The 72,089-nt window shown below is 37.8% G+C and overlaps 1 long non-coding RNA gene across 1 annotated transcript; it reads right to left on the bottom strand.

The window, feature by feature from the left end:
* Positions 1 to 47,555: 47,555 nt before the first annotated feature.
* Positions 47,556 to 48,257, bottom strand: LOC123330061. The gene is made up of 2 exons (XR_006545768.2): positions 47,799 to 48,257; positions 47,556 to 47,709 (listed from the first exon to the last, which is right to left on the bottom strand). It is a non-coding gene; the product is annotated as an uncharacterized LOC123330061 (long non-coding RNA).
* Positions 48,258 to 72,089: the final 23,832 nt, after the last annotated feature.

Genomic DNA, 72,089 nt, shown 5'->3' with positions numbered 1-72,089 from the left:
CACTATTTACAATAGCTAGAACATGGAAGCAACCTAGATGTCCATCAACATCTAGATGAATGGGTAAAGAAGCTGTGGTACATACACACAATGGAATATTACTCAGCCATCAAAAGTAATGCATTTGAGTCAGTTCTAATGAGGTGGGTGAACCTAGAACCTATTATACAGAGTGTAAGCAAGTCAGAAAGAGAAAGATAAATAACATATTCTAATGCATATATATGGAATCTAGAAAAATGGTACTGAAGAATATATTTACAGGGCAGCAATGGAGAAACAGACAGAGAATAGACTTATGACATGGGGAGATGGAAGGAGAGGGTGAGATGTATGGAAAGGGTAATATTGAAACTTACATTATCATATGTAAAATAGATAACCAATGGGAATTTGTTGTATGGCTCAGGAAACTCAAACGGGCTCTGTATCAACCTAGAGAGGTGGGGTGGGGCAAGAGATGGGAGGGATGTTCAAAAGGGAGGGGATATACGTATACCTATGGCTGATTCATGTTGAGGTTTGACAGAAAACAACAAAATTCTGTAAAGTAATTATCCTTCAATAAAAAAATTAATTAATTGTAAAAAAGACCTATCTCATCTTTCCCACCCCACCCTCACCACTCCAAGCTCTTCGCTAACAAAGCAAGAGGAACTACAAACTACAAACTATTTTCTGCTTAATACTTATACTGCTTGCTTAAATTTGTAGCTAAGCTGGTTATTACTTCGATCTTGTTTTCCATATCATATTGGACTCCTCAGTTACCACTGCCTATGCAGTTGTGATTCTAGTGCAACTTAAATGAAAGCAAGGATCAAGCTGGATGGTAATAACCTTGGAGATTTTATTGTCCTCTCCAGCCTATCATCCATCTGCAAAACAGACAATGCTACACCTCAGTCTATCTCAAAATTCAACATTTTTTATGAAGATCTATGTGTTCCAAGAAACCCTTTTCTCCTCAACAGCCTTTCAGAGTATTATCCAATTTCAGCCCTTTCCCAAAACAACACATTAATCTGTATGATAGGCCAGGAAGGTGAAGGAAATGTTACCAGGAGAGGAGGCATTTATCTTCTTCTTGTTTGCTCTTGGCATCCAATGGCATCATTTTAACCATTAATAAATGGCCTTAACTGGACATTTAGAAAAGTAAAAGCCTCTCCCACATCCAAATAAATTTTAATTGCAATTCAAGCAATTACTACAAGTTGATAAAGCAGAGCCTTATAGATATGTATTATCCCAAGTGTGCCCCAAAACCAAAACAGTAAAAAGGCATTTGAGCCAGTCATCAAGAGAAAGTTCACAACTGCAGACAGCCCAAGGTTATAGAACTTAATAATAACAGGTTATATAATAGCCCTATCAAAACCAATAGCAGTGGATAAAGTGGCATTCAAAAGGCAGCAGGGACCTACCAAAAATCAACTCCATTTCTTCTGAATTTAGCTTCAGGACGTTTTAGAAACCCAGGCCTAAGTGTCAGTTAGGCACCTCATCAAGCCAAAAATTGCTTCTCTTCCGTCTCTCCTCCAGGTCCCTTAAGATGAAAAGGTAAACCTGCATGTCATCAAGCCAACAATGTTAGTCGAAATTATGGCTCAGCGTGATTGTCTCTAATGGAGGCACAAGCACACGGGACAGCATGGGTTGGATTTTTACCCTGTGTGACTCCAAAGAGTAGTTCAACCACTCTAGAGAACACTCCACCTATAAAATAAAGTTGGGTATGTGAAGCATGAAATAAAATTGACACTATTTTAACAGTGCATTGGCGTGAAATGCATCCAGTGAGGTCTTATTAGAACAGATGAATGCAGAAGAAAAGTCAGATATTTTCCTAAAATGTAATCTTTCTACCATTATATTCAGTCTGAGGAAAACTTGGGATACAGTTGAAAAATTTTCAAAGAGTTTTTATTTTGGGATTAAGACCCTGGTAATTCTAACATTAGGGTATAAAATGAGATCTTTATGCAGATATTTGGAGTTGAGAAAGAGTCCTGATGACATCATTAAAGACAAGAATTTCTTCACCTTTGAGAAAGCAGGACTTGCACAGCTAATCTGAATAAATTCCAAACTCAATATGTTTGAAAAGAACAATGAATGCATATACTCACTTAAGGAAAATGGAAAAATTACACTTTGTGAATAGGCATAACTGCATAAGCTCTGTGTGTGTGTATGTGTGTGCATATGATAATAAGTGAAATAGAAGTTTTAGTGGTATTAAGACAATTTCTCAGCAATCCCAATTGCACATGTACCTTTCTTTTTTCTTTCTCATATTCTTTCCAATAGACATTGCTTGTTTACCATTTTCCATTTTTCCTTCTCAAGAGAAATCTACTTTCCTGCATTTGACCATGTTTTTCATGGAAGAAAAGTACCAGCCCAAGCCTGGAATGAATTGTGGTTGATGTAATTCAACTATAGTTGCCCCATCTACCTTCCTTGGAATTGATTAAAGTGGAATTGATTTCAAGTGGAAAATAGGGGACAGAAATCAGGTATTGGCAGTTTTTCCATTTTCATTTGTGTGTGAATTTTTAATATAAATGCGGGGACATAAAGCATTAATGAAAGTCAAAATGTTTCAGTGAACAAGTTTCAGCAGTTCAACTTTATAACAATTATAAATAAACCTGTTAAATTTTTCTGGACAATGCCAGCATTTGGATTTTTTTAAAACAAGTAAATTTCTTATTGACTGCAACTAAGTGGTGTTTGTAGCATTTTTATCATACAGTAGATTCCACCCACTCACTATACTTTTCTAACTGAGTTGCCCTACGTGCAAGTACATGTTTTTCATGTTGTCTGTCTTCTGTGCTGTTCCTGTAAGTTTGCTATTAAAATACATTAAACTATAAAAAAAAAAAATCTTTAATCTCATCACAGTGAAGCAAAGGTTTGAGGTCATTTTAGATACAGTTTTAGTGAATTTTAAGGTTTTACCTTAGATTTTACACACCCTAACATGAATGCCCAGTGTTCTACAGATTCTAGTTTGTCTTTGATTTCAAAAAGTCAAGATTAGTTTTATTTTATCTGAATGATCATTTAAATGTACTCACTAAGCCCTGAAAATTTTCCCAAAAAATAAATATAAAGGGATTGTTTGAAGCTTCACAAATCTGCAGTCATTAAAACATACTTTTGCTTTTAACTTTTAAAATACAACATATTATTCACAAAATTACTTCATCATATTTTTTACTCTAAAGCTACTGATTTTGCACAAAAAAATGTCTGCACTTGGGCTAATACTATCATTTAACAATATTTTTATGACTTTGTTATATAGCATACTTTCAAATGCTTTTAAATTATAATAGTTTTGCTTTAAAAACAGCAAATAGCAAAAACGATCACAGACATCTTGACATACATAAACACAGTTTGAAAATATTTCTGCCATGTGGCAAAAGCATAAACACAGCTTATAGTTTACTCAGAATGCCAACTTTGAAATTTTGAATTTTTAAATTTTTTCAATAAAAATTTGAAGAATTTCATTTTTTACTTAAAATCAAAATATATTCATATTTTATATTATACTTTGCTATTTCAAATTTGCCCTATTTAATTTTTATAATTCATGACTACATCAAAATCAATAAGATGCTTTGCACTACTAAAGAATTTTTCTCGAAATTGAACATGATGAAAAGAACTGTGATATTACAGAATGATTGGAAGTATGCTTCCCTGGTGGCTCAGATGGTAAAGAATCTGCCTGCAATGTGGAGACCTGGGTCAATTCCTGGGTCTGGAAGATCCCCTGCAGGAGGACATGGCAACCCACTCCAGTATTCTTACCTGCAGAATTCCATGGACAGAGTCTGGCACGCTACAGTCCATGGAGTCTCAAAGAGTTGCACAGGATTGAGTGACTAATACTTTTCATAGCATTTACAGTTGAAAGAAGATAAACTTTCCACAAAGATTATTGTGGAAAAAATATTTTTAATAATAAAAATAATTTAAAAGATTATTTTTGAAGCTGGTTAACACTTTGTTCCATTTTCTTTTTTCTGAAGGTTCATAAATATATCATGATTGAGTTCATAAAACAGTTACCAATTTCTTGGTTTCATATGTCACAAGACACCAGAAAACATTCAACAGGGGAGCACATCTCACTGAAATAATTGCATCTATTCAAGTAATGAGAAGTTTTCAAATAGCTTAAAATTACAAATACTCCCTTTTATTCTGTAAAATTCTCATGGTAATTTCTTCATCATTCTCTCCCGTGGACAACTCCACTATTCTTTTAGAAGCCTGGTAACAGCTTGAACCATCTAATTAATCAATAAAAAATATGTTTTTCAACTATGAGTTTTGTTTTGGGCTTTTTAAAACACAATTTACATATACATATGTATATATTTTCCACTTTCAGTAAGTTCTCATAGTACATGTAACTAATCTATCATTTTAGTACTTATATTAGTAAAAAACCTCTAGTTCCTGTGAGGAAAGCCATAAATAAATGTAAGAAGTAGATTAAATATTGTAAAACTTAAAACATTCAAAAAAATAAAACATTTAAGAATTTTGCAGTAGAATATGTTGCACAGAGCCTTATCAATATACTGTCAGAGAGCATTTCTCAAGAAATCATCTCATCTAAATACTTTCAAAATAATGATTTCAAAAATCAGGTCAAAATTTTCAATTCACCTTTTATATTCTATTATTCATTTTCCTTAGGTAATCCTCCTGTAATTTTCCATTATGGCCCTTTCTTCCTAATCTGAAGATTAGTGGTAGGTTTCTAGTCTGTATTAAAATTGAAGGCATTATTTCCATGAATTACACTGTAGCATGTTGTATGCAGGTCAGGAAGCAACAGTTAGAACTGGACATGGAACAACAAACTGGTTCCAAATAGGAAAGGGAGATCGTCAGGGCTGTATATTGTCACCCTGTTTATTTAACTTATATGCAGAGTACATCATGAGAAATGCTGGACTGGAAGAAACACAAACTGGAATCAAGATTGCCGGGAGAAAATCAATAACCTCAGATATGCAGATGACACCACCGTTATGGCCGAAAGTGAAGAGGAACTCAAAAGCCTCTTGATGAAAGTGAAAGTGGAGAGTGAAAAAGTTGGCTTAAAGCTCAACATTCAGAAAACGAAGATCATGACATCCAGTCCCACCACTGCATGGGAAATAGATGGGGAAACAGTGTCAGACTTTATTTTTCTGGGCTCCAAAATCACTGCAGATGGTGACTGCAGCCATGAAATTAAAAGACGCTTACTCCTTGGAAGGAAAGTTATGACCAACCTAGATAGCATATTCAAAAGCAGAGACATTACTTTGCCAACAAAGGTTCGTCTAGTCAAGGCTATGGTTTTTCCTGTGGTCATGTATGGATGTGAAAGTTGGACTGTGAAGAAGGCTGAGCGCCGAAGAATTGATGGTTTTGAACTGTGGTATTGGAGAAGACTTTTGAGAGTCCCTTGGACTGCAAGGAGATCCAACCAGTCCATTCTGAAGGAGATCAGCCCTAGGATTTCTTTGGAAGGAATGATGCTGAAGCTGAAACTCCAGTACTTTGGCCACCTCATGCGAGGAGTTGACTCATTGGAAAAGACTCTGATGCTGGGAGGATTGGGGGCAGGAGGAGAAGGGGACGACAGAGGATGAGATGGCTGGATGGCATCACTGACTCGATGGACGTGAGTCTCAGTGAACTCCAGGAGTTGGTGATGGACAGGGAGGCCTGGCGTGCTGCGATTCATGGGGTCTCAAAGAGTCGGACACGACTGAGCAACTGATCTGATCTGATCTGATGCAAAACTTTCTTAAGAATCTGGTTTATGTGTGATCTGCCAAAAACAGATTTGTTGTAAGAACAGATAAAACCACAGCATGGATACCTGGCTCCACCTTTCCTTATCTCTGCCTCTCTGCACCAAGTTACAAACAAAGGTATCAGATGGTGAAAATAAAATATATTCTATTTACTGTAGTACAGCTGCCTTTTTACTATCATTTTGCCATATGTTTTGTGTTAGAAAACAATTAATTGTAATGATTAAGAGAATGGGTTCTTCTGTAATTCTATTGCTTATCAGCTGTACATCATTACTAAATCTCTTCAAGCTCCAGTTTCTCATCTATAAAAAGGAGATAATATCACTACCCCATAAAGTTACTGTGAAGAATAAACAAGGCAATATTAATACAGAGCTTAGAAGAATAACAGATACATTATAAACATCCAGTAAATTATTTGGAAAAGTCACGTAAAGAATTTGAAATGTAGCCAGTCTTTTCTTTTTGGAAAGGTCAAGATGCTCTTCAAAAAAGCAGCAGCTTCTGAGGCTCCTCGTGTTCTTTGGAGTGCAGCTAGACAGATAGAAGGAGGCCTCTCAGGGAACAATATCTATGCTTTTCACACTTTTATCATTCTTAGAATTCCTGAATTATCAAAAAATGTAAGAACAGAATAGCATGTCACAGGTTAACACATCATCTGTAATTCTGGCATTTGGAATGATATGTACAGGAGAACTTTGTCTCATTCTTTACTATTTGATTCCACTTTAAATTTCCCTTTCTGACCAAAAATGTAGCTCTTTGAATAAAAATGCTGAACTATAGGAAATAAAAATGAAAAGATAATTTGAAAGGCAAACTGGAGCTACCACTCAAACTTCTAAATAGGGTATTTATTTCAGGCTACTTGTTGATTACAGCAGGGGGGAAAATCTCAATTCTAGCACATTTTTTGTCTGATATGAAGAGCCTGCCCTACTTTGACATCTCATTGAAAGTTATGTGTGTGTGGTGGGGAAGGGGGAGGGAGGGTGGTGGTGGTGAGGGGACAGACATGATTCCTTAATTTAAATTGCACTTTTAGCCAGTGGAAAGAAATTAGCAATATTTCCTTTCATTTTGATTTTTGATGTCCCATTATTCCCCTGGTTTGCATTTAAAATCAGTCTTCTCATAGCCTAGAAAATGTCTTTGCTTCCCTGACAGGTTTGACAGCACTCAATTCTTAAACAAGTCTTATAGGAAAGGTGGAAAAAAATGTATTCTGAAACAAAAAGTCCCCATATTTTCCACACTGAAACCTTTACTCATTCTCCTTTCGAAACAAAAAGCTCTAACATGGATGGCATCTCCAACTTTTAAACATAACTAAACCAGAGACCTTTCCTCATAGAAGTTCATGTAGGAACTGAGCAGCCTAGGGAACTTCAGTGCCACAGAGAATGCTTTCACAGACTGTAAGTGCCTATAGTAATTTAATAGCAATCAGTTTGGAAAAATAGAAAAGCAATAACTAGAATTCTTCCTGGGAAAGTTCAATTAATTCAATTGGGCCTTCAGTTCCAAAATTTTTATGAGAGCTAGAGTCTCTAACCTTATTTCAATGAAAATAAGTAGAATACCATTAATTCCTTTTTGGCAGTACATTTGAATGTGTGAAGAGGCTTTCATGCTTCAGCTTGTAACCTATTTCCCTTGATATATGAACATTATTTTCCTCTTATTTTAATGCAGAAGCTTAAGGCTAAGGTGTCAAAATTGTCTTATATTTCCTATTTTTTTTCTTATACTTCACCAAGTGAATACCATAATCAAAACCTGGAAATAGCTATTTTTCCCGACAGTACTTACAATTTCTATATTTAACCAGATTATCTCCTGCCCCTACTTTTTCTCACAAAACCCAAGTAAGGGTGGTCTGGGGTACTGACCATGAATGGTGCACTAAATAATATTAAGATTTTCTCAGTCATTAATTGAACTTCCTTAGGGAAAGAATTCAATAACGGAATACCCTGAGGGCTTAGAAACAGGGTTGTAGAAGAAATAATAACATAAAAAGATTTTTCATGTATTAAGTGGGAGGGTAGGTTACAAAACACCACCTACTCTCTAATCATGTGTGTTTTACCTCTTCATCTACATCGTTCTACCATTATTTCCTTATTCCCCATGCTTCAGAGTCCTCTGCAACCCTTAAACACTGGGGCAGCACCCAAATGGTGTAGTCAACCCATACTTCCAGCCCAGCTCCCAAACATCACCCGTGGGAAGAAGCCTGAGTCACATATGCTGCTCTAAGCCAGGAGTCACATTTCCCCCACCATCTATCTTTCATTTTATGCCCACCCCAAACATTCCCCTTTTCTTTGACCTTTTACAAGGCATAACTAGAGCTGTAGCAGATACTTTGCTACCATAAAGAAAAAGTCTCAAGAACAACTGTGTGTTAATAAACGTTTAACAATTTTTTTTTTTTTTTGGTATGTGCAGGAGGTGGGGACTGGGAGGAGTTCTCATACATTGTATTTGCTGATTTTCTTGGTGTAAATACCTCCACCATGTTCTATGTAAAGGCCACAGTGTGACATCACTTAACATCAACTGAAGAAAACACATGCAATAAGCGTATCATTATATAGTATTTCCACCACACAGTAATAACAGATACAAGTAACTTTTCATAAATAACAGCAAAATTAAGTAAAATCATTAGGAAGTCATGAGTTTACAAGTATGTTTTTCAAGCCTTTTAAAAACAATGTAATTGTTCATAAAATTTCATTTTTAATGATGCCTGTTTCATGACCAGCTCACCAATTTCTGAAAATTTGACCATTGGCTCTTGTAGTCTGCTCTAGCATACCACTGCTCAGGAGAATCCCAGAGATTTGGTCCTGATAGCAAGAAGCCACTAAATCCTTGCTAATATCTGTCCACTCCAAACTTTGTGTTATTTCCACAAGGAAACCTAGGTTTGACTAGGATACTTAGTCAAGTCTTCTGTTACTTGTATCTTAGGCATACCTAACACAGTAAACTCTTCTCTGCCTCAATCTTTTTGCTAATTTCATACTTCTTCACTGATAGGACCCCTGGTGTTCAGGGGGTTGGCATCTTCTTAAAAAGAGGGTTCTAGGCCAGTATTCCCCTAGATATGGCCTTCCTAATCAGCTATTTATCTAGTTTCTTATCACTTTCCTTTGTTTTATTTCACCACACTTGTAACTATCTGCAACAGACACACACACACACACACACACATATATATATATATATTTTTTTTTTTTTTTTGCTTGTTTGTTACCTGTTTCTCTAACCAGAAGGAAAATTGTTTGAAAGAAGACTATTGCTTTTTCATGGTAGACAAGGTTATAGGGAGGACACAGCCAGTGTGATACAGAGCTAGGTTGTACTGAATAAATAAATAATATATTAATAATAAAGAGGGCGCAGTCCTAAGATGGTGGAGGAATAGGACAGGGAGATCACTTTCTCCCCCACAAATTCATCGAAAGATCATTCGTACGCTGAGAAAATTTCACAGTACAACTTCTGAACGATGGCAGAGAACACCAGACACCCAGAAAGGCAGCCTATTCTCTTTGAAAGGAGGTAGGACAAAATATAAAAGATAAAAGAGAGACAAAAGAGTTAGGGACAGAGACCTGTTGTGGGAAGGGAGTCATGAAGGAGTTTCCAAACACCAGGAAACCTTCTCACTGGTGGATCTGTGAGGAGTTTTGGAATCTCAGAGGGCAACATAATCAGGAGGAAAAACAAAACAAAACAAAAAATCCACAGACTGCACACCTAACCACAACTCCCAGCAGAGAAGTAGCCCAGAAGCTCATGTCCACCAGCAGCAGCAGCTAAACAGGGAGGCATGGGCTGCATGCTTAGGGTAAGGACTGTGCCTGAATGCCCTGAAGACAATCTGAGGGAGCTAACGTGAGATAGCAACCCAAACTGTGGGATAGCCACAGAAGAAAAGAAAAAAGAAGAGAGAGACAGAACTTTCCCACAAAAAGCTATAAGGCACAACCTGGCCCACTGACAGAACGAAGGATTGAGCAAACACCAGAGGAGAGCTAGCCAGCTGTGGACTGGCCCCTCCCCCTGCAGGAGGCTGAGAGGCAGGCGGGAGAGAGCAGAGCTGGAAAGCAAGGGGCAATCTCGGCCCCAGAGATGGCATCCTCCACCAAACTGGGAGCAGGCTCCCAGTTCCTAACCAAGTCTTCCTGGGATCCTGGATGGTTGACATCCACCAGGAGGTTCACAGTCAGAGATCAGCTCCCCAGAGGAGACACACGACACACCTGAGACAGTGCTCCCACTGTGCACCCAGGAAACCTAGGGGCTGGGGCCAGGGAGGTGAGGACACACTGCCCACCTGGGGAGAGTGCTCTCGCCAAGCACCTGGACGCCTGAGCTGCTCAGACCTGGGAAGGGCACAAGACGCAGGCCCTACTGAGTCTGTGCCTTTGTGGAGTACCCAAGAACCTGAACGTGAGTGGCTGAGACCTGGGAAATGCACAAAACCCAGGGCCCACTTTGGACAGTTCCCCTGCAGAACAACCTGGAGCCTGAGCAATGTAGACGGAGAAAGCACACACGCCATGAGCGGGGGCAAACCCAGTGTGGCCCAGACACTGTGAACACTCCCCACACACACCAGTGATATTTGTTTGCAGTGTTCCTCCCTCCCCACAGCACAACTGAACAAGTGAGCCTAAATAAGTGATGACCTTCGCCCCCTTGTGTCAGGGCAGAAATTAGACACTGAAGAGACTTGGAAACAGAGGAAGACAAAATAAACAAAGAAGAGGGAACCGCTTTGGAAGTGACAGGTGCAAAAGATTAAAACCCTGTAGTTAGCACTGACTACATTGGAAGGGGCCTATCGACCTTCAGAAGACGTATTAGCTGAAACAAAGAGCTATCTGAAACTGAACTGACCCCACACTGCCCTCAACAGCTCCAGAGAAGTTCCTAGATATATTTTACTATTATCATTTTTAATTTTTTTTATTTTTAAGTTCTTTATTACTCCTTTAATTTTTATTTTTTAACCTACTATTACCTTGATAAAAAAAAGACCCTGTTTTTAAAGCAAATTTAATATATTTTTAAAATAATTTTTGTGATTTTTTTTAATATTGTATTTTTGAGAGTCTAACCTCTACTCTAGATTTTTAATCTTTACTTTTTGTTATTTGTTTCCAGTTTTGTACCTTTAAGAATCCAATCATCAGTACCTATTTTTACTTAGGAGTGTGATTACTGGCTTGATTGCTCTCTCCCCCTTTTGACTCTCCTTTTTCTCCCCCAGGTCACCTCTATCTCCTCCCTCCCTCTTCTCTACCCAACTCTGTGAATCTCTTTGGGTGTTCTGGGCTGTGGCAAACACTTAGGGAACTGATTATTGGCTAGATCTCTCTCCTTTTGACTCCGCCTCTTCTCCTTCTAGTCATCTCTATCTCATTCCTCCCTCTTTTCTTCTCTACATAACTCTGTTAACCTCTCTGAGTGTTCCAGACTGTGGAGAACACATAGGGAATTGATTACTGTCTAGATTTCTCTTTCCCCTTTTGAGTCCCCATCGTCTCCTCCTGGTCACCTCTGTCTCCCTCCTCCCTCTGATCTTCTCCATGTAACTCTATGAACTTCTCTGGGTGTCCCTCACTGTGGAAAATCTTTTCACCATTAACCTAGATGTTTTATCATCAGTGTGGTATGGATGGAGAAGTCTTGACGCTACTGTAAGAAAAAGACTGAAAGCCAGAGGCAAGAGGCTTAAATCCAAAACTTGAAAACACCAGAAAATTTCTGACTCCAGGGAACATTAATCAACAAAAGCTCATCCAAAAGCCTATATACCTACACTGAAACCAAGCTCCACCCAAGAGCCAACAAGTTTCAGAGCAATACATACCAAGCTAATTCTCCAACAACACAGGAACATAAACTTAAGCATTAAAATATAGGCGGCCAAAAGTCACACCAAACACAAAGACACCTCAAAACTCACTACTGGACACTTCATTGCACTCCAGAGAGAAGAGATCCAGCTCCACCCACCAGAACATTGACGCAAACTTCCCTAACCTGGAAACCTTGACGAGTCAATCGTCCAACCACACTCACAGGGAGGAACCACAAACTTCCAGCATACAGAAAGGCCACCCCAAACACAGGAACCTAAACAGGATGAAAAGGCAGAGAAATATTGAGCAGGTAAATGAACATGATAAAAGCCCACCAAACCAAACAAAAGAGGAGGAGATAGGGAGTCTACCTGAAAAAAAAATTCAGAATAATGATATAAAAATGATTCAAAATCTTGAAAGCAAAATGGAGTTACAGATAAATAGTCTGGAAACAAGGACTGAGAGATGCAACAAATGTTTAACAAGGACCTAGAAGAAATAAAAAAGAGTCAATCAATAATGAATAATGCAATAACTGAAATCAGAAACACTCTGGAGGGAACCAACAGTAGAATAACTGAGGCAGAAGATAGGATAAGTGAGGTGGAAGATAGAATGGTGGAAATAAATGAAGCAGAGAGGAAAAAAGAAAAAAGAATTAAAAGAAATGAAGACAACCTTAGAGACCTCTGGTACAATGTCAAACACCCCAACATTTGAATAATAGGAGTCCCAGAAGAAGAAGACTAAAAGAAAGGCCTTGAGAAAATACTTGAGGAGATAATAGTTGAAAAGTTCCCTAAAATGGGGAAGAAAATAGCCACCCAAGTCTAAGAAACCCAGAGAGTCCCAAACAGGATAAATCCAACATGAAACACCCCAAGACACATATTAATCAAATTAATGAAGATTAAATACAAAGAACAAATACTAAAAGCAGCAAGGGAAAAGCAACAAGTAACACAAAGGGGATTCCTGTAAGGTTAACAGCTGATCTTTCAATAGAAACTCTTCAGCCCAGAAGGGAATGGCAGGACATACTTAAAGTGATGAAAGAAAATAACCTACACCCATATTACTGTACCCAGCAAGGATCTCATTCAAATATTAAAGAGAAATCAGAAGTTTTACAGACAAGCAAAAGCTGAGAGAATTCAGCACCAGAAAACCAGCCCTTCAACAAATGCTAAAGGATCTTCTCTAGACAGGAAACACAGGAAAAGTTTATAAAATCGAACCCAAAACAACAAAGTAAATGGCAATAGGATGATATTTATCAATAACTACCTTAAATGTAAACGGGTTGAATGTCCCAACCAAAAGACATGGACGGCTGAATGGATACAAAAACAAGACCCCATATATGCTGTCTACAAGAGACCCACCTCAAAACAAAGGACACATACAGACTGAAAGTGAAGGGCTGGAAAAAGATATTTCATGCAAATGGAGACCAAAAGAAAGGAGGAGTAACAATATTCATATCAGATAAGATAGACTTTGAAATAAAGCCTGTGAAAAGAGACAAAGAAGGACACTACATAATGATCAAAGGATCAATCCAAGAAGAAGATATAACAATTATAAATATATATGCACCCAACATAGGAGCACCACAATGTGTAAGGCAAATGCTAACAAGTATGAAAGGGGAAATCAACAGTAACACAATAATAGTGGGAGACTTAAATATCCCACTCACACCTATGGATAGATCAACTAAACAGAATTAGCAAAGAAACACAAACACAATGGACGAGTTAGATCTAATATCTATAGGACATTTCACCCAAAAACAATGAATTTCATCTTTTTCTTAACTGCACATGGAACCTTCTCCAGGATAGATCACATCCTGGGCCATAAATCTAGCTTTGGTAAATTCAAAAAAATTGAAATCATTCCAAGCATCTTTTCTGATCACAGTGTGGTAAGATTAGGTGTCAACTACAGGAAAAAAGCTAGTGGAGGTGATGGAATTCCAGTTGAGCTATTTCAAATCCTGAAAGATGATGCTATGAAAGGGCTGCACTCAATATGCCAGCAAATATGGAAAACTCAGCGGTGTCCACAGGACTGGAAAATTTCAATTTTTATTGCAATCCCAAAGAAAGGCAATGCCAAAGAATGCTCAAACTACCACACAATTGCACTCATCTCACATGCTAGGAAAGTAATGCTCAAAATTCTCCAAGCCAGGCTTCAGCAATACATCGACCATGAACTTCCAGATGTTCAAGCTGGTTTTAGAAAAGGTAGAGGAACCAGACATCAAATTGCCAACATCTGCTGGATCATTGAAAAAGCAAGAGAGTTCCAGAAAAACATCTATTTCTGCTTTCTTGACTATGCCAAAGCCTTTGACTGTGTGGATCACAATAAACTGTGGAAAATTCTGAAAGAGATGGGTATACCAGACCACCTGACCTACCTCTTGAGAAACCTATATGTAGGTCAGGAAGCAACAGTTAGAACTGGACATGGAACAACAGACTGGTTCCAAATAGGAAAAGGAGTACGTCAAGGCTGTATATTGTCACCCTGCTTATTTAACTTCTATGCAGAGTATATCATGAGAAATGCTGGGCTGGAATAAGCACAAGCTGGAATCAAGATTGCCTGGAGAAATATCAATAACCTCAGATATGCAGATGACACCACCCTTATGGCAGACAGTGAAGAGGAACTAAAAAGCCTCTTGATGAAAGTGAAAGACGAGAGTGAAAAAGTTGGCTTAAAGCTCAACATTCAGAAAACAAAGATCATGGCATCTGGTCCCATCACTTCATGGGAAATAGATGGGGAAACAGTGGAAACAGTGTCAGACTTTATTTTTCTGGGCTCCAAAATCACTGCAGATGGCGATTGCAGCCATGAAATTAAAAGATGCTTAATCCTTGGAAGGAATGTTATGACCAGCCTAGACAGCATATTCAAAAGCAGAGACATTACTGTGCCAACAAAGGTCCATCTAGTCAAGGCTATGGTTTTTCCAGTAGTCATGGATGGATGTGAGAGTTGGACTGTGAATAAAGCTGAGCGCCGAAGAATTGATGCTTTTCAACTGTGGTGTTGGAGAAGACTCTTGAGAGTCCCTTGGACTGCAAGGAGATCCAACCAGTCCATTCTAAAGGAGATGAATCCTGGGTGTTGTTTGGAAGGAATGATGCTGAAGCTGAAACTCCAGTACTTTGGCCACCTCATGCAAAGAGTTGACTCATTGGAAAGGATTCTGATGCTGGGAGGGATTGGAGGCAGGAGGGGAAGGGGACGACAGAGGATGAGATGGCTGGATGGCATCACCGACTCGATGGGTGAGTCTGAGTGAACTCCGGGAGCTGGTGATGGACAGGTATGCCTGGCGTGCTGCAATTCGTGGGGTTGCAAAGAGTCGGACACAACTGAGTGACTGAACTGAACAGGAAAAAAAAACTATTAAAAATACAAACATATGGAGGCTAAACAACACACTTCTGAATAATCAGCAAATCACAGAAGAAATCAAAATATGCATAGAAACAAACAAAAATGAAAACACAACAACCCAAAACTTATGGGATTCATTAAATCAGTGCTAATGGGAAGGTTTAGAGCAATACAAGCTTACATCAGGAAACAGGAGAAAAATCAAATAAATAACCTAACTCTACACCTAAAGCAACTAGAAAAAGAAGAAATGAAGAACCCTAGGGTTAGTAGAAGGAAAGAAATCATAAAACTTAGGGCAGAAATAAGTGAAAAAGAAACAAAGGAGACCATAACAAAAATCAACACAGCTAAAAGCTGGTTCTTTGAGAAGATAAATAAAATTGACAAACCATTAGCCAGACTCATCAATAAAAAAAAGGGAGAAGAATCAAATCAACAAAATTAGAAATGAAAAGGGAGAAATCACAACAGACAACACAGAAATACAAAGGATCATAAGAGACTACTATCAGCAATTATATGACAATAAAATGGACAACTTGGAAGAAATGGACAAATTCTTAAAAAGTATAATGTTCCAGAACAGAACCAGGAAGAAATATAAAGTCTTAACAGACCCATCACAAGCACAGAAATAGAAACTGTAATCAGAAATCATCCAACAAACAAAATCCCAGGACCAGATGGCTTCACAGATGAATTCTACCAAAAACTTTAGAGAAGAGCTAACACATATCCTACTCACACTCTTCCAGAAAATTGAAGAGGAAGGTAAACTTCAAAATTCATTCCATGAGGCCACCATCACCCTAATACCAAAGCAGACAAAGATGCCACAAAAAAGAAAACTATAGGCCAACATCACTGATGAACATAGATGCAAAAATCCTTAACAAAATTCTAGCAAACAGAATCCAACAACATATTGAAAAGATCATACATCATGACCAAGTGGGCTTTATCCCAGGGATGCAAGGATTCTTCAGTATTTGCAAATCAATCAATGTGATACACCACATTATCAAATTGAAAGATAAAAACCATATGATTATCTCAATAGATAAAGAGAAAGCCCTTGACAAAATTCAACATCCATTTATGATAAAAAAAAAACTCTCTAGAAAGCAGGCATAAAAGGAACATACCTCAACAAAATAAAAGCCATATATGATAAACCCACAGCAAACATTATCCTCAATGGTGAAAAATTGAAAGCATTTCCCCTAAAGTCAGGAATGAGACAAGGGTACCCACCCTCACCACTATTTAACATAGTTTTTGGAAGTTTTAGCCACAGCAATCAGAGAAGAAAAGAAATTAAAGGAATCCAGATTGGAAAAGAAGAAGTAAAACTCTGACTGTTTGCAGATGACATGATCTTCTATATAGAAAACCCTGAAGACTCCACCAGGAAATTACTAGAGCTAATCAATGAATATAGTACAGATGCAGGATATAAAATTAACACACAGAAATCCCTACCTTTCCTATTCACTAACAATGAGAAAACAGAAAGAGATACTAAGGAAACAATTCCATTCACCGTTGCAACAAAAAAAAAAAAAAAAAAAAAATACTTAGGAATAAATCTACTTAAACAAAAGATGTATATATAGAAAACTATAAAACACTGATGAAAGAAATCAAAGATGACAGAAATAGACAGAGAAATATACCATGTTCATGGATCGGAAGAATCAATATAGTGAAAATGAGTATAATCCCCAAAGCAATCTATAGATTCAATGCAATCCCTATCAAGTTACCAACAGTATTTTTCAAGAACCAGAACAAATAATTTCACAATTTGTATGGAAATACAAAAAACCTCGAACAGCCAAAGCAATCTTGAGAAAGAATGGAACTGGAGGAATCAATCTGCCTGACTTCAGACTATACTAAAGCTATAGTCATCAAGACAGTATGATAATGGCACAAAGACAGAAATATAGATCAATGGAACAAAATAGAAAGCCCAGAGATAAATCCATGCACCTACGAACACTTTATCTTTGACTAAGGAGGCAAGAATATACAATGGAGAAAAGACAATCTCTTTAACAAATGGTGCTGGGAAAACTGGTCAACTACTTATAAAAGAATGAAACTATAACACTTTCTAACACCATACACAAAAATAAGCTCAAAATGGATTAAAGATCCAAACAAAAGACCAGAAACGATTAAATTCCTAGAGGAAAACATAGGCAAAACACTCTCTGACATAAATCACGGCAGCATCCTCTATGACCCACCTCCCAGAGTAATGGAAATAAAATCAAAAATAAGCAAATGGGACCTAATTAAACTTAAAAGCTTTTGCAAAATGAAGGAAACTATAAGCAAGGTAAAAAGACAGCCTTCAGAATGGGAGAAAATAATAGCAAATGAAGCAACTGACAAAGAATTAAATCAAAAATATACAACCAGCTCCTGCAGCTCAATTCCAGAAAAATAAATGGCCCAACCAAAAAATGGGCCAAAGAACTAAACAGACATTTCTCCAAAGAAGACACACAGATGGCTAACAAACACATGAAAAAATGCTCAACATCACTCATTATCAGAGAAATGCAAATCAAAACCACAATGAAGTACCATCTCATGCAGGTCTGAATGGCTGCTATCAAAAAGTCTACAAACAATAAATGCTGGAGATAGTGTGGAGAAAAGGGAACCCTCTTACACTATTGGTGGGAATCCAAACTAGTACAGCCATTGTGGACAGTCCTTAAAAAAACTGGAAATAGAACTGCCATACAACCCAGCAATCCCACTGCTGGGTATACACACTGAGGAAACCAAAATTGAAAGAGACACATGCACCCCAATGTTCAGTGCAGCACTGTTTACAATAGCCAGGACATGGAAGCAACCTAGATATCCATCAGCAGATGAATGGATAAGAAAGCTGTGGTACATATACACGATGGAATATTACTCAGCTATTAAAAAGAATGCATTTGAATCAGTTCTAATGAGGTGGATGAAACTGGAGCCAATTATGAAGAGTGAAATAAGCCAGAAAGAAAAACACCAATATAGTATATTAATGCATATATATATATAGAATTTAGAAAGCTGGTAATGATGACCCTATATGCGAGACAGCAAAAGAGATACAGATGTAAAGAACAGTCTTTTGGACTCTGTGGGAGAAGGCCAGGGTGGGATGATTTGAGAGAATAGCTTTGAAACATATATATTATCATATGTGAAATAGATTGCCAGTCCAGGTTCAGTGCATGAGACAGGGTGCTCAGGGCTGGTGCATTGGCATGACCCTGAGTGATGGGATGGGGAGGGAGGTGGGGAGAGGGGTTCAGGATGGGGAACACATGTACACCCATGGCTGATTCATGTCAATGTATGGCAAAAACCACTACAATACTGTAAAGTAATTAGCCTCCAATTAAAATTAATTAATTAATTAAAAAAATAAAAGAATAAAGGGATTCATGGTTCTCACTAGTAGAAAAGATATTTGTAAAAATGGAAAGAGGGAAGGATGGAAAGAGTTCTGAGGTACTTGAAGAGAACAGTAAGTATTGGTATAAATTGATGATTTATAATACATATATATTACAGATTGTCTTAGTCCATTGGGTATACTGTAACAAAATGCCCCAGGTTGGGTATCTTAGAAACAACAGAAATTTATTTCCCACAGTTCTGAGGGCTGGACATTTGATATTAGAATGCTAGTGGTCAAATGAGGTCTCTCTTTGGAGTCACAGACTTCTTACATCCTCACATGGTAGAAGGGCTAAGGGGCTCTGTGGGATCTCTTTTATGAGTCATAACCTCATTCACGAGTGCTCTACCCTCATGACCTAACCACCTTTCAAAGACCCCATTTTTTTTTTTATACTATCACATTGGATATTTGGATTCCAACTTGTGAATTTGAGGAGAACCAAACTTTCAGACAATAGCATAGATATATGCATAAATATAATAGAGGGATAGTGGTCAGATATTTACAAGTATGAAAGTTATTACATATAAGTATTTCCTATGTCTGTTCACTGAGAAAGCACAGAAGTATTGATATTCCAATGTCATGGTTTTAATTTCCTCAAATCTTTGTAATGTCTTGCTTAATGCAAGAAGTTTCTCAAATGTGCTTCTGTTTTCAATCTGCTATAATGTGTTACTGTGGTTTAAGGTTATAATGAAAATCCAACCTCACATAGATACACAGTAGGTGCTTCCCTGATGGCTCAGATGGTAAAGAATTTGTCTGCAATGCAGAAGACACAGGAGACTCAGGCTTAATCCCTGAGCTGGGGAAACCCCCTAGAGAAGGAAATGGCAACCCACTCCAGTACTCTTGCCTAGAGACTTCCATGGATAGAGAAGCCTGGCAGGCTACAGTCCATGGGGTCACAAAGAGTCAGACACAACTGAGCTACTAACATACACATAATATAAATGATAGGAGTAATTAACTTGTACTTTTGGATAATTACAAATATTCTTCTTTGATACTACACAAAAACTCAATAATTGTTAGTTCTTAAAGATTAGTTGCAATGTGGAATCTGAACCTCTCTCACTCAATTTTTTTATTTTGTTTCATTAAAATCCATTGATCTAATTTGCACTTTAAATGAGCTTTTCAACCATGTATGATTTAAATGTTGGTCATTTGAAAAACACTGCTTTAGTGAGTTAAGGAGATATTTTAAGTGTTGACACATTTTTATTATACAATGTCAAAAAATACATTTGTGAATATCACTACTAATTTTGAAAAAGAAGTCAAGCTGGAAAGCTGTCACATTTATGGATGACAGATAATTAAATTTTTCAAAATTTTCTAATTTCTGATTAATGTCAAAGTTTAAATTTTATCATTAGCAAGAAATTGCTGCCATAGTTGTTTACATTCAAACAGCAAGATCACTTCATTTATTTCCAAGAAAAATCTTTGCCAAAGCCTTAGTTTAAATAATCAAAGTTGTACTGTCACTCATTCTTTCAAATAAAAATCATATTTCACCAAAAAACGTCATTAGTTCAACATACAACTCAATTACACAAATGTGAAGATAACCATCACAATATTCAGTCAAAATGCTATATATATATATATATATATATATATATATATATACACACACACATATACACACACATATATATATCCATTTTCCATTTTATTCACCGAGTTTTAAAAGGATATGTATTCAAGTCCACATGCAAAATATTGAAGTTGAAACTTTATACCATATACAAAAATTTAACTCAAATGTATCAAAGGATGAAATTTAAGAGCTGAAACTATGAAACACTTGGAAGAAAATGTAAGAGAAAAGCTTCATAATATTGGATTTGACAATGATTTTAGATATGACATTGAAGGAAGAGGCAATGAAAGAAAGAAAAGGATAAATTGGACTACATCAAAATTGAAAATTTCTATAAAACACCATCAATAGAGCAAAAATTGTAACCTACTGAATGAGAGAAAATTCTTGCCAATCTTGTATCTGATAATTGGTTGATACTTAGTATATATAAAGAAAATAATTCTCACAACTCAGCTACCAAAAAAAGAAGAAAAAAAAAAAAACACCTCAGTTTAAAAACTGGGCAAAGCACTTGAAGAGATATTTCTCCAAAGAAGACATACAAATGACTAACACATGAAACACATGAAAAGATGTTTAATATCACATGATTCAGTTCAGTTCAGTCACTCAGTCGTGTCCGACTCTTTGCAACCCCATGAATCGCAGCATGCCAGGCCTCCCTGTCCATCACCAACTCCTGGACTTCACCCAGACTCACATCTATCGAGTCAGTGGTGCCATCCAGCCATCTCATCCTCTGTCGTCCCCTTCTCCTCCTGCCCCCAATCCCTCCCAGCATCAGAGTCTTTTCCAATGAGTCAACTCTTCGCATGAGATGGCCAAAGTACTGGAGTTTCAGCTTCAGCATCATTCCTTCCAAAGAAATCCCAGAGCTGATCTTCAGAATGGACTGGTTGGATCTCCTTGCAGTCCAAGGGACTCTCAAGAGTCTTCTCCAACACCACAGTTCAAAAGCATCAATTCTTTGGTGCTCAGCCTTCTTCACAGTCCAACTCTCACATCCATACATGACCACTGGAAAAATCATAGCATTGACCAGACGGACCTTTGATTAGGAACACGCAAATAAAAACCATAGATACTATCTCATATCCACTAGTCTGGATATCCAGACTACATTAAAATTTTTTGATTAAAAAAAAGAAATTAATCTGTGTTGAGAAAGTAAAGAAACCAGAACCCTTGTGCACTCTTGGTGGGAACGGATAATGTACCGCCACTATAAAAATTATATGGCAGCTTCCTCAAAAAATTGAAAATAGAATTACTATATGATCCAGAAATTCTATTTCTGGTTATATACCCAAAAGAATTGAAAGCAGAGACTCAAAGAGAATTGTATACAGCAGCAATATGCAACAGAAGAATTCACAACAGTCAAAGGCAGAAGCTACCTAAGTGGCCATCAACAGACTGTGGCAGGAGGTAAGTCCCCACCCCACCCCACCCCACCCTCCAGGGTAAAGCAACTGGAGATTCATTCCCTGTGGACTGAAATTCCAAAGGAGAATAACAGGACAATTAGCGGAGGAGGCTGGTCACTGCCCAGACCACAAATTTCTCACTCTCAAAGTCAGGAGATCTCCCTAACCAGACCTGCACAGAAAGGCTCCTTGGAAGTCTGAGGGGAGTGATGTCAAGAGATCCTTTACCCTCATGCCCCTTTGGTAGGATCCATCTTGGATAAGAGATGCTTGACCAAACATGGGAGGAGATATCAAATCTGGACTCTTAATCAGTCAAATCAAAATGATTAGCTAAGAGAAACCCAGACAAATTGCCCCATATAAGTGATTTAATTTGCTGTAAGGGTACCACTCAGGAACTCTCCCTCTGAGTCACCCTGTGTGTCTCTCCACAAGTACTGTACTCTTTTCCTCCTAATAAACACTTTACTTATTTCACTACTTTCCATCTTTGTAGAAATTCTTTTCCAAAAAGCTCAAAGATTGAGGCCCTTATCACTGACCACTGGTCTAGTGATTAGAGTGTTGTGTTCTCAATGACATGATCCAGTCTCAATCTCTAGCTGGGAACCCAAGCCCCACTTCAAGCCAGTGCAGGCTGAGGCCACCCGAGATCAAGATGAATTAATATATATATATATATATATAAAATAGAATATTAATATCTCAATTCAATGTAAATGATGACTATATTTGACATAAAATGCATTGTATATTTATTTAGGGTTTAAAATAAATAAAATAATGCAAATATCTTATAATTATTTGGCTGCTCAGTCTTGCTAAAGTTTTCTTCTTAGTGGGCATCCCTCAAAATGTTAATCTATACAATGTTAACTCTGAACCATTTGCTATTCAAATTAAAAAAAAAAAGTAGTGTGGTCCTGAATAACTGCTGGTACTTTTTTATTAATCTATTAAGTGACACAATTACTAGCAAGTAAGGAAATCCCTTCCTTATTTTTCCTTTGCTTTCTTCTCAAGAAAACTTCAATTTTGTGGTCAATAGTGAAAAAGACATCTCTCTGAAGGGAGGTAATTTTCTCCCATACCCCAGGAATTAAATAGTTATTTATGTAAGCCTGTCATGATAAATCCTATTTTGTTCATATCTTTTCTTTTTCAGACTTATTTGCAACTAAATACAGTCATGTGGCTCTGCCCAGTCAATGGAACTGAAGTGAGAATCTTGTGTGAAATTTTGGGGAAGGCTTTTTTATCCTCACTTTATCTGAATGACAGATGTAAGAAGAAAGCTGCTGGTGTCATCTCTTTTTTCTTCCCTTAAACATAGACGTGATCCAAGAAGCTGTGTCAGCCATCTTGTGACCCAAGAGGGAAAGACATGAAAATAAAAAGCCACCACATTAAAATAGGTGAAGCAGAAAGGTAGAAAGAGCTTTTCATGATTATGTTATTGAGCCATGAGTCCAACCTTGAGACTTCCTGCTTCTGCATTTCTTACTATGTAAACAGGAAAGAGACTTGATTTAAGATATTGTTTCTTGGATTTTCTGTTTTTTGAATCTAAACACACCTTGATGGATAAAAACTCTTTCATTACCTATTTTGCAATATTAAATCAAGAATAAAGATGGATAATCATTATCCTTATACCAAATTTCCAGTAGACCATATACTGCTGCTGCTGCTTCTGCTAAGCTGCTTCATTCATGTCCGACTCTGTGCAACCCCATAGATGGCAGTCCACTAGGCTCCTCTGTCCCTTGGATTCTCCAGGCAAGAATTCTGGAGTGGGTTGTCATTTCCTTCTCCAATGCAGGCATGCATGCTAAGTCGCTTCAGTCATGTCCAATGCTGTGCAATGCTATGGACAGCAGCCCACCAGGCTCCTCTATCCACAGGATTCTCTAGGCAAGAATACTGGAGTGGGTTGCCATTTCCTCCTCCAGACCATATACTATTAGGAAGTTAAGTACCTTAGGCAAGTATCCCAATTATCTTAGACTGCAAACTAAATTTCAATAGATCAATTATATACTTAAAAGAGAAATCTAAATATATTTTTGCACTTTCTGCAGTAATAAAGCTAACCCAGATCTGAAGGAGTCTAGGCATCCTCCCACTCTTTGGCATCTATCATATATTTTTACTTTTTTTCCGAAGGTGACTCACCCTAACAGAAAGATTATTAGCACCTGCAAAGATGCACTCCAACAGCTTGTATTAAAAAAATTACTCAATATTACTACAAGATGAAACATGCACTCGTTTTATTAATAATTCATTGATAAATTCAATAAAAATTTATTGAAGACAATTATATGCCAAGCACTCTGCCAAGCATAATATGATGAATGAAATAAAGTTTCTGCCCTCATAATGGGGGAAACAGAAAACTAAAAATGAAGCAAATGGTAAATGCATTTTAAGTATGATGAGTTATCTGAAAGAAAAACTTCTAGTGAGTTCATAGATAATAACTAATGGGTAACAGGTAACCTCCCTTTGACTGAAAGGGTCAAGGATATATTTTTAGAAGAGGAAAAAGACACATAACTTCTGAACAATGAAGAGTCAGCTGTACAAAGCACTGGGAAAATAATGTTCCAGGCAGGAAAAAAAAAAAAAAGAGTAGATGCCAAGATTCCCAAGTGGAGAAGTTAAAGAGAGCTGCTATAGACAGGATTTTGTCTTCTCAAAAGTTGTATGTTAAAAAAAACTTCTTTTTACATGTTTAAGTCATCACTTCCAAAGTGACTGTATCTGGAAATATGGTCTTTGGGAGATAACTGAAGTTAAATAAGGTCATATGAGTGGGGCTGTAATCCAATAGGACAGGTGGTCTCATAAGAAGAGAAACAGAAAGACACCTCTCTCACTCTTTCTGCCATAGAGGACCTAATAGGAAGGAGGCTGTATACAAGCCAGGAAGAGGGCTCTTATCAGGTCCTGACCAGACAAGCACCCTGAGCTCCAACTTCCAGCATCCACAACTATAAGAAAATAACTAATGCAGCAGTTTCTGTTATTTATGCCACCTAGTTCAGATGGTAAAAGTGTCTGCCTACAATGCGGGAGACCCAGTTTGAACCCTGGGTCAGGAAGATCCCCTGGAGAAGAAAATGGCAACCCACTCCAGTACTCTTGCCTGGAAAATCCCATGGATGGAGGAACCTGGTAGGCTACAGTCTATGAGGTCGCAAAGAGTTGGACATGACTGAGCAACTTCACTTTGCTTTGCTTTAGTGTATATTGCTATGGCAGCCCTAGATGATTAAGATAGATATTGACATGAAGAAATGGTATGTTGATGTGAAAAGTACCTTTAGTTGATGTGGAAGTAGCTTTAGAAAAGTAGGTAGAGGCTGAAAGAGTTCTGAGGTGCAGGCTAGATACACAGATGTTCAAGGTGATTCTGGTGGGATCCCAGATCAATATGAGATACACGTTTACAGCAAAGAACTTGACGAAACTATTCTAGTGTTTTGTGCAAGGTAGAACTTGCACAAAATGGATATGGATATTTAGATGAGCAGATTTCCAAGCAAAGTATTAGAGTGGGTTGGTTCCTCCTGACTAACTAGAGTAAAATGCAAAGGGAGAGAGATGAATTAAAGAATTGTTAAGCAAAAAGGAACCCAACCTTGGGAAATTCTCAACATTCCAAATCGTAAAAAAAGAAAAATGAGAAAGCTTGCCTCAAAGAGACCACGAGGGGTGTGGCTGATCAACCATTCAATAAAGATCATGCGTGCAACTCACGGTCTTTAGTCATCATAGGAGAAACCAGTAACAGAGATGGGATTGTACCAGGAAACATACTGCCAGTGTGAACACAAGGGGACAGAGAGTGAGATGGAATGAAGGAAGGCTGTCAGACTCCTTAGAATCTATAGGACCAGACCATAGGTCTATTCTGTAAACACATTCTGTTCTTAAGGACTGAGCAAACAGACTCTGAAGGCATTCAGAGATTATCAGGGCTGCCACTCCCATCCAAATCTCAGGGGGCAAGGCAATTTCTTCCTTCTCAGTTTCAAAAGGTGGGAACATATCTCAAAAGTTTCCAGAAAGCCAGAATGACTTTGCCTCTAGTGCCTCAAGGATGGGGCTTACCTTGGGTGGGTCTTGGTAGAGAGCTAAAGCTGGGGGCGGGGTTGGCTGGTGGGGGAGGGGGGCGCTTCCCAGAGAGCAGAGGAAGTGTCCTTGCAGAGAGCTGAAGCAGTAAGGAAGGCCACCTAGCAGAGTCAGGGATATGATGCTGCCACTACAGGGGGCCTGGAGGGCTAAACTTTGAACCAAGGAAGATTGTTCTCCAGGCTTAAGGTCTAATAGAATTTGGTCTTGCTAGGTTTTGGACTTTTGGGATTTGTCACTCCTTTATTCTTTTCAATTTTTATTTTGTGTAATGGGAAATTCTATTTTATACCTGACCCACCATTGTATATTGGAAGCACATAAATTGTCTGGCTTCATAGGTTTGCAACTGGTAAAGAATTTTGCCTCAAGATAAACCATACTTTGAATCTCACCTAGATGTGACTTTGTTGACAACTGGATAGATGTTGGACTTTAGAGCTGATGCTGGATTGAGTTAAGACTTTTGGGGCTGTTGAGATGAAATGGATAAATTTTGTATGTGATAGGACATGAATTTGGGGGACCAGGAATGGAATGCTATGTCCCCCTAAAACTTGTAGCTGACACTCTAACCCCCAGTGTGACTATATCTGGATATAGGGTTTTCAGGAAGTAATTCAAGGTTAAATGAGTTCATAAGTGCAGGGCTCTAATTTTATAAGACTGTGGGCTTATAAGAAGAGTAAGAAAAAGATCTCCCTCTTTCTCAAGGTGGTCGTCTGCAAGCCAGGAAGGGAGTTCTCATCAAAACCCAACCATGCAGTTAATCCTGATCTCATACCTGCACCCTCCATAATTGTGAGAAAATAAATGTCTGTTGTTTAAGTTACTCAGAGTATAGTATTTTGTTTCAACAGTCTGAGATGGCCTATACAAAGGCATTGCATCTGAAAGATAACATAGAAGGAGTAAATCCAGTCAGTCAGTCAGTCAGTAAGTTCAGTCGCTCAGTCGTGTCCGACTCTTTTCGACTCCATGAATCACAGCATGCCAGGCCTCCCTATCCATCACCAACTCCCAGAGTTTACCCAAACTCACGTCCATCAAGTCAGTGATGCCATCCAGCCATCTCATCCTCTGTTGTCCCCTTCTCCTCCTGCCACAAATCCTTCACAGCATCAGGGTCTTTTCCAATGAGTCAACTCCTCACATGAGGTGGCCAAAGTATTGGAGTTTAAGCTTCAGCATCAGTCCTTCCAAAGAACACCCAAGACTAATCTCCTTTAGGATGGACTGGTTGGATTTCCTTGCAGTCCAAGGGACTCTCAAGAGTCTTCTTCAACACCACAGTTCAAAAGCATCAATTTTTCGGCTTAATGACCAAGAGCAAGTATCTGGTTTCAGTTCAATTCAGTTCAGTCATTCAGTCATGTCCAATTCTTTGTGGCCCCATGGAATGCAGTACAGCAGGCTTCCCTGTCCATCACCAACTCCTGGAGCTTGCTCAAAACTCATGTCCATCGACTCAGTGATGCCATCCAATCATCTCATCTTCTCTCGTCCCCTTTTCCTCCCACCATCAATCTTTCCCAGCATCAGGGTCTTTTCCAATGAGTCAGTTTTTCACATCAGGTGACCAAAGTCTTAGAGTTTCAGCTTCAGCATCAGTCCTTCCAATGAATATTCAGGACTATTTTGCTTTAGGATTGACTGATTTGATCTTGCAGTCCAAGGGATTCTCAAGAGTCTTCTCCAACACCACGGTTCAAAAGCATTAATTCTTTGGCACTCAGATTTCTCTATAATCCAACTCTCACATCCATACGTGACTACTGGAAGTAAGCTATATTAATAGTAAAGAGGTTGGAGTTTATTTAAAGAGAACTGTGAGGACAATGAAGCACTTTAAAGAGGAAAACAGTAGTCTTATATGATTTTTTAAGAGATCAAATCATGAAAGAAACTTTTCACTTCATAGAATTAAATGTTTCCTGTATTGTCACCACTTCATGCCACATTCATTGGAGGATATAGGTACTTGGCCAAGTTGCTAAACTTCAACTGAATCCTTAGAAGAATCCATGAACCATAAAGACTATGGAAAGGTCACAGAGAGGATCTCAATGCTGCCATAGCTTTTCAATAATTGATAATAAATGGGTATGTTTGCTGCTCACAACCAGTACTCTTCCATGCTATAGACACATTCTCTTAACTATGCTTCTTGTAAACAATGTCAAGACTTTCATGAAGATCTAGGCTAGCAATACTTATGATCTTTTGAGTATACCCTTTCTATGCCATTCCCAACATATATATTTAAGCTTAGAGGTTACTGTGACTCTGTGTGTGTGTTTGTGTTCAATGAGAGAGAATGGCATAAAATTTTTAATTAAATTGAAGAAGGATCTTTCCAAATGTCATGCATTTACTTAATGAATAGGTGATTTGCTAGGCTGTTCTCAGGTATAAAAGGGTATAAATATATTAGATTAAAACCTCTCTTCTTTTTAAACAATGCATATGGATATTTTTAAACAACGCTTATTCTTTATGAAGGAATCTGGTTTCTGAAGCTGATTTGCTGGTGTGTGTTGTACAGGTATGTGGCTGATAGACCCTGATTTCAGACTCTCATTCCATTTTCTTTAGATGGGAATAGAGATAGCCTTTTCCACCATATGTATGAACATGCATCACACAAAACCACAGCAGGGCTCTTGCTTTGCATAAATTGCTTTTTCTTATGGCTCATCTTGAATCAGCTGCAGTTCATTTTGTTCCATATTCCAGTGATTACAGTTGGAATCACAGTGGCATTTCCTCAGTTTGGTTAAAAACAAAGTGCCTGAGGCTTGTGTTCAGTTGCTACAATAGCAGATTCACCAGGGCAGATACAAGTTTTCATAAGCAAACTCATCCAGGAGAGTCTGGGGACCAGAGAGAACCAGAATAAAGTCTGAGCAATATACTACTCTCTTCCTTTTCTCCTAATTTCCACGAGTAATTATAAAACCCCACAAGCTAAATGCTCTTTGTCAAAGAATATTCTTCTCTGCTAAAAGGCTTTTTATCACATGTATCCCTTCAAAGCCATCAAAGAAAATTGGCTTCAATTTTTTTTCTTCTTATTTTAACATTCCAGCTACAGAAACAAGTTTATTAGTTCTCATATCCAATAAATATTTGATCTAACAGACATTTTCTCAAGATACACTTGGAGTCATAAATGAATGGTAATTATTTTTGAGTCTTTCTTTTCTGTTAAATTGACTTGCATGTTTTGGAAATATAATTTTTCAACTTAAATAGTCAGCACTGCAAACACACCATCTTTTTTAATAAATAACCTAACTAAGAATCAACCCGCCATGACCATGTGCTAATTCTTATAGCCTAAGTAATGCTAAGAATTGTCACTAATAACAATGAAGAAAAATGCACCATTAAGAAACATTACATACTCTGGGTTACACGGAATCAAAAGCAAATACACTTAAAATACTCTGGTGTTTCCTCAATATTTTCTTTCATTTTTGCTTCTAATTTTCATTAACTATGAATTTATCATTATGTAGAAAGATCAAAAATAATATAAGCCAGGGTGGAAGGAACAATGTTACAGATATGTCTAAATAATTTCCTTAAAAAGGAAGATAACTTCAGACAAAAGTTTTCTGAGTATGCAGCTAGCTGTTTTTACCTGTATCTTTTTTTTTTTCAGTAACACTAACTTTTAAAAATTAATTATATTTATTTTCAATTGATTGATGACTGTTTTAACAATATTGGTTTGATTTCTGTCATACATCAACATGAATTAGCCATCAGTTCAATTCAGTTCAGTTCAGTCATTTGGTCTTGTCTGACTCTGTGACCCCGCCAGGCTTCCCTGTCCATCTCCAACCCCCGGAGTTCACTCAAACTCATGTCCATTGAATGGGTGACCCCATCCAGCCATCCATCCTCTGTTGTCCCCTTCTCCTCCCACCTTCAATCTTTCCCAGCATCAGGATCTTTTCAAATGAATCAGCTCTTCACGTCAGGTGGCCAAAGTATTGGAGTTTAGCTTCAACATCAGTCCTTCCAATGAATATTCAGGACTGATTTCCTTTAGGATTGACTGGCTGGATCTCCTTGTACTCCAAGGGACTCTCAAGAGTCTTCTCCAACAACACAGTTCAAAAGCATCAATTCTTCGGTGCTCAGCTTTCTTTATAGTCCAATTGTCACATCCATACATGACCACTGGAAAAACCATAGCCTTGACTAGATGGACCTTTGTTGGCAAAGTAATGTCTCTGCTTTTGAATATGCTATCTAGGTTGGTCATAACTTTCCTTCCAAGGAGCAAGCGTCTTTTAGTTTCATGGCTGCAGCCACCATCTGCAGTGATTTTAGAGCGCCTCAAAATAAAGTCTCTCACTGTTTCCATTGTTTCCCCATCTATATGCCATGAAATGATGGGACCAGATGCCATGATCTTCGTTTTCTGAATGTTGAGCTTTAAGCCAACTTTTTCACTCTCCTCTTTCACTCTCATCAAGAGGCTCTTTAGTTCTTCTTGGCTGTCTGCCATAAGGGTGGTGTCACCTCCATATCTGAGGTTATTGATAAATCTCCCAGCAATCTTGATTCCAGCTTGTGCTTCCTCCAGCCCAGCATTTCTCATGATGTACTCTGCATATAAGTTAAATAAGCATCCCAATTCCCTTTTCCCACCCCTCTAAGCTGTTGGAGAACCCTAGTTTGAGTTCCGAGTCATATAGCAAATTTCTACTGGCTATCTATTGTACAAGGGGCTGCCTTGGTGGCTCAGACAGTAAAGAAACAGACAGCAGTGCAGGAGACCTGGGTTCGACCCCTGGTTTGGGAAGATCCCCTGGAGGAGGTCATGGCAACCCACTCCAGTATTCTTGCTTGGAGAATCCCCATGGACAGAGGAGCATTGCAGGCTGTAGTCCATGGGGTCACCAAGAGTCGGACATGACTGAGCAACTAAGCACAGCATAGCACGTCTATTGTATAATACATATAGTAGTATTTTTTCAGTATCGCTGGTTTCAATCTTATGCTTGCAGTTTATTGAAGAGGTAGTTGCCTGACAAAAACTATCACCACCTTGGGAAGTCAGTGAAAAAAGTTGTAAATTTTTGTGTAGGTAAATAAAAGCCTTAAACAATACTTAGATTTCCTGTACCCAGGTTACATGAAAACTCCACTCTATTGTATTTCTGACAGTGGGCAGATTTCTGTTATTGATTAAATATTGATCATATTTAAACTTTGTGTCATTCATATTCATAAATTTATTGAGAATCTTTGAAATCCTGAGGTTACAAAGAGGGTAAGTAATCATCACTATTGTTATCTACCATATTTTAAGTCTCTGATAATGTGTCAAGGTAAATACTTACATATGTTGGCTCTTTTGATAGTCATAGGAACACCATATGTAGGCATTATTTCCATTTTACAATTGAAGATACAGAAAATGTATTGGCTCTCAGAGAGTTAGTTCTCAGGCTATCAATAATTGAAGTGAGCTAAGTGTATTGTTCATACACAGATATTCTGATGTTTGTTTTTAAACATTTAAAATATTAGAAACTGAATATTAAAATACTCAAATATGTTGAATTTTTTCAAATACTTTTTTAGTATCTAGTAAGACAAATCATGTGGTTTTTATCCTTTGGCCTATTAATGTGTTGCATCACATTGATTGATATTCCTATGTTGAATCAACCCTGCATCTTATGGATAAATCCCACTTAGTCATGGTATATGATTATTTAAATACACTGTTTAATTAAATCTGGTAGTATTTTGTTGAGAATTTCTGCATGTATATTCATCAGGGGTTATTGGCCCATAGTTTTCAGTTCAATTTAGTTCAGTTGCTCAGTCATATCTTTTTCTGGCTTTGGTACTTAAGGGTAATTCTTGCCTCATAAAATGACTTTGAAAGTATTTTCTGCTCCTCAGTTCTTCAGAAGAATTTGAAAAGGACTGGCATTAATTCTTCTTTAAATGTTTGGTAAAATTCTGCAGGAAAACTATCTATCCCTTGGCTTCTTTTTATTGGGAGGTTTTTGATTACTGCTTCAGTCACCTTACCTAACTATAGGTCTGTTCAGGTTCAAGTTTGATAGTTTGTTATGTTTCTAGGAATTTATCTATTTCTTCTAGTTTATCCAATTTGTTGGCAACTGTTCATAGTAGTCTCTTATAAGCCCCTCAAAGTCATAAAATTCTAACTTGGAGAATATTTACTATCATATATTTCCTCTCCCTCTATTTACTTCTTCCTCTGTTTCTCTCTGTCTTTCTCTCTCTCTCTTTCTCTTATGATCTCCTTATTCTCATTGGTATAAACCAAGTTTATGCAATCATGAATATTCAGTTATAAACACACTGAACTTTTTGCTGAGACATGAGCTTCTTTCTTGAGAAAAATTGTGGTCTCTGAGAGCCCTATACAATTCAGTTGAACTGTGAGACCTCATGATGTTTTTTAAAGGTAAATAAAGGTAAGGAGATCAGCCCTGGGTGTTCTTTGGAAGGAATGATGCTAAAGCTGAAAGTCCAGTACTTTGGCCACCTCATGCAAAGAGTTGACTCATTGGAAAAGACTCTGATGCTGGAAGGGATTGGGGACAGGAGGAAAAGAGGATGACAGAGGATGAGATGGCTGGATGGCATCACTGACTTGATGGACGTGAGTTTGAGCGAACTCCAGGAATTGGTGATGGACAGGGAGGCCTGGTGTGCTACAATTCATGGTCGCAAACAGTCAGACACGACTGAGTGACTGAACTGAACTGAACTAAACAATAGTGTTAAAGTAAACTATACTGCTTTCATCTCTTTGAAAAGTACCTAAACCCTCCATGTTTCATCTATGGTTTAATAATATCTTTAAGGAAAGACTTTTATTAAGTTAAGCTGTGAAATTTCTCCTTTTAGTAAGGTAAAAATAGTATCAATATTTGTTGAGGTCTTAATTTAAAAACTGAAAAAAAAGAACTTAAGCAAGCAATCTCATTAACAATAGAATCAAAAAGAATAAGATAATTAGGAATAAACATAACCAAGGAAGCAAAATGTTTGTACACTGAAAACTATAAAACATTGCTGAAAGAATTCAAAGGCACAAGAAGATTAAAGACATACCATGTTTATGGATTAGAAGATGGCAATTTAAAAATCTATATAGAACCACAAATCACCTCAAATAGCCAAAATAATCTTGGGAAGAAAAAATAAAGCTAGAGATCACACACTTTCTGACTTCAAAATATATGATAAAGCTACAGAAAGTGAAACAGTATTATAAACTGTAGATCAATGGAATAGGGTAGAGAAACCAGAAATAAACCTACATATACAGGACCAAATGATCTTTGACAGGGTTCCAAGAATAGTTAATGAGGAAAGAATTGTCTATTCAACAAATTGTGTAGGAAAACTGGATATCCACATGCAAAAGAATGAAACTGCAGCCTCATGTTACATCATATGCAAAAATCAACTCAAGATGGATTAAATGTAAGATCTACAACTGGGAAAAATATAGGAGAAAATAAAGGGAAAGCTTCATAACATTTCTCTTGCAATTATTTCTTGGATATGTCACTAAAAGCACAGACAGCAAAAGCAAAAATAGATAAACTGGACTACATCAAAGTTAAAAACATTCTGTGCAGGCAAAGGAAACAATCAGTAGAGTGAGAAAGGAAGCTATAGAACAGGAGAAAATATTTGCAAACCATGTCTGATAAGGGGTTAACAAACAAAGTGTATAAGAATTTCCTATAACTCAACGGCAAGCAAACAACCTAATTAAGCAATGGGAAAGGACTTGAATAGACACTTCTCCCATAAAGACACACAGATGGCCAACAGGGATTTGAAAAGATGCTCAACATCACTAATCATCAGGGAAATGCAAATCAAAGCCACAATGAGATATCACCTCACTCCTGTTGGAATGGCCATTATGTATTTTTTTTTTAAAAAGGAAAGAAAACAAAAAGTTTTGGCAAGGATGTACAGAAATCGGAACTTGAAAACTGGTTACTTTCAATAGCAATTGGCAATGTAAAATGGTGAAGCCACTATGGAAAACAGTATGGAGTTTCCTCAAAAAAGAGTTACCATATGATCCAACAATTTCACTTCTGGTATTGACCCAAAAGAACTGAAAACAGAATCTCAGAGATACATTTGCACTCCCATGTTCATGCAGCATTATTTACAACAGCCAAGAGGCAGAAACAACCTTAATGTCCATTGATGAATGAATGGGTAAAGAAAATGTGGTAAGTTTATACAATAGACTATTACTCAGCTGTAAAAAGAAATCATATCCTATGCCACAGCATGGATGAAACTTGAAGGCATTATGCTATGTGAAATAAGCCAACCACAGAAGGACAAATGCTGCATGATTCCACTTATAAGTATCTGAGGTAGTCAAAGTCATAGAAAACAGAGAATAGACTGCTGGTGGTTGCTAGTGGCTGGGAGTAGGGTATGGGATTTGGGGAGGCTCTGTTCCATGGGTATAGAGTGTTAGTCATAAAAAATAAAAAAATCTCCAGAGATTTACTACACAGCACTGTTAGACTTCCCTGGTGGCTCAGACGGTAAAGCATCTGTCTACAAGGCAGGAGATCTGGGTTCAATCCCTGGGTTGGGAAGTTCCCTAGAGAAGGAAAGGGCAACCCACTCCAGTACTCTTGCCTAGAAAATCCCATGGACGGAGGAACCTGGTGTCCATGGGGTCGCAAAGAGTTGGACACGACTGAGCGACTTCACTTCACTTCACTGTTCATATAATTAACTATATGGTACTGTACAAAGTAAGAAAGTAGATCTCATGTAATATGTTGGTTTTATTGGGATTTTTTTAATCCCATAAAAAGAAAATACAGAGCATGTGAGTAAAACAACAAAGAATTTATCCTACTAGAGTGAATAGTGAATGGCAAGGTTTCCAGAAATAAATCCAGAAAGCTACGATGAGGCTGACTGTGATAGGATTTGAATTTGGAAAACATTTCCCTTTTTCGGCCAGAAACTCTCAGACTGTTTCTCCTCCAGTTCCACTGTGATAATTTTCTTCTTTTATCCATTATTTTAAAGGTGATATTCTTTTTTTTTAATTTTATTTTTAAACTTTACCATATTGTATTAGTTATGCCAAAGGTGATATTCTTTAGAATTTTTTTTTTTTTTTTTTGCCAGTTACACACTGTACTTGGTCAATCTCTTCCACATTTGAAAACTCAGTCCCTTTCTTTATTCATAAATCCAAAATCCACTCTTATAATGAAGACCCGCTTCTTAAAATCCAAGTTTGTATGTCATATAGCCTATGAAGTCTCCAAGTGAATGTGGCAGAGGCACCCCAAACCCAATAGGCTAATGTGAACTTCTCCTCCTCCTCTCCCCATCCCTGTTTTTCTCTATTATTTTCTTCTCCGTCCTCCACCTCACTAAATGACATTGTTCCTCCTCAGTGCTGGATAGTTGTATCTACCTCACCTCTCATATCCAGTCATTCCTGAAACCTTCTAAATTTCTTTCCAAATAGCTCGTGGTCTACCCATCATGAGAGCCATCCCTGGTATTCAGATAAATCCCAACACATCCAGAACTCCATTTGTTATCCCCCAAAATTATTCTGTAATGAGATTTCAAAAGGTTTAACTTGGAATAAGATACGAGAGTTCACAGACAGTATTCGTTTTATATGCTTAGTCCCTGAGATATCAAGGATTAGCTGAATATATCATCAGATTGCATTACATTAGAAGTGAGAATTAGATATGTCTGTTGACCAAAGTAAAAGCCACTGGGGGAGTAAGGATTTTATTTTGCTATGTCTGAAAGTTCCAATCAGATAGACATGAGTAAGTATATTGTATTACATTTTCATTCTATCTCCTTATTTAGCAAGTACTTGCAGCTCTTGCAATTACATCCTTCATTTAATAGCCTCTACTGGACATACTAGACCTGTTTAACTTCTGTGAAGTTAAAGTTTTACCCAGAGAGATGGTACGGGGAGGGAGGAGGGAGGGGGGTTCAGGATGGGGAACACGTGTATACCTGTAGCGGATGCATGTTGATATATGGCAAAACCAATACAATATTGTAAAGTTAAAAAATAAAATAAAATATATAAAAAAAAAAAAGAGAATATAATTGTCAGCTCAGTTAGCAACTGGGGAAAAGCAATTTCATAATACATATATACTGGTTCTTAGAGAAGCTATCAGTATAATTTTTAGAGAATTATCAACATAAGTAGAAAGGAACCTTGAAATGTGGCTAAAAGTAGTGTGTTACTATTATAACACTGAGATGACACAACAGCTCTCCTGCTTCTGTACTAGCTTTCTGGCTTAATATTCAAGAGAAGATTACCCGAACTACATCTAGAGCCAGGAAACAAAAACATCACCTGAGCATAACCCAAGGGCAGGTTACATTCTAGCTATCTATTGAGGGACAATTAGCTATATTACCTTTTATAACTTTTATAATATATTTAAACGGTGTAAAATATACAAGACTTTTCACTCTTGTGTCATGTCCTTTTGAATTTAGTGAGTCAAATCTGTCTAAAGCAATTTCTCAAAAACTGGTATCTGATAGATTTTCAAAAGCACATAGCACTAATGCTAAAGAATCTGTCTACATTGATAACATTTGAATTCAAAAATAAAGTTTGGACTTGCAATTGCCTTTTCACTATAATCAACTTGGTCATTTAAAGTGAAGACTTAGCTCAAAATCAAGGAAAAATCTAATTTAATTATTATAATGTTTTTTGTAAATATGCCCTGAAAACCAAATAAAAATTGGATCTTTGATTTAATATTCAAGAGAGAAAATAAACACACTTAAGCATTAAGGCTGACCATCATGTTCATTTAAATTCAATATTTAACTATTTCCTGTCATTGGGACTGAATTCCCAAAGTATCTATGCAGGGGCTTTCCTCTACACTCAACCCAGCATTAGAAAATTTGAACTGATTAATGACTGAGTTCCCACAATCAAAATCTAGAGTATCTTGGTTCAATTTAACACTATGGTATAATATGTTATAGTTCAGTTGTTATGCTGATGGAAAATTAACTTGATGTTTAATATAATGCCAAATTAACTTTTATAAATTTAAATACTGTACTCTTAGAAATACTCACCTCAATATCTTTTTAGAATTTTACTACTGCCATACATTTTGCAGATGGTTAAAAGATGTAAGACACTCCATCTTTTCTCCCTTGGAGATAAGCATCCAAATTTGTGTTGTGTATCTTCTCAATTCATGACAACTGAATGTCATTATTTTCTTAGAAAAAAATAACAATGAGAAATATGAAGGGTCCTGCTATCATTTTCTTCTGTATGCCTAGCATGTGAAATACCATGAAAGGCTATAAATTATTATTATCATATCTAATGATACTGCAAAGCTTAATTACTGCCATTGATGTGAGCACATAATGCTAGGTCATTTTCTCTTTGTCTCTGTTCCCTTTCCATTTAAAATCTAAGCCATATTGTCCTTTAGCCTTTGGCTTCAATCGTTTATCTTTGGCTGCAAAATCTGAAGACCTATTTCACATTCTAGGACTGTTCAAAATATTTAAGCTCATTCCAAAGCTTTTAAAATGGCTAATAGGTTGAGAGAAACCTTTTGTCCAAATCATTTAAATGCAAAATTAAAAAAAAATAAGTGCATTATTGATTCTCTTAGAATGTCACTTCTAAATGCAAAGGGATACTTTATCAAATAGCTTATGCCTTTCATCATAGATGAATCTTTTAATTATATATTGATTGGCTGAAATCCTAGTAATCTTTTCTATGTATATAATTACATATCTATTGTCATATTTTTAAACTTCCTTAATCTTTCTTCTAAGAGTCATGAAATATAACTCGGAATGCATAAATTCACTGTGATTCCCAAAGACAAAGTAACTTTACGTTGCAAAAACATGAAAGACACAGGGATGACATTCCCTAACATGAGGCATTAGAACAAACCATTGTATCCTAGTTCATGTACAAATGCATAAGTGATTAAAAGTAAAACTTCTGGTAGGTTGCCAGTATTAATTTGTTATTTTTATTATAATATTTCTTAAATGAATATAAACTTAAAGCCAGCAATAAGTTTCTAGTTTTATAGTTCATAGATAAAAATATGAAACTCAAATACAAACACAATAATGCATTTAATAAAATTTAAATTAATAGTACTAGTTTAATACTTTGGACAATATTGTTTTATGGAAACTAAATAATGAGCTTCTTTTATCAGCTAATTCAATACCATGATGAACCAGTCTGAGAATGTACACCAAAATGTACCAGAAAATTCTGAAAAAAAAAAAAAAAAGTTTAAAATATTATCTCAAAAGTTCTTCATTGGGAATGTACTATTACTATTACTACTAACAGAACAATTACACAGGTGAATAGTCGCTAAGACAGAATTCATGCAATGCATATATGGTACTAAACGCTAAGGCACAGGTCTTCTGAGCTCAGAATAACTAATACTTCTCTAGTCTTTCACTGCTTTTCACTATTCAAACGAATGTAAATGTCCTTTTGCAAAATTCTTTGTGGAGCTCTTTGGACTTCTTTGGCTCAAATTCATCATTCTTAAATCAAATTTGCCTCCTTTCTTTTCTCTCTTAGCCTGTTACAACTACTCTGTTACACTATGCTATTTTTGTGGTATTAAATCAAAGTCTAAATTGATTAACTTAAAAATCAAGCCATAATCTATGAAGATGACTGTCCCTTGTAAATTACTGCCAAAAAATAAGGTTTTCAAGTAACTGGTCAAAATAATTCCGTATGAATACAATAGTAGATGTAAAATATGTATTAGCTTTTTAATTTTAGGATATATCAATTTCGTGGCAGCCAATAATGCCCCCTAACGATATGAAAGTAAAAATGCTGTCACTTCAGGTAACCACTGGGTACCAGTGTAACCGTAAGCATGAAAGTAAATGCTGGCACTGAAATCAGTATTTAGTAACAAAGTAGCCATTCCCATACCAAATATTCTTACATAAACATTTTAATTATCACTGAAATGAAAGCTTAAATACAAAACTCCTTCAGGCAAAATGCTCCTCCTGTAGTGTAAGTCTTCATGATACAAATTGCCCCTAACAAAATAGATTAATTCTGAACTGGAATTTGTTTTACAGAGACCACTATTGGTCATCACCTGATAATTGGGACCATCAGTAAACCAAGTAGAAGAGTCTGGCTTAGTCACACAAAACCGTTTTCAGAGGTTGAGTGATCAAATTGTAAATTCATGGTTTTTGTTTACATTTGATGAATGTGGGCTGTGCTGTAATAGTAAGAACAGTGCATAGACATGTGCGTAATGATGTAAATATCTATGCGGGTGCTAACGGCAATTGTAAAAACCCATTACGTTTTTAAAAAATTTTATAATTTGTCAAATAAACTTCAAAAATTTACCATCTTAACCCTTTTTCAGTTTACAGCTCAGTGGTATTAATTACATTCACATTGTTTTACAGCCAGTCTCCAGAACTCTTTTCATCTTGAAAAACTGAAACTTCTACCAATTAGAAAACTCACCATCCTTTCCTCCCTCAGCCCACGGAAACCACCATTCCACTTCAGCTCTTTGAATCTGACTACTCTAGGTACCTCACATAAGTGGAATTGTACAGAATTTGCTCCTTTGTGACTAACTTAGCATAGTGTCATTGAGGTTCATCCATGTTGTAGTACGTGTCAGAATTTCCTTCCTTTTTTAAGGCTGAATCATATTTAATTGTATGTATGTGCCACATTTCATTTTTTTCATTCATATGACAATGGACGCTTCCAGTGCTTCTGCTTTTTGGCTATTTTGAATAATGGGTTGTTCAAGTAGCTCTTCAAGTCCTTGCTTTCAATTCTTTTGGGATATACACGGAACTGAAAATGCTGGATCATATGGTAATTTTGTTTTATTTATTATTTTCAGTAAGGAATGGCCATACTGTTTTCCATGATAGCTGTACCAGTTTTCATTTCCACCAACAGTACATAAGTGTTCTAATCTCTCTCCATCCTCACCAACATATGTTTTCTTCTTTTTCCCTTGCTTAATTTTTTTTTAATTGTACCCATCCTCATTGTTATGAAATGAAATGCCCATTACTTTTGAGCAAAGACCTCATTATTTTCAGGATTTTCTTAGTGCTGTTTATTTTTTGTCAGTATTGATCAGCCAAAATGTTAATTGTATATTACGATAACAAAATAGAACCACAAAATATAGTTAGCTAATTTTTAAAAACTAAACAGTTGTATTTCAAATCTGAAACTCTTTATCTCATAATCCTTTTTTCTCATTAAAAATTTTATAAAACAACTCTGATAACATGGTTTCCTAGGGATGGACTATAGAGTTATGAAAGAATAGACTATTTTTCATTATCTTTGTTCTGCTTATATCCAGAGCATATGAATGAGTGGCTTATTTCCTATTCTGCTTCTGCCATTGATTTGCAGTGGCCTCACTTATTAACTATTTCTATACTACCAGAGAGGGAAGCATTAGATTTTCACTTTCTCATAGATAGTTCCAATCAAATATTGCTAGAACTTTGGTGAATGTAGGCTGTGCTGCAATAGTAATAAGAATGCATATATATAATGATGTAAATATTTATGCTTGTGCCAGTGGTAATTGTAAAAATCTATTGCATTTTTAAAGGCAGAGGAGTTTGGTAACATCATGTTATATTTCCCTTTTTCAACTTACCATTCTATACCTCTTTCGTAGCTGTCATATTTCATATGTATCTCTGAGTACTGAGCATGGATGTGTTTGTGATAGTTAAAAATATGTCAGATAGGATGCATCCATATTCAGTGTAGTGAAATCAAGTGAGAGATGCTTTGAAATGTAGTTTACATTCTAAAATTTCCACACTTACGGACTATGGCCCAACTGTGGAAGAAGAAATACCCTTCCATTTCTTCAGTGGTAGCAACTAAGTGACTAGCAGAAAACATAAAGTCCTTCTGTTTAATAAACTCCTGAGAGCTTCTGTCCCACAGATTTCATCTCTACCTGTGCAAAATAACACTCCTTCCAGAGCTGATAAAACTTCAAGTAAAAACTAAAAAAATAAAATAAAAAGTCATTTTGGGATCAATTATCACCAAGCCACTATAAGTCCATAATGCCCTTGACAGGGAAGAGAGAATCCTTTGTGATCTTTCCTGTAGATAAAATCACTGGAGAAGTGAATTGCACTGCATGAACAGTTACATATATGTCACTTTGTCAAAACTGGAAACAGTTATTTCCCAAATACATGAGAGTTCTGGCAATTACTATGTTGCATAAAAGCTAATTATTCATAAGTGTTGATCATTTCAATTATATCTCTTGAAAAGAAATTTGAATCTTTGCTGCAACTGCTAAACTTTCAAATTGTTCATTAATTTTGGCCCTGACTCTAGCCTTAAAGCAATAAATATTTTAATATTTACTGATTAAAGAATAACATTCCTCTCTATGGTCAAGTGTATGGTCTACAGATTTTCTTGAATAAGCTAAAGAAAATAATGCATTAAAAGTCACTATTAAAATTATTTGTTACAATTGACCCCAAATTTTTGTTTACTGGCAACAATTACATACTGATCCAGATGATAAACTTGATGTACAAATAAGACCTTTTCCCGAAAGCTTTAAAATAATGGATGAATCAAAATTTTACATGATGTTATTTATCTAACCACAGTTAATAATGATGAATCACTGTTATATTATAATATATTATATTATTGTTTATTATATTCTTTATAATTACAATATTATTAATTCTTATATCATAATTACTATATTATATTATTATATATTATTATGCTGTGATTCATGGGGTCTCAAAGAGTCAGACACGACTGAGTGACTGAACTGAACTGAACTGAATGTCATAGACTTCTTTCTAAACTTTCATTCTCATTCAAATTTACTTGTAGTAGTTTTTACCATCCTACAATATCAATATTTTTCAATCAAATACCTTTCATTTTTACTATTTCATTTAATACTTTTCTTTTCAATAAAATAAAACATGAAGGTTTATCTGCATTTTTTCCTCATTTTTCTATTTTCTACTTCAGATCACTTTCCATATAGCCATATTCTTGTTAATACTGAATATAAACATTTTTATGATTCTCACTCTATTTATTACAGATTAGTGAACCATCTGCTTAATACAACAGTCTTTCACTGATTGTCTTCTCTGTTCATCAATTCCTACTTTTAAATTTTCTATGCAGCTGGCTTTACCCAATACATTTCTTACTCTGTCAAGGGTAACTGAAACTATTTCTGTTTTTATACTTAGTGAGGCTGACAGCACTTTTTCCAGAGTCTCTTTGACTATATTGCCATGTCAGAAAATACACGCTTACTAAATCATACTTTTATTTATACTCATTTGTATTAGTTTAATTAGCATGGCCGAAACTACTTCATTTCTCTTATTTTCTCCATGTATAAGAATTTTTTCTTCTTCTGACTAGTTAATATGGTCTACCTGTCTATCTCGATGCTTGCAATAGACATAAATATGGGGATAATAAATGTTTCCTAAACTAAATTATTAGTATATAGTTATATGACAATAATATTTTATATGACTAAAATATTTTCTTAGGCTACTATTTATAGTCATAAGCTCTTGAGTTACAGTTCAAGCTGGGAGTTGACAGACATTACCTTATATTATGGAAATAAGGAAGCTGATTGGTAGTTATATTATTCCATTTCTCAAAAAAAAAATACCTTTTTTGGAAGGGAGATTGAGACTTAATTCACCTTTTTACTCAAAATAATAATTAATAGTGATGAGAAATTATAGGATTTCTAGTTTATTTATTATTGGCAGTCAATTATTAAACCCAATGATTAAATATTCAACAGCAATCCTGGATAGACTTTGTGTACAAACTCTTCACAGAAAGTGAAAAAAAATTAAATTTGCATATACAGTTTGCTTATAGCTCTTAGGATGACTAGGGGGGAAAATGTTATCCCATATCCCACAAAATCCCACAAAAGTGGAGATCATTCTGAATGCTTCAGTTGAACCTTACCTTCTTCATTTCCATTGTTATGATTCTAGCAATACCTCACTTCCCAGCTAATACATTCCAGCCTCTGACTACCTCATGCCTTTCAAACTAAACACTGTGTAACAGAAAAGGAATGATATCAGCATTCTTGAACCTTGGCTTGGATTTTCTTCTCCTTGATTTTGACTCTTGCTGATTCTTACTGGAATGGGTGAATTTAACTCAGATGACCATTATAACTACTACTGTGGGCAGGAATCCCTTAGAAGAAATGGAGTAGCCATCATGGTCAACAAAAGAGGCTGAAATGCAATAGTTGGATGCTATCGCAAAAATGACAGAATGATCTCTGTACATTTCCAAGGCAAACCAGTCAATATCACGGTAATCCAAGTCTATACCCCGACCAGTAATGCTGAAGAAGCTGAATTTGAACAGCTCTATGAAGAACTACAAGACCTTCTAGAACTAACACCCAAAAAAGATGTCCTTTTCATTATAGGGGACTGGAATGCAAAAGTAAGAATTTAAGAAACACCTGGAATAACAGGCAAATTTGGACTTAGAGTAGAGAAGGAAACAGGGCAAAGGCTAACAGAGTTCTGCCAAGAAAACGCACTGGTCATTGCAAACACCCTCTTCCAACAACACAAGAGAAGACTCTACACATGGACATCACCAGATGGTCAGCACTGAAATCAGATTGATTATATCCTTTGCAGCCAAAGATGGAGAAGATCTATACAGTCAGCAAAAACAAGACCGGGAGCAGACTGTGGCTCAGATCATGAACTCCTTATTGGCAAAATTCAGACTTAAATTGAAGAAAGTGGGGAAAACCACTAGATCATTCGTTTCAGTTAAGTTCAGTTCAGTCACTCAGTCATGTCTGACTCTTTGCGACCCCATGAATCACAGCACACCAGGCCTTCCTGTCCATCACCAACTCCCGAAGTTCATCCAAACTCACATCCATCTAGTCAGTGATGCCATCCAGCCATCTCATCCTCTGTCTTCACCTTCTCCTCCTGCTCCCAATCCTTCCCAGCATCAGAGTCTTTTCCAATGAGTCAGTTCTTCGCATGATGTGGCCAAAGTGCTGGAGTTTCAGCTTCAACATCATTCCTTCCAAAGAACACCCAGGATTCATCTCCTTTAGAATGGACTGGTTGGATCTCCTTGCAGTCCAAGGGACTCTCTAGAGTCTTCTCCAACACCACAGTTCAAAAGCATCAATTCTTCGGCACTCAGCTTTCTTCACAGTCCAACTCTCACATCCATACATGACCATTGGAAAAACCATAGCCTTGACTAGGTGGACCTTTGTTGGCAAAGTAATGTCTCTGCTTTTCAATATGCTATCTAGGTTGGTCATAACTTTCCTTCCAAGGAGTAAGAATCTTTTAATTTCATGGCTGAAATCACCATCTGCAGTGATTTTGGAGACCAAAAAAATAAAGTCTGACACTGTTTCCCCTGTTTCCCCAGGTATTTCCCATGAAGTGATGGGACCAGATGCCATGATCTTCATTTTCTGAATGTTGAGCTTTAAGCCAACGTTTTCACTTTCCTATTTCACTTTCATCAAGAGGCTTTTTAGTTTCTCTTCACTTTTTGCCATAGGGGTGGTGTCATCTGCCTATCTGAGCTTATTGATATTTCTCCCAGCAATCTTGATTCCAGCTTGTGCTTCTTCCAGCCCAGCATTTCTCATGATGTACTCTGCATAGAAGTTAAATAAGCAGGGTGACAATATACAGCCTTGACGTACTCCTTTTCCTATTTGGAACCAGTCTGTTGTTCCATGTCCAGTTCTAACTGTTGCTTCCTGACCTGTATACAAATTTCTCAAGAGGCAGGTCAGGTGGTCTGGTATTCCCATCTCTTTCAGAATTTTCCACAGTTTATTGTGATCCACACAGTCAAAGGCTTTGGCATAGTCAATAAAGTCGAAATAGATGTTTTTCTGGTACTCTCCTGCTTTTCTGATGATCCAGCAGATGTTGGCAATTTGATCTCTGGTTCCTCTGCCTTTTCTAAAACCAGCTTGAACATCTGGAAGTTCACAGTTCACGTATTGCTGAAGCCTGGCTTGGAGAATTTTGAGCATTACTTTACTAGAATGTGAGATGAGTGCAATTGTGTGGTAGTTTGAGCATATTTTGGCATTGCCTTTCTTTGGGATTGGAATGAAAACGGACCTTTTCCAATTCTGTGGCCACTGCTGAGTTCTCGAAATTTGCTGGCATATTGAGTGCAACATTTTCACAGCACCATCTTTTAGGATATGAAATAGCTCAACTGGAATTCCATCACCTCCACTAGCTTTGTTTGTAGTGATGCTTTCTAAGGCCCACTTGACTTCACATTCCAGAATGTCTGGCTCTAGGTAATTGATCTAAATCAAATCCCTTATGACTATACAGTGGAAATGAGAAATAGATTTAAGGGATTTGATCTGATAGACAGAGTGTCTGATGAACTATGGATAGAGGTTCGTGACATTGTACAGGAGCTGTGATAGAAGAGAAGTGAAAGGCAAGGGAGAAAAGGAAAGATACATCCATTTGTATGCAGAGTTTCAAAGAATAACAAGGAGGGATAAGAAAGCCTTCCTCTGCAATCAATGCAAAGAAATAGAGGAAAAAATAGAATGGGAAAGACTAGAGATCTCTTCAAGAAAATTCTAGATACCAAGGGAATATTACATGCGAAGATGGGCTCAATAAAAGACAGAAATGGTATGGACCTAACAGAAGCAGAAGATATTAAGAAGAGGTGGCAAGAATACATGGAAGAACTGGACAAGAAAGATCTTCACAACTCAGATAATCATGAAGATGTGATCACTCACACTCACCTAGAGCTGGATATCCTGGAATGTGAAGTCAGGTGGGCCTTAGGAAGCTAGTGGAGGTGATGGAATTCCAGTTAAGCTATTTCAAATCCTAAAAGATGGTGCTGTGAAAGTGCTGCACTCAATATGCCAGCAAATTTGGAGAACTCAGCAGTGGTCACAGGACTGGAAAAGGTCACTTTTCATTCCAATCCCAAAGAAAGGTAATACCAAAGAATGTTCAAACTACCACACAATTGCACTCATCTCACACGCCAGTAAAGTAATGCTCAAAATACTCCAAGCCAGGCTTCAGCAATATGTGAACCATGAACTTCTAGATATTCAAGCTGGTTTTAGAAAAGGCAGAGGAACCAGAGATCAAATTGCCAACATCCGCTGGATCATCAAAAAAGCAAGAGAGTTCCAGAAAAACATCTATTTCTGCTTTATTGACTATATCAAAGTCTTTGTCTGTGTGGATCACAATAAACTGTGGAAAATTCTGAAAGAGATGGGAATACCAGACCACCTGGCCTGCCTCTTGAGAAACCTGTATACAGGTCAGGAAGCAACAGTTAGAACTGGACATGGAACAATAGACTAGTTCCAAATAGGAAAAGGAGTACGTCAAGGCTGTATATTGTCACCCTGCTTATTTAACTTCTATGCAGAGTACATCATAAGAAACACTGGGCTGGAGGAAGCACAAGCTGGAATCAAGATTGCTGGGAGAAATATCAATAAGCTCAGATAGGCAGATGATACCACCCTTATGGCAGAAAGTGAAGAACTAAAGAACCTCTTGATGAAAGTGAAATAGGAAAGTGAAAACGTTGGCTTAAAGCTCAACATTCAGAAAATGAAGATCATGGCATCTGGTCCCATCACTTCATGGGAAATACCTAGGGAAACAGTGGAAACAGTACTGACTTTATTTTTCTTGGCTCCAAAATCACTGCAGGTGTTGATTGCGGCCATGAAATTAAAAGACGCTTACTCCATGGAAGGAAAGTTATGACCAACCTAGATAGCATATTTTTTTTTATTTTTAAACTTTACATAATTGTATTAGTTTTGCCAAATATCAAAATGAATAGATAGCATATTAAAAAGCAGAGACATTACTTTGCCAACAAAGATCCATCTAGTCAAGACTATGGTTTTTCCAGTGGTCATGTATGGATGTGAGAATTGGACTATAAAGAAAGCTGAGCACTAAAGAATTCATGCTTTTGAACTGTAGTGTTGGAGAAGACACTTGAGAGTCCCTTGGACTGCAAGGAGATCCAACCAGTCCATTCTAAAGGAGGTCAGTCCTGGGTGTTCATTGGTGGGCCTGATGTTGAAGCTGAAACTCCAATACTTTGGCCACCTCATGCAAAGAGCTGACTCATTTGAAAAGACCCTGATGCTGGGAAAGATTGAGGTCAGGAGAAGGGGACAACAGAGAATGAGATGGCTGGATGACATCACTGATTCGATGGACGTGAGTCTGAGTGAATTCCGGGAGTTGGTGATGGACAGGGAGGCCTGGCGTGCTGTGGTTCATGGTGTCTCAAAGAGTCGGACACGACTGAGCGACTGAACTGAACTGAACTGTTTTTTATTAAGTGTCTTGCGATCTGCTTCTGGTCAGTCTCAGACTCCTGGGGCTTCCTCAACTTCAGTTTCCTGTCTCTGGATTCTTATTCTTCCATGTTAATTTTGGGTTTTAGTCTTCCAGAACAGAGGGTTTACATTCATATAGACTCAAAATTCGCTTGATCTGTATCTGGAATTTTTTATTTTCTAAGTCAGTGAAGAAAATGGTCAATTTAACACATGTATCTACTCTCCCATGTGTAAAAATAATAGCAAATAAGAAAATAGTTCTCATTACTTGCAGATGATCTAATTTATATTCCTTGAAAATCCACCTATATAAACAAAAAAATATAATAAAAATGAGTTCAATAAGAAGCTTGACAGAGTATCAACTTACAAAAGTAATAGTTCTTATACATACCATCTCCTACACACTCCTTGAAAAGAAGATCCCATTAACAAACTGTGCAAAAAGAAATAAAATTTATGAAACATGCATAAACCTTACAAGAAATATAAATATGTAGAGTGAGAAATAAGTAACAAAATGATAAAAAAAGTTTAAAAAGAAACATAAGTAGATTAATTTCTGATGGGAAAGTTCAATAAGGATGTTATATATCCACAAATCAATATATAAATTCAATAAGATATCAATAATCTCAATCAAGAACCTCAAAGAAAATTTGTAAAGCTGAGAGTAAGCTTCATATTGAACAGAAGGTGTATATAAATGGTCAAAGCAACCATGAAAAAATAAACAAAACACTAAAACTAGAACTTGCCCAAGCAGATATCAACATAAACCATACACATTAAAGTACTGTGATATGTGCACAATGATGTAAATACAGGCCAGTAAACCATAATAAAATTTACATAGGCATTGTGTATATCATACAAATCGATATTCAAAATAAACTTATAAAGGAAATGAATTATTAAAAATGATGAGAGGATAGTTTACTATATTAAAGAATAACACTAAATTCATATCTCATAAAATAGATAATAGTACATGATCAGTGGTTAGACAATGTACTTTATAAGTATTAAAAGGAGATATTCACAAATATTTTCATAATATCAAAGTGATTAGGGCATCATAAGCAAAGCACAACACACAGAAGCCATAAAGGAAAAGAACAACAGTTTTGACCACATACAAACTGTGCCAATTTTAATATTTCAGATGATACTGTCTTATATGATATTTATTGAGATATCAATTATGAATTACTGTGAAGGAGATCCTGAGAAAGAAATTTCAATGTAGGTAATTTTTTTTAAGTGATCACAGAACACATGTATAATGAACAGGGACACAGAAAATAAGGAAAACTGAATGCAAAGGCTTTGATGATGATGTGGTACGCAATGAAGTCTCAATTTCCCATAACACCTCCCTGAACTGCTCATGAAAAAGATAGAAAAGCAAGCATTTATATACCATTTCCTGCCCCACTTTGGTTGAGGGTCACCCCCAGAGCCCTAAGTTCCCCATATTTCTAGCCTGACTTCCACATTGAGTTCCAATGACTTCAGAAAGAAGAGAGAAAAGCATAGCTTGCATTTACAGCAGTGCCCATGTGAATTTGAGTGTGCAAAGAACTTTCCAATATGCTAAGGTTGAAATCAGATGTAGATCCATGAAATGTGACTCAGCACACTGAAGCACTGGCTGCAGTCTACTCTTTGTACCATTCTTAGTCATCAGGGTGCCACATTAAAACTACTCTGTCACTAACTTCTCAAACTGGTGATTAGCCAGTCTTTCAAAAAGGCTTGATACAGAAGAGTTAGTGGAGTAAGTGACAGTACCCAGAGTGAGGGGCTTCCCAGGTGGTGCTAGTGGTAAAGAACCCACCTGCCAATGCAGAGATATAAAGACACACCAGGTCAATACCTGGGTCAGGAAGATTGCCTGGAGGAGGGTATGGCAACCCATTCCAGCATTCTTGCCTAGAGAATCCCATGGACAGAGGAGTCTGGTGGGCTACAGTCCAAAGGGTCCCAAAGAGCTGGACACAACTGAAACAACTTAGCACACATACATGCACCCAGAGCAATAGCCAAGTGCAAGTCACAATATACTCCTTTCTCTACCATAAATTCTAGAATTCACAGTCTTAAAACCTAAGGCTCTTGTCAGTCTCTAACAAGTGTAATTATAAATTGTCCACTGATACAGCTTTAGTTCATGTAGAATCCTGACTGTATCTCTGGTAGAAGCTTGGGAATCAGAAGCTCTAATCCATAAGCCTTAGATTTGTGGTGGACAAATAGGACAAATTTGTAGGGTGGGTCACTGAAGTCAAATTGAGAAGGATTGATCATACTTCCTCCCCTTTGTCCTTGAATCCATATATTGTAGCTATTGAAGACATGGCCTCAAGTATGTGATCAAACCATACAATGCATCCTGAAGAATAGCAGTTTAACAGCACATCATTTCCAAGCAGTCACAGCTGAGATTTAAATAGACGATTTCAATGAGTAGGATCTCCTCATCCAATTGGCTGTTTGATGAATAGATCCCATGGCTGCATCTGAGGATGTGTTTTTATGTATCCCACATCGGCAAGTCTGACTCTGTCCAAACTCTCAGGTAGTGGTGTTCTGTAGCCTGCCAGGCTCCTCTGTCCATGGGATTCTCCAGGCAAGAATACTGGAGTCGGTTGCCATGCCCTTCTCCAGGGGATCTTCCTGATCCAGGGATCAAACCTTTGTCTCTTACATCTTTTACATTGGCAGGCAGGTTCTTTACCACTAGCGCCACCTGGGAAGCCCCCACACTACAAGCAGAACAGGCAAATTCATATAGGGATTGAGTGTTAATTCTGGTAAGAATGAATTACTTGCCCCAACAAGGCAGGAAAGGATCTTTTATAACAGTGGTCCCCAGCCTTTTTGGCACCAGGGAACGATTTCATGAAAGATAATTTTTCCACAGCTTGGGGGTAGGGGAGATGATTCCAGGATGATTCAAGTTCATTACATTTATTGGGCATTTTGTTTCTGTTGTTCAGTCACTAGGTCATGTCTGACTCGGTGACCCCATGGACTGCAGCATGCCAGGCTCTTCTGTCCTCCACTCTCTCCCAGAGTTTTCTCAAATTCATGTCCATTGAGTTGGTGATGCTATTTAACCATCTCATCCTTTGCTACCCCCTTTTCCTTTTGTTCAATCTTTCCCAACCTCAGAGTCTTTTCCAATGAGTCAGCTCTTTGCAGCAGGTGTCACTTTATTTCTAATCTAATGCTGCCACTGGTCTGACAGGAGGCACCAGTCTGTGGCCCAGAAATTGAGGATCCCTATTTAACAACCTAACACTAAATGGAGAGCAGGCATGCTCAGTGATATACAATGTCAAGATCCCAGTATTGATTGCTGCTGCCAATAGATAGGGCATTTAGTCATGACAGTAGCTACATATTCTAGGATAGAAGACCATGCTGTTAGATCCATGCACAGCCTTTATCAGTACTGCCATGTTGACTCAATTCATGGACCCTAATGGTAAGCAAGAAGGTGCCTGAGGACAAGGGCTGGCATAAGCCTATCAGATGAATCATCCTGTCCACTGGTTGTTCAGTCTCCTCCATAGTGGAATCTTTTTGCGAGGCATTGGTATGAGACACACAAAGCCTGCATCCATTTCCATGTGTCCATCCATATAATTCTTTTAAAAATATCCTTGCCTATAACATTCTAGTCATTCTCCCAAGCCACTGACCCTGAAGTCCATAAAGTTTTCCTATAAAAGGCCCATATCGTAAATATTTTAGATTTGGTGATCTGAGCCATATAATCTCTATTGCAGCTATTCAAATCTGCCTTTGTAGCAGAAAAATAGCCATAAATATTACATAAATGAATGTGTGGCTGTGTTTCAAAGAAATGTTGTTTATGGACACTGAAATTTGAGTTTCATATGGTTTTCATACATCATGAAATATTATTCTTTTAAAATTTTTCCAACCATTCCAAAAATATAAAACCAATTTTTAACTCACAGGCTATATAGAAACAGACATTGGAGCAGATTTGTTTTTCAGGATACAATTGTCCAATCCCTTCCTTGAACCAACAAGCAAAGCCATGCGCTGCTGCATGAGAAATCATAATCTTACATCAGACCACCTTTCCCTCCATATAAGGTGGAAAACTATGTATACTCTTCACAGTTCTGCCCAATGAAATCATTTCCTCTCATCAATGTCTTTAGGAACTACCTTTGAGTGAGTCTACAGAGCATCAGTATTGCAATTGGTTCATGCTAAACTATTAAGACAGCTTATGGGGCCAAATTTCTCTCCTACTCCATTAGCCAGCTGCAAGGATTGTTCCACAAAGCTGAGGAAGAACCATCAGTTTACCTATCTTTTGATCTTGTTTGGGTCCAGTCCCTATTATATAATTTCCATCCTTCAATAAATTGCTATGTATCTGCCAGACCTTATTATTTGATGTATCCTGCAACCCCTTCTACTAGGTCACTCCAGTCTCATGGTTGTTTGAGGCATCATGAAAAGGGACTCAGTCTCTATAAGGGCTTAACAGCCTCCCAAAATCTACTTCTTAAAGTTTTTTGCTGAAGAGATCATGTTCTTCTAGGTGACTAGGTGACTGTGTAAAAGCCTCTCTTACAAGGCTTCTTACATCTATTTCCACAGGATCTGGTGGGTCATACACGTTGAAGGGAAGGACAGTGTATACAATGACTTAGACCTGGTAAAGAAGTCTCTCTTTCTCTGGCTTCTTCTCACATGAAACCAGCATTCTTCTGAGTAATCAAATAGCCATTGGAGAGGGATTGATTAATCTCAAGTATGGTGTTGCCTCCAAAATTCAAAAAAGTCCAAGTCCACCAAACCAAGGACTGTCCTCGATTTACTAATCAGTGAGTCTATTTATTACCTGCAACCTGGAGATGTGATAGCATTCGGGATCTCTCAGTATCAATATCAACTGAAACTCTGCATCCCACTCTTCTCAAAAGGCTAGGAATCTCCCTTCCTTCTATATGCAGTTAATCTGGTTAACTGCCACAGATCTCACTAGAAAATAAGGGGATATTTTTTGTATATTCTCATAATGATGTTGCAAAATCTTCCTCAAGCAGACCTGGGCTTTTCTTCCCTTGATTACATTGAGGTGTGAGAACAGGCTCCCTTACTGAACCAAGGTGAGGCATTGGACTTTTCATTGTGCCAATAAAAAATAGATTTCTTCTATCCCACTATTTACTTTATTACTATATTTTTGGTTACAGAAGTCAAGAAATACCCTAACTGATCATGCATCTCTCTCATCCTAGGAATACCATGGTCTAACAGCCATTGCCAGAGATCACTGCACATTAAGGCAACCATATTACCACTCTAACACTGCTGACTGTCACACTAATTACATCTGACTCACCTCCAATGTCTAAGAAATGCCTCTGCTGCTGCTGCTGCTGCTAAGTCACCTCAGTCATGTCCAACTCTGTGCGACCCCATAGACGGCAGCCCACCAGGCTCCTCTGTCCACAGGATTCTCTAGGCAAGAATACTGGTGTGGGTTGCCATTTTCTTCTCCAAGAAATGCCTCTAGGCCTCTGATTTTCCACTAATCTATCCTTGTAAGTCCAGTTCCAGGGCATTCCAGTCTATTGTCAACACTAGCCTTCAGAAGATAACAACCACTGAGCTTCTCAAACTATATTAGTGTTCCCCTCACAAGTCCATTCATTGCTTCATGGAAGGAAGCATCCTCTGAACTATTCTGATCAACAGTGGGTTTTCTAATCTCCCGTAAAAAAAAATGCATTCTAATATTCTCTCCTCCCCTTCTGACTCCTCCCTCAATATGCTGATGAGATAGTTACTGCGCCCCCAGCTCTTCTATTGAAGACCATCATCGTGTCTGAGCTTCAAGCAGCCATACTAGAACCACATAAAAGGGGCTTCAAGTGTTCAGGTAAAGGATAGTATTCTTAAGCCAATAAACTCTCCTTGTCAAGTGTTAGTTCGAGTACTTACCAACATGCCAGGTAGTCTCATAAGTGTTTTACATATATTATTTTTTTTCAACTCTCACAATATCCCATGAAAGAATTATTGTTATCATCATTTACTTCTAGTAATCTAAAAATCCTTAAATAGAGAGGTGGTTGAATAAATTATGATATATTAACACTACAGAGAAAATGTAACCATTTAAAATGAAGTAGCTTTATACATTCTGTCATAGAAAGATCTATAAAATATATCACTAACTGAAAAATTCAAGTTAAAAAATGTGCCTGTATTATTTTTCCATCTATGTAAAAGAATAAAAAAAGAAGAGAAAGGGAAAGAAGAGAAGGAAGAGGAAAAGGAGAGATGTGTTGTTATGTACAGGTAGATAAAAAATTTGCTTACCTCTGAGAAAAAAGTTGATGTTTGGGAAGGAAAAGGAGAGAAAAACTTTCATATTCTACCACATAAATTTTTGCATTGTCTGCACCTTTTGAAAATAAGGATGTGTTTATGTATTATCTTTATAACAAAAATATTAAAAATCAGTGACATCTAGTTTCTAATAATGAGTCTGCTGAGAATGATCTCAGAGAGGAAAAATAAAGATAAATAATGAAAGTCATTTCTTACCTGACTGCTCTTAGTTCTACATCTTAAAAGAGAAACTCATGTTTCTTTTTCAGGAAGTCAATTCCTACAAACAGAATCTCAGACCTGTTTTTCTTTTACTTTTGTTTGAGCAATTTTACCTTACTGATTCGTCTGCATATCTGTATGCATACAGATATGTATATATTAAACATAGAAAACCACCATTTTATAGGTTGACAGTTTAATATCAGCAATTTTGTATGGTCCATCCCTATAAAACATTAAACTAACATCAAAATTAAAGTAGTATTACTTCCATCTCTTCATTTCTAGGGAAAAAAAAAAAACCCAGATATCCTATTTCTTTCTCTAAACATCTAAAATTTATAGCCCTTATGTCTTTAATTCATACATGACGATATTAAGAAAATTTCCAATTTAACCTTTCAAAATTAAAATTTTATGAACTTGTAAAATAATCAAGCTTCAAGATTTTTTTTTAAAAATTTGGTTTCCTGAACTCCTCTGACTGTTCTGTTTTCTACCCACCTTAGCTACTCACTCCTGTGGTTATAACTGAGGTAAACATCTCCCATCTTTCCAATTTATTACCTTCAGTATCCTGACTCCTACAGTCTTTCTATCCAAATGGGATTTCCAATCCATTGATTCTTTTTATCTCACCCACTGAATACTCTTCCTTCTCTCCTTACTCCATTTAATTCCACTGATGTTTACTATATTCATTTCCTTCAATTCTCACAAAATTGTCTTGGTCTTTTTTTTTCCTTTCTCATAGTCCTTTGGCTAAACCACAATGCAGATTAAATACAATTTTCAGCCTAATTCATGCCTGCATCCAAGCAGCTGAAAATGACTGGAGAAAAACACATAACCATTCTGACTGACTCCACTTTCAAGTTATGACCATATACCTCAGGTGGATTCTTGGTGCTTCTTGTCATTCATAATGTTTACTTAGTCCATTCATTCTCCACTATCACTAGCTAATATTTCACACTGATTCTTTTTCTTCAAACTTCAAACATTTCCTTGCCTACCCTCACTCCCCAGTTGATAACTTTGCTTCCCAATTCACTGAAAATAATGGAAGCAATCAGTAAGGAGCATTTGCTAACAAGCACCCCTATATCTACTGCCTACTGGTATTTTTACCCATTTAACCTACCTTTCTGCCTGTTCCTATCAGTGAACTCTGTTCTTTTCTAAAGCCAGTCTCTCCACATGCACACTTGATTACATTCTCTCCAAGGATACACACCCAGCCCTTCCTCTCTCTATCTTCTGATTCGTCAATTTTTCTATCTTTCCAGGATCACTGCTACTGGTGTAAAAGCATGTTGTTTTCATCATATTAACACAAAACAAAGAAAATTTTTCTCTAGACCTCACTTTCCACGACAACCCCTGCCCCACTTCTCTCCTTTCCTTTACTGAAAAACTCCATGCAAGAGTAGTCTATATTCATTCTCTCCAAGTTTCCTCTTCTAAAGTCTCTTCTTCACTACAGTGAAGTCTCTTCTTCACTCTTCTAAAGTGAAGTGAAAGTTGTTCAGTCGTGTCCGACTCTTTGCAACCCCATAGACTAAACAGCCCATGGAAATTTCCAGGCCAGAATACTGGAGTGGGTACCCTTCCCTTCTCCAGGTGATCTTCCCAACCCAGGGATCAAACCCAGGTCTCCCACATTGCAGGCAGATTCTTAACCAACTGAGCCACAAGGGAAGCCCTTCCTGTAACTTTCTTTTAAACTCTCTTCTATCAGGCTTTAGTTCCTGCTCCTCACCAAACCAATCTCATGAAGGTTCTAATGACTTCCACATGCTAAATACATCTCTGCTCTCATTTTATCTGTTTTATCATCATTTGACAGAATTCATCTTGCCTTTCTTCCTCATACAAATCCTTCAGGTGACTTTCAGGAGACCACAGCCTCATAAGTTTTCTCTTGCCTTAATTTTTCTCATCTCTTCTTTCCTTCACTCTCAATGACATGATGATCTCATCCACTTCATGATTTTTAAATATCATCTGCTCACAGATGAATCCCAGATTTATATCTTTGGCTCCGGCCTCTCTCCTGAATACCAGACTCATATATCTAACTTGTCCTGCTACATCTCCACTTGGATTTCTAAAAGATATCTCATGTTTAACATACTCAAGACTGCCTTTTAGAGTCTTGGAGAATACTGTAAATAATACTATACTATCTCTGTATGGTGACAGATGGTAACTAGACTTAACATGATGATCATTTGGCAATGTATAGAAATACTGAATCACTGTGTTGTTCACCTGAAACCAACGGTGTTGTAGGTCAATTATACTTCCTTTTGCAAGAAGGACTAAATTTTAGATATGCCTCCCAAATCTAGTCTGGAGGATCCTTTCTACCCTTCTCCATGGGAGCGGATTTTATATTTCCAGTTGCTTAAACCAAAAACTTTGAAATCATCCTTGACTTCTCTATTGTTTCACACATCCAGTTCAGGTTATTAATGGTTCACCAATAATTTTCATAGGGGGAAAAAATACAACATTTAATTAAAAGTGAAAAAAACATGTGCCTACTATATAATCAAAATTTTAGCATATCAGAACTCTTTTTGTTATAAAGTAAGAAAATAGCATTTTCTTTTTGCTACTGGCTTCAAAGCAAATTAGATTAAAGCAATCACTGTATTGATTTGTCAATATGTATAAAAAATCATTTTAACCCTGTACTTTGAGGTGGATTACATTTTTTAAGGAAGTGAGCAACAATGTCATAAATTTTATGTACAAATATGTTCTTCACAGTGTTACTTATATTCATTTTAGAAAATTTTAATAATAGAGAACAGTATAAAGAAGAAAGTAAAAGTGATCAAACTTGTCAGCAGTTTGGTTTACTTATCTGTTAATTAGCAAATTAATTTACTTAATATATCACCTGAATTTCCCCATACCATTGAATATTCTTCAAAAGGCAGTATTTAAATTATTATATTGCATACCATTTGGGAAGAGGTTGGGCCACATGCAGAAAATAATAACAGTAGTTCAAACAAAATATAAGTTTATTTTTCTCACACACAAAAGAAGTCCAGAGGTTGATGGTGCTCCTGCTGCTAAGTCGCTTCAGTCGTGTCCAACTCTGTGCGACCCCAGAGACGACAGCCCACCAGGCTCCCCCGTCCCTGGGATTCTCCAGGCAAGAACACTGGAGCGGGTTGCCATTTCCTTCTCCAATTCAGAGGTTGATAGTTCAAGTCTAAATTTAGTAGAGCAGCTCTATAAAGTCTGTAAACTCCCAAATAGAGACATAGTTTGAAGCTATGAGGGTTTAAGGGAAAGAAAAAAGAGCTTTTGGATCTGCCTGCAATGGAGTAGCTCATTTAATAGAATCAGGCTGTCTTTGCCATTTCTGAGATGTTGCTTTCAGTCTTACCAACCAAGATGGCCCCTAAAGCTCCAATCATCACATGTATATACCAGAGAACGAGTCGGTCAATTGGCAGAAGATACACAAGGCCTCTCTGAAGTACCATAGAAAACTGTGTTTATACCTCATTGGCAAGATCTTAGTCATACCAGTTTAAGGTACTCTGAGAAATGTCTTATTAGCTACTTGTTTGCTTCCAATTTCTAATTGGAATTCTGTTACAAAGTGAGAAAACAGGAATAGACTAAAGGAAGGAGCTAATAATATGTGCCTCAAAGAGCTTTATGTGTAAAGATTAACTTATGTAACAAAAGCCCTGTTTTTTAAATATGTTGCTTTCTTCCAAATTTTTGTTTTCATACTAAAAATATATTACTATGTAACATGTGAAAGTAGCTCAGTCCTGTCCAACTCCTAGTGACACCATGGACTGTAGCCTGCCAGGCTCCTTTGTCCATGGAATTATCCAGACAAGAATACTGGAGTGGGTAGCTCTTCCCTTCTCCAGGGGATCTTCCCAACTCAGGGAGTGAACTCAGGTCTCCCACATTGCAGGCGAATTCTCACCATCTGAGCCACCAAGAAGGCACATACACAAGTGTCGACTCTAAACATGGACATCTCCAGATGATCAGTACTACAATCAGCATTTTAGTATTTAGTAAATACTAAATAAACACTAAATAATACTACTAAATAAGAAAAACTAAAGAATACTAAATAAATTAAGTATTCTTTCAACACTAAAGAATATAAATCAAAGATTATATTCTTTGCAGTCAAAATGGAGAAGCTGTATACAGTCAGCAAAAACAAGACCAGGAACGGACTGTGGCTCATATCATGAACTCTTTATTGCCAAACTCAGACTTAAATTGAAGAAAGTAGGGACAACCACTAGGCCATTCAGGTGTGACCTAAATCAATCCCTAATGATTATACAGTGGAAGTGACAAATAGATTCAAGGGATTAGATGTGACTGAGTGCCTGAAGAACTATGGACAGAAGTTCATAACATTGTACAGGAGGTGGTGATCCAAATCATCCCCAAGAAAAAGAAATGCAAAAAGCCAAAATAGTTGTCTGAGAAGGGCTTACAAATAGCTAAGCAAAGAAGAGAAGTGAAAAGCAAAGGAGAAAAGGAAAAATGTACCCATCTGAATGCAGAGTTCCAAGGAATAACAGGGAGAGATAAGAAAGCCTTCCTAAGTAATAAATACAAAGAAATAGAAGAAAACAAAAGAATGGGAAAAACTAAAGATCTCTTCAAGAAAATCAGAGATACCAAGGGAACATTTTATGCAAAGATGGGCACAAAACGGACAGAAATGGTACAGACCTAACAGAAGCAGAAGATATTAAGAAGAGGTGGCAAGAATACAAAGAAGAACTATACAAAAAAGATCTTCACGACCCAGATGATCACAATGCTATGATCACCCACCTAGAGCCAGACATCCTGAAATGCAAAGACAACTGTGCCTTAGGAAGAAGCATCACTATGAACAAAGCTAGTGGAGGTGATGGAATTGCAGTTAAGCTATTTCAAATCCTAACAAATGATGCGGTTAAAGTTCTACACTCAATATGCCAGCAAATTTGGAAAACTCAGCAGTGGACACAGGACTGGAAAAGATCAGTTTTCACTCCAGTTACAAAGACAGGCAATGCCAAAGAATGTTCAAATTACCTCACAGTTGTACTCATCTCACACACTAGCAAAGTAATGCTAAAAATTCTCCAAGCAAGGCTTCAATAGTACATAAACCGAGAACTTCCAGATATTTAAGCTGGAATTAGAAAGGGCAGAGGAACCAGAGATCAAATTGCCAACATCCATCGGATCATAGAAAAAGCAAGAGAATTCCAGAAAAGCATCTACTTCTGCTTCATTGACTAGGCAAAGCCGTTGACTATGTAGATCACAACAAACTGTGGAAAATTCTTAAAGAGATGAGAATACAAGACCACCTAACCTGCCTCCAGATATATCTGCATGCAGGTCAAGAAGCAAGAGTTAAAACTGGACATGGAAAACAGACTGGTTCCAAGTAGGGAAAGGTGTATGTCAAGGCTATATATTGTCACTTTGCTAATTTAACTTATATTCAGAGTACATCATGAGAAATGCTGGGCTGGATGAAGCACAAGCTGGAATCAAGATTGCCGGGAGAAATATTAATATCCTCAGATAGGCAGATGACACCACCCTTATGGCAGAAAGCCAAGAAGAACTAAAGAGCCTCTTGATGAAAGTAAAGAGGAGAGTGAAAAAGCTGGCTTAAAATTCAACATTCAGAAAACTAAGATCATGGCATCTGGTCCCATCACTTCATGGCAAATAGATGGGGAAACGATGCAAATAGTGAAAGACTTTATTTTGGGGGGCTCCAAAATCACTGTAGATGGTGACTGAAGCCATGGAATTGAAAGATGCTTGCTCCTTGGAAGAAAAGCTATGAGCAACCTAGACAGCATATTAAAAAGCAGAGACATTACTTTGCCAACAAAGGTCTGTCTAGTCAAAGCTGTGGTTTTCCCAGTAGTCATGTATGGATGTGAGAGTTGGACTATAAAGAAAGCTGAGCACCAAAGAATTGATGCTTCATTACTTGTATATTACAGGACATACTTTCATCAGGGAAAAATTAAAATTAAAAAATACTAATTTTTTTACTAATAATATTTTAGTATTAATAGTAAATAATATAGTAAATTATAGTAAATAATAGTATTATTATAGTAAATAATATTTACTATTTTTTTTTACTAAAATTTAAAAAATACTAATTTTTTTTGTGGATGATGTAACAACAACAAAAAAAAAACAATGTGAAAACAAAAACTGCAGTTCCAATTACATGGCTGAAATCTTAATTCAGAGCCCATTGGAAAGTTCTATTATTCAAATTTTATACAAATGCCTAAATTTGATCTGTCTTGTTCCTAGTAATACAGCCTGTCATGAACATAAGTGGTTCCTTCCATGATACACTGCTTCTCTGGAGCAGGGTTTGATGTTTCCAGCTATATGACATGAGCCACTACCCTTGATTTTGACTGAGTTTGAAGAAATATTTAGTTCTCATTAAGCTCTTTTCACAGGTGAAATAGTGCATTATATTACTAACTCATCACTTCTCTAAAGAGCTGTGAGTTTTTTTTTAATATTTAGAGACTGGAATTTCTAATGACAAATGTGAAGTCAACACATCACCGTGTGCTTTAGAGCTGGCCACTTGGGAAAGTTCTCATTACAGAGTGACAGCCAGAGGCCATTTTCCCTGTTAAACCCAGATGAAAACTAAGCTACTTTGATCCAATCCTTTTGAAAAGATAAGACTAGTGTTATGGTTAAAGCCTTAGCTGACATATTTCAAATAGGACCATAGTTTTGAAGCTATTGGGTTTAAGAGAAAGAACAAAGCGCTTCTGAATCTGCCTGGAATGGAGTAGCTCATTTAATGGAATAAACTGCATGGAACCTACACTTTTCTCATCAAATGAGACATCCTTTACTTTTACCGGACAGGTTTAATTGCTTGAGCCACTTGGTTAGAATATTTTTCAAGCTAATTACTTGTCAGCTATCATTAGAAACATTAATGGCACTTTAAAAATCACTTATTCCTCAAAGCTTCCTTTGTGGACTATGTCACAAAATGACATACAGTTACTGACCCACAACTAATGTTCCAGGGAACTGGTGAGGGGGAAGGGTAGTATAACCCAGCCACAGGAAACTGTAAACAGTTTATGTCATGCAAAAGTGTTAGACTTGGGGTGTTAGCCCTGCCTAGTATCCTCCCCTCCCTCACCAGGCCCTCAACTCTCCCTGGTGGCTACAGGAGCTGTAAAATCCACAGGGAAGTTTTCATTCCTCTTTTCCAGACAGGGCTGTGCCCCCAATCCTTTGATTAACTCTGACCCCAGGAGTGGATTAATCATCAAGGTAATAAAGCTTAAGCTTTAGGGCTTCTCAGCTCATTGTCATTCATAATTTTATATTTCTAATAGTGTTCCACTCAGCACTGTATAACTTTAAGGCCATATAAAACCTGGATTTACTTAGGAGATTCATAAGTATGATGTAAAAATAAAACTAAAGTGAAGGTTTTGCTCTTTTAAGTCTATATTAGAGTCACAAGAACTCTGATCCACACTGCACATATAAAGGCACTACTAGAAAACCTCTTCTCAAACACATTATTGAAAGGATTATCCTAGCCCAGCCCTGTCATTCCTTTGCTCCATGTTTTGCATTTTTATAACAATTGTAACTAATCAATATTGCACAAAACATATATTTTCTTACTCCCCATTTGTAAAATGAGCTCCAAATGAGTATGTTTTCATCACAGAATTACAGCATCTAGAATAGTGGTCACTATATAAGTTTCAGTTCAGATCAGTCACTCAGTCATGTCTGACTCTTTGTGACCCCATGGACTGCAGCACATCAGGCTTCCCTGTCCATCACCAACTCCCAGATTTGCTCAAACTCATGTCCATCAAGGCAGTGATGCCATCCTACCATCTCATCCTCTGTTTTGCCCTTCTCTTCCTGCCTTCAATCTTTCCCAGCATCAGGGGTTTTTCTGAAGAGTCAGTTCTTCACATCAGGTGGTCAAAGTATTGGAGGTTCAGCTTCAGTCTTTCCAATGCATATTCAGGATTGATTACCTTTGCAAAAGTGAAAGTCGCTCACTCATATCCAGCTCTTTGCAACCCCGTGGACTGCACAGTACATAGAATTCTCCAGGCCAGAATATTGGAGTGGGTAGCCTTTCCCTTCTCCAGGGTATCTTCCCAACCCAGGGTTCGAACCCAGGTCTCCTGCATTACAGGTGGATTCTTTACCAGCTGAGCCACAAGGGAAGCCCATTAGATTGACAGATGTGATCTCCTTGGTGTCCAAGGGACTCTCAAGAGTCTTCTCCAACACCACAGTTCAAAAGCATCAATTCTTTGGCACTCAGCTTTCTTCATGGTCCAATTCTCATATTTGTACATCAGTTCAGTTCAGTTCAGTCACTCAGTCCTGTCCAACTCTTTGTGATCCCATGGACTGCAGCACACCAGGCTTCCCTGTCCATCACCAACTCTCAGCGTTTACTCAAACTCATGTCCATTGAGTCAGTGATGCCATCAAACCATCTCATCCTCTGTCTTCCCCTTCTCCTCCCACCTTCAATCTTTCCCAGCATCAGTGTTTTTCCCAATGAGTTAGTTCTTCCCATCAGGTAGCCAAAGTATTGGAGTTTCAGCTTCAGCATCAGTCCTTCCAATGAATATTCAGGGATGATTTTCTTTAGGATGGACTGGTTGGATCTCCCTGCTGTCCAAAGAACTCTCATGAGTCTTCTCCAACACCACAGTACAAAAGCATCAATTCTTCAGTGTTCAACTTTCTTTATGGTCCAAGTCTCACATTGACAAACGACTATTGGAAAAACCATAGCTTTGAATAGATGGACCTTTATAGGTAAAGTAATGGCTCTGCTTTTTCATATGCTGTCTACTTGGTCATAGCTTTTCTTCCAAGGAGCAAGTGGGTTTTAATTTCATGGCTGCAGTCACCATCTGCAGTGATTTTGGAGCCCAAGAAATGAAGTCTCTCACCATTTCCATTGTTTTGCCATCTATTTGTCATAACTGCAAGGAGATCCAACCAGTCCATTCTGAAGGAGATCAGCCCTGGGATTTCCTTGGAAGGAATAATGCTAAAGCTGAAACTCCAGTACTTTGGCCACCTCATGCAAAGAGTTGACTCATTGGAAAAGACTCTGATGCTGGGAGGGATTGGGGGCAGGAGGAAAAGGAGACAACAAAGGATGAGATGGCTGGATGGCATCACTGACTCGATGGACATGAGTCTGAGTGAACTCTGGGAGTTGGTGATGGACAGGGAGGCCTGGCGTGCTGCAGTTCATGGGGTCGCAAAGAGTCGGACATGACTGAACGACTGAACTCAACTGAACTGAACTGAATGGGACCGGATGCCATGATTTTAGTTTCTTGAATGTTGAGTTTTAAGTCAGATTTTTCACTCTCCTCTTTCACTTTCATCAAGAAGCTCTTTAGTTCCTCTTCACTTTCTGCCATAAGGGTGGTGTCATCTGCATATCTGAAGTTACTGATATTTCTCCAGGCAATCTTTTTTTTTTAACATTCTTTTTTTTTTTTTAATTTCATTTTTAAACTTTACAAAATTGTATTAGCTTTGCCAAATATCAAAATGAATCCGCCACAGGTATACATGTGTTCCCCATCCTGAACCCTCCTCCCTCCTCCCTCCCCATACTATCCCTCTGGGTCGTCCCAGTGCACTAGGCCCAAGCATCCAGTATCATGCATTGAACCTGGACTGGCAACTCGTTTCATACATGATATTATACATGTTTCAATGCCATTCTCCAGGCAATCTTGATTCCAGCTTGTGCTTCACCCAGCCCAGCTTTTCGCATGATGTACTTTGCTGCTGCTAAGTCACTTCAGTCATGTCCGACTCTGTGCCATCCCATAGACGGCAGCCCACTAGACTCCTCTGTCCCTGGGATTCTCCAGGCAAGAACACTGGAGTGGGTTGCCATTTCCTTCTCCAGTGCATGAAAGTGAAAAATGAAAGTGAAGTCACTCAGTCGTGCCCGACTCTAAAGCAACCCCATGGACTGCAGCCCACCAGGCTCCTCTGTCCATGGGAGTCTCCAGGCAAGAGTACTGGAGTGGGGTGCCATTGTGTACTCTGCATAGAAGTTAAATAAGCAGGGTGACAATATACAGCTTTGATGTACTCCTTTCCTAATTTGGAACCAGTCCATTGTTCCAAGTCTGATTCTGTTACTTCATGACCTGCATACAGATTTCTCAGGAAGCAGGTAAGGTGGTCTTGTGTTCCCATCTCTTTAAGAATTTTCCACAGTTTGGTGTGATTCACAGTCAATGGATTTAACGTAGTCAATGAAGCAAAAGTGGACATTTTTCTGGAATTCTCTTTTCCTACGATCCAGAAAATGTTGGTAATTTGATTTCTGGTTCCTCTGCCTTTTCTAAATCCAGCTTGAACATCTGGAAATTCTTGGTTCACATACTGTTGAAGCCTTGCTTGGAGAATTTTGAGCATTACTTTGCTAGCATGTGAAATGAAGTGAAAGTTGCTCAGTCATGTCCAACTCTTTGCAACCCCATGGACTATACATTTCATGGAATTCTCAAGGCCAGAATACTAGAGTGGGCAGCCTTTCCATTCTCCAGAGGATCTTCCAAACACAGGGATCCAACCCAGGTCTCCCACATTGCAGGCAGAGTCTTTATCAGTTGAGCCACAGGGAAGCCCAAGAATACAGGAGTGAGTAGCCTATCCACCAGGTGGATGGATGCGAGGGCTTGTCTGCCATCCCTGATGCAACCGGCCAGTGTCCCCAGCCCTGCTCCCTCGCTCACCAAGGTGAGCAGGCCCACGATGGAGGTCACCCCCTGGTTCCCTCCTGGACCAAGTATGGAAGGTTAGCTGTCCTCACTGCAGGTTGGGCTGGTCGGCCAGCCCCCGGTGATCACCTTCCCCCTCCCTCACCTTCTGAGTTTCATGCTGGCTAGCATGTGAGATGAGTGCAATTGTGCAGTAGTTTGAGCATTCTTTGGCATTGCCTTTCTTTTGGATTGGAATGAAAACTGATCTTTTCCAGTCTTGTGACCACTGTTGAGTTTTACAAATTTTCTGGCATATTGAGTGCAGCACTTTCACAGCATCATCTTTTAGGATTTGAACCAGCTCAACAGGAATTCCATCACCTCCACTAGCTTTGTTCGTAGTGATGCTTCCAAAGGCCCACTTGTCTTCACACTCCAAGATGTCTGGCTCTAGGTGAGTGATCATACCATCGTGGTTATCTCAGTCATGAATATTTTTTTGTATGGTTCTTCTGTGTATTCTTGCCACCTCTTCTTAACATCTTCAGCTTCTGTTAGGTCCATACTGTTTCTATCCTTTATTGTGCCCATATTTGCATGAAATATTACCTTGGTATTTCTAATTTTCTTTTTATTTTTAATTTATTTATTTTAATTGGAAGCTAATACTTTACAATATTGTAGTGGTTTTGCCATACATTCCCATGAATCAGCTGTCTTGCCCGTTCTTTTGTTTTCATTTATTTCTTTGCATTGATTACTTAGGAAGGCTTTCTTATCTCTCTTTGCTATTCTTTGGAACTCTGCATTCAAATGGATATATCTTTCCTTTTCTCCTTTGCCTTTCGCTTCTCTTCTTTTCTCAGCTATTTGTAAGGCCTCCTCAGGCTTCTTGCATTTCTTCTTCTTGGGGATGGTTTTGATCACTGCCTCCTGTACAACATTACAAATCTCTGTCCATATTTCTTCAGGCACTCTATGTATCAGATCTAATCCCTTGAATCTGTCACTTCCACTGTATAATTTAAGGGATTTACTCAAATTTAAGTACCATATATTAATAAAGCATGTTAGTCACTCAGTTCTTTCCAACTCTGCAACCCCATGGACTGTAGCCTGCCAGACTCCTCTGTCCATGGAATTCTCCAACCAAGAATACTGGAGTAGGTAGCCATTCCCTTATCCAGAGGATCTTCCTGATCAAGGGATGTAACCCATGTCTCCTGCATTGCAGGCAGACTATTACTGTCTGAGCCACCAAAAATAACTTAATGTCTAAACAAGAACATGAATAAAAGCAAGTATTATTAATAATTAGAAATATCAACTGTAGACTGCCAGTTTCAGGAAACTGGCATCAAAGTCACCCAACCATAAGCGAGTATTGAATTTAATGCCCCTAAGCAAGAGGATGTGAGAGAAAATGACTATATCAGATAGACCCCTCCTTACTTATGTTGCCCTAGTGTATGTGTTTGTGTGTGTGCGTGCATGCACACGCACATGTGCTCATGCACACACTTAATAGCATCTGACTCCTTGCAACACATGGACTGTAGCCCACTAGGCTCCTCTGTCCAAGGGATTTCCCAGGCAAGAATACTGAAGTGGGTTGCCATTCCCTTTTCCAGGGGATCTTCCCGACCCAGGGATCGAACCATGTCTCCTGCATTGGCAGGAGGATTCTTTATCACTGAGCCACCTGGGAAGCCCATGTTACCCTAGAATCCAGCCTAAATCATGCTTTCTTCTGAGGATGGTAGGAAATCTTTTATTGGGAAACTTTCTTTAATCTCTCCCATTGCTGCAGTAAATCAGTGTTCTTATTCAGGAGCTATTTCCTACCACCACTATCCCAATCCTACCAGGGAATAATTGGCAGTATCTAAAGACATTTTTTGTAGTTACAACTAGGAGGTACCATGAGCCTCTAATGGGTAGAGGCCAGGGATGCAGCTAAAGATCCTATAAGGCCAAATACAACCTGCAACCCCAACAAAAAATTATTCAGCCTAAAACATCAGTAGTGTTAAGATCAAGAAACTATCAAGTAACCAAAGAAAAAATGGCCCAAGAAACGATTATTCCTGTTCAGTTCCATCTTTAATCACATTCTTCCCAATAAATAATCCACTCCTTACTATTGTTACATAAGTAAGTATTCTTGAGGGCTCTTTTTTGACTTTGACTCAGATCACAGCTGCTCCTTTTCTCCTTCTTTGACAAGGAAGAAAAGGGTTCTTGAGGGAATAGGTGAGGATGTAAGGAAAGAGTAGTTTGCAAAGACAGGAAAGTTTGGGAATATGCCAAAATATGGAGATCTCCTCAAGGAACCTGGAGCATATTGAATATAGAATGATCAACAAATACTACACCATACTGTTATTTATATAATAATAGAAATTTTGCCTAATAATAATAATAATGTATTATGTAAGCTCAAAAATGCCTATTAGGCTTAAGAGTTTTACTGTGCATAACCTCATTTGATCCTCAAAGAAACATTCAGATGTTATGATTCATTGGAACAAAAGTGCCAAAGGAGTGTGATTTGCCCAAGATTATTTATTTCAGTTCAGTTCAGTTCAGTTCAGTTGCTCAGTCGTGTCCGACTCTTTGTGACCCCATGAATCGCAGCACGCCAGGCCTCCCTGTCCATCACCAACTCCCGGAGTTCACTCAGACTCATGTCCATCGAGTCAGTGATGCCATCCAGCCATCTCATCCTGTCGTCCCCTTCTCCTCCTGCCCCCAATCCCTCACAGCATCAGGGTCTTTTCCAATGAGTCAACTCTTCGCATGAGGTGGCCAAAGTACTGGAGTTTCAGCTTTAGCATACAAAGGGCCAAATTTTGGTAATGAATCAAAGAATAAGAAGGGGGGTTGGTGGGGGCTGAATAATAATTTTAACTTTTATCTAGTGTCCAACATGTGCCACATATTCCATGTCCTTTCACTCACTGTTCACAACAACTCCTATGAGGTATCATTATCCCAATTTTATACGTGAGTAAACAAATGCTGTGGTTTACTCATTCTGACCAAGGTTTAAAACACATACCTCACACATCCTATTGAAGACTCCTTCCAGAAAACAACCTTGGTGTCTATTTACATGAACTCCTGTTGCTAATTTTAACTCATTTCTTCAGATTTACTTTTAGCATATCCACAAAATGCAAGGCACAACGCTAGGCCCAGGAGAGGGGGACTGGGGTGGGAGGGGAGGTGCGGGGGGAAAGCCTGGAATAAAACAAAGTGTCTGCCTTAGGGAATTTAATTGCACTGAAAAACAAAACAAAAAACTTGCTTAGATATTCATTTCCTTCTCCCTGGGAACTGAGCCATTACCCAGCCATTCACCCTGAGAGCACCAGCTGGCACATGGTGTTGAGAGGTGTTGGGAAATTACTGCATAACTCTTTACAAATTATTTTTGCTATGTTATGTTGTTTTGAAAATGTTATGAGGTTAAAAAGTGAGGTAAACCCTTTTAGAATTTTTCTAAAAGAATCAGACTGGCTTAGAAAACTAAGTTACTGATAGTGCTGCTGCTCTTTCTTTATGCATATAAACTTTAAAGGAGCCCTAAGCTGAAAGAATAAGAAGAATGAGCCCATCCATTTAAAATGTGAATAATCAAGGTAACCTAAGGTAAGAGCACAAGAACAGACAAGGAAAAAAGAGTATAAATTTTTAGCAAAAAGAGGAACCACATAATCCTATCATATAATCAATTATTCTTAGGAATTGACCTGCCATCCAAAGAACAAGACACATATTATCAAAAAAAAAAAAAAAAAAAAGCCCTCAGTTCTTTGCCTTGCTTGAATCATGTAGAAGGAAACAGAATAGGCTGTCAATCTAAACCATAAGTCTAAAATCTAGTTAGAATTCTGATTGAATTCATTTATGTGCCCATTACGTGCATACTATCTGAACTAAAGAAATGCATCAAGAGTCAAATATGGTTAAGTATTATGACGTTAAGGTGGGTAGGACAGAAAGGGAGGGAAGATTCTATTTTTGATGAGGTGCTAATAGAAAGACTCTCAGATAAAGTAACATTTCAACAGAGACTTAAAGGAAGGAGTGAGCCATGTTAAACACAGGGACAAAGAGTGTTCCCAGATAAAGACCAGACCATGCAAAGGGTCTAGAGTGGCAGCTGTCCTGGAGTACCGAAGGAAAGCAAAGAAGTCAGTGTGGTGAGAATACATTTTGCCAAGGAGGAAAACAGAATGAGATAAACTCAGAAAGGCAGGACTGGGGACAGATCACATAAGGCCTTGAAAGCCAGGGTAAGGGCAGAGTGAGATGAAATGCCATTGGAGGATTTTGCAAACAGAAGTAATATGATCTAGTAAAATTTACAAAAAAATAACCCTGGTTACCGCACAGAAATAGGTTTTATGGAACATGGATAGAATCAAGGGACTGGTTAGCCTACTTTGTCATTGGTGGAGAGCAGTGTGGTAAGGAGACATATTTCAAAATCACAGCATTTAGGACTGGGATAGATGGAATGTGGGATGTGAGAGCAAGAGAAGAATCAAGAATTTAGGATCTTTGAATTAGGCAACTGGCAGAAAGAATTGTATTTACCGAAATGAGAAAGACTTCTGGAGGAAGGAAATTCGACAGTCTTTGCTGTGTAACATTTGAGATGTCTAATTAGCATCTAAGTGCAGATGTAAAGTAGAAAACTGAATAGGTGAATCTGAGGCTTGTGACTGAGACCAGGGATACTCATGTCAAACTGGAACTCACCAGGGAATAGATGCTTTCTAAATTGCACTCATCTCACACTCTTTTGGAAAAGAGTTCCAAAAAAACTTCTATTTCTGCTTTATTGACTATGCCAAAGCCTTTGACTGTGTGGATCACAATAAACTGTGGAAAATTCTGAAAGAGATGGGAATACCAGACCACCTGATCTGCCTCTTGAGAAACCTCTATACAGGTCAGGAAGCAACAATTAGAACTGGACATGGAACAACAGACTGGTTCCAAATAGGAAAAGGAGTACATCAAGGCTGTATATTGTCACCCTGCTTATTTAACTTATATGCAGAGTACACAATGGCACTCCACTCCAGTAAGCAGGGTGACAATACACAGCCTTGACATGCACCTTTCCCAATTTGGAACCAGTCTGCTGTTCCATGTCCAATTCTAACTCTTGCTTCTTGACCTGCATACAGATATATCTGGAGGCAGATAACATGGTCTGGTACTCCCATCTCTTTAAGAATTTTCCACAGTTTGTTGTGATCTACATAGTCAAAGGCTTTGGCCTAGTCAATAAAGCAGAAGTAGAATGATGCTGTTAAAGTGCTGCACTCAATATGCCAGCAAGTTTGGAAAACTCAGCAGTGGACACAGGACTGGAAAAGGTCAGTTTTCATTCCAATCTCAAAAAAAGGCCATGCCAAAGAATGTTCAAACTACTGCACAATTGCACTCATCTCACACCCTAGCAAAGTAATACTCAAAATTCTCCAAGCAAGGCTTCCACAGTAAGTGAATCATGAACTTCCAGATGTTAAGACGGATTTAGAAAAGGCAGAGAAACCAGAGATCAAATTGCCAGCATCCGATGGATCATCAAAAAAGCAAAAGAGTTTCAGAAAGACATCTACTTCTGCTTTATTAATGTTTGGGAAGTGGAGTAAAATCTAGCAAAAGGGTGAAGAACAGGGTGGTTTGAAGAAAATTGAAAGATCAAAGAAGAAAGTTTTTCCAGAAAGAAGGAAGGATGAACAGTATCAGTGCTCCTAAGTAAGATGGATTGGGTACTGGGTTTGAAACAAACAGACTATTAGAGACAGTGATAAGAGCAGGTCCTGTTGAGTGCTGGAGACAAAATACTCATTGAAATGGGATAAATGAACAACAGAAGTGGGGAAGATTGTGATAGCTGTTTTGAGGAGTTTTTCTCCAAGAAGAGCAGTAGAGATGAAACAGGGGATGAGGAAAGATGGGGACGTCAAATGAGTTCTTTTTTTTTTTTCTTATGAGACTATTACACATGAAGATTGTGACTCCTAAACTAAAATCCACAATTTCTCAAGCTGATTCATGTATCTTTCCTGCATGAACTTGTCCATCAATAAGGGTAGCATCTGTGGGTGATCATCTGACCCCTGACATCTGCCTCTCTTTAAATATCCTTTCCTTCATTCATTTTACTCATTCATTCACCAACAAATGTTTTATTCAGCGCTTATAAAATGGATGTATAGTACTAGGCACTGAAGATAAAGGGTTAAAAAAATTACCAAGTTCCTGTCCTCATTGAGCATATAGTTTGGCATAGAAGATTAACACTAAACTAGAGCAAAGCTGGGCTTCCCTGATGATTCATATAGTAAAGAATACACCTGCATTGTAGGAGACCTGGGTTGATCCCTGGGTTGGGAAGATCCCCTGGAGGAGGTCATGGCAACATATTCCAGTATTCTTGCCTGGAGCATCCCCATGAACAGAGGAGCCTGGCAGGCTACAGTCCATGCGGTGGCAAAGAGCTGGACATGACTGAGCAAGTAAGCACAGCACAGAGCAAAACTAGTTATGAAAGAGGAGCATAGGGGCTTCTTTGAAATAGTCTCCTACTAGGAGATGGGGTGGAGCAGTAAATCAAGCAAGACCAGCCCCTGAGAAGACCTAAAGAATGAGTCTCAACCAGCCAAATAAAGGAAAGAGGCTAATGAGAAGAAGATCAGCAGCAAAGGAAAAATTTTGCCAGAAGTTACGAAGCTAGAGAGAGCTTAGCTTATTGAGAGAAGCAAACAAACCCCATGTAATATAGACAGACTGAAGGGGCAGAGCAAGAAGTGGGGCTAGGACAAGTCAGGCGCACAACCCTAAGGGGCTTCACTAACCATATTGAGCAGTTAGAGGTTTAAACAAAGACAGATATAAGCAGGTTTAAGATTTTATATCAGCCTTCTGACAAATACTTTTCTACCTCAATGCCTTCACACATGTTTTTCCTCTCTGTCTGAAACAATATTTTCCCAATTTTAATAACTGATTTATTACTATCCTTGAGGTCTCAGTTTTAAACACCTTGTTTAATGTTAGACACAATATTTTTATTCACAGATATCTTTTCAAAATATCTATCATAACTTGTTAACTATGACTTACGTCTATGGGGTCGCGGAGTCAGACACGACTGAAGTGACTTAGCAGCCGCAGCAACTCTCATATTTATTCTCTGCTTCTTCCACTCAGCTGTAAGCTCAATGAAG

Source organism: Bubalus bubalis, chromosome 17 (genome assembly GCF_019923935.1).
Source record: "Bubalus bubalis isolate 160015118507 breed Murrah chromosome 17, NDDB_SH_1, whole genome shotgun sequence".
NCBI lineage: Eukaryota > Metazoa > Chordata > Mammalia > Artiodactyla > Bovidae > Bubalus > Bubalus bubalis.
The sequence above is the reverse complement of the archived record's forward strand: the minus strand, read 5'-3'. Positions and strand labels throughout refer to the sequence as shown.